This window comes from Arachis stenosperma, chromosome 3 (assembly GCF_014773155.1).
Source record: "Arachis stenosperma cultivar V10309 chromosome 3, arast.V10309.gnm1.PFL2, whole genome shotgun sequence".
Taxonomy (NCBI): domain Eukaryota; kingdom Viridiplantae; phylum Streptophyta; class Magnoliopsida; order Fabales; family Fabaceae; genus Arachis; species Arachis stenosperma.
In genome coordinates, this window is record NC_080379.1 from 81637291 (window position 1) to 81709379 (window position 72089).

A 72089-nucleotide genomic window follows, 5' to 3' on the forward strand; every position below is an offset into this window, starting at 1 on the left:
AAAAGAAGCATCTACTAGGCGTTCAACGCCAATAAGGATAGCCATCTGGGCATTAAACGCCAAAAAGAAGCATCTTCTGGACATTGAACGCGCCAGAAAGAAGCACCTTCTGGGCGTTTAACGCCAGATTTATAGTGTACTGGGCGTTCAGAAAAATGCCCAGTGACAAAGGAGTTCTTGGCGTTCAACGCCAGCTAGAAGCAACAGCTGGGCGTTGAACGCCCAGGAGAAGCTGCAAATGGGCATTAAACGCCCAAAACATGCAGCGTTTGGGTGTTTAACGCCAGGATTGTGGGGAGGAGGTAAATTCATTTTTACTTCACTTTTTTTTCAATTTTCATATTTCAATTCATGATTTCTTGCATAAACATGTTTCAAACTCTCATCCTTCAATTCCAAAAATTTTAATCCTAATTTCTAAAATCCCTTTTTAAAAATATCAAATGTATCTTAATTCATAAACACAAATCCTTTTTCAAATCCCATCCAACCTCTTTTCAAATTTTTTTTCAAAACTCAATTATCTTTTCAAATTAATCCCAAATCTTTTTTTCTAAAATTCAGATTTATCTTTTTAAAATATCTTCTATATCTTTTCAAATTTCAATTATATCTTTTTCCTATCATATTTATCTTTTACAAATCATATCTTCTATCTTATCTTTCTTCAAAATTTTCGAAACCCACCCCTCCCTTTAAATCCACATTCGGCCTCTCTTATCTCCTCAACAATTCGAAAACTAGCTCTCCTTCTATCCCTCTCCTTTTTTTTCTTTTGCTTGAGGACAAGCAAACCTCTAAGTTTGGTGTGTTTATCCGTGATCACTAAACTATACCCACTAAGATCATGGCTCCTAAAGGAAAATAACCCACTCCAAGAGGCAAGAAAGAGAGTATTCCAAAACTACTTTGGAATCAAGGGAAGTTCTTAACCAAAGAACATTCAGACCATTATTACAAAATAATGGGTCTAAGGTCAGTGATCCCGGAAGTCAAATTCGATCTGAAAGAAGATGAATATCCGGAGATCCAAGAGCAAATTCGAAACAGGAGCTGGGAAATCCTAGCTAATCTTGAAACAAAGGTGGGAAGAAACATGGTTCAGGAATTCTATGCTAATTTGTGGCAAACAGACAGGCAGAGAATATCTGGAACTGCTCTCTATGACTATTGGACCTTGGTCAGAGGAAAGATTGTTCACATCTACCCTGAAAAAATCAGGGAGATCTTTAAGCTACCTCAGCTGAAAGATGACCCAGACTCCTTTAATAGGAGAATGATGAGAACAAATAAAGGCTTGGACAAGATTCTAGAGGACATATGCCTCCCTGGAACCAGATGGACCACCAGCACCAAGGTCATCCCAAATCAACTCAAGAGAGAAGATCTCAAACCAGTCGCCAGAGGCTGGCTGGACTTCATTGGGCGTTCTATACTGCCCACTAGCAACCGCTTTGAAGTCAACATTAAAAGAGCAGTTATGATCTACTGCATTATGTTGGGAAGAGAAGTGGAAGTTCATCAGTTGATTTCGTGTGAACTTTACATAATTGCAAACAAGAACTCCAAAGATGCCAAATTGGCTTATCCTAGCTTAATATCTATGCTATGTAAAGATGCTGGAGTAAAGATGGGAATAACTGAGTATATCTCAGTTGAGCGACCAATCACCAAAATATCAATGGAAAAACAACAAGTGCAGGATGACTCCATCAAGAGGAGAGCACAGGAATTCCTCCCAGAAATCCCGTAAATTGAATACTAGGAGCATCTTGAAGCATCTATTACCAAGTTGCAAGAAGCTATGGACCAAATAAAGGAAGAACAGAATAATCAAAATAGCATGCTTTGCAAATTACTTGGAGAACAAGAAGAGCAAAGGCGTGACTTGAAGAAACTGAAGCGTCAGAAATTGTCTCTTGAAGGACCAAGCACCCCACAGAATAGAGGAACATCCAGTTATCAAAATAAAAGTTGTTGAGTCCTAATCTTAGCTTTAACTCAGTGATAGTTGTCTTATAGGAATTTACCTTAGAAGTTATATAGGAGTAGTAGTAATTAGTATATCTATTTTGATTTTATTTTCAATTAAGCTATAATTTATTTTTCTCATCATCATCAAACATGAATAAAATAGTAGATTTTTAGAATAAAGAGGCAATTTAATTTCAAGTTCTTAATAAGGAAAATTCTAATTATTTATATGTGGTGGCAATACTTTTTGTCTTCTGAATGAATACTTGAACAGTGCATATTTTTTATACTGAATTTCATGAATGTTAAAATTGTTGGCTCCTGAAAGAATGATGAATAAGAGAAATATTATTGCTAATCTGAAAAATTATGAAATTGATTCTTGAAGCAAGAAAAAGCAGTGAAAAAAAAGGAAATCATTGGATAAAGAAAAAGAAAAAGCCAATAACCCTTAAAACCAAAAGGCAAGGGTGAAAAGGATCTAAGGCTTTGAGCATCAATGGATAGCAGGGCCCAAGAAAATAAATCCAGGCCTAAGCGGCTAAATCAAGCTGTCCCTAACCATGTGCTTGTGGCATGCAGGTCCAAGTAAAAAGCTTGAGACTGAGTGGTTAAAGTCGTGATCCAAGGCAAAGGAGTGTGCTTAAGACTCTGGACACCTTTAATTGGGAACTTTAGCAAAGCTAAGTCATAATCTGAAAAGGTTCACCCGGTTATGTGTCTGCGGCATTTATGTAACCGGTGGTAATACTGGAAAACAAAGTACTTAGGGCCACGGCCAAGACTCATAAAGTAACTGTGTTCAAGAATCAACATACTAAACTAGGAGAATCAATAATACTATCTGAATTCTAAGTTCCTATGGATGCCAATCATTCTGGATTTCAAAGGATAAAGTGAGATGCCAAAATTGTTCAGAGGCAAAAAGCTACTAGTCCTACTCATCTGATTAAAATCTGAGCTTCACTTAAAACTCTGAGATATTATTGCTTCTTAATTTCTTTTTATCCTATTTATTTATCTAGTTGCTTGAGGACAAGCAACAGTTTAAGTTTGGTGTTGTGATGAGCGGATATTTTATACGCTTTTTGGGGGTAATTTCATATAGATTTTATTATGTTTTAGTTAGTTTTTAGTATATTTTTATTAGGTTTTAGGCAAAATTTATATTTCTGGACTTTACTATGAGTTTGTGTGTTTTTCTGTGATTTCAGGTATTTTCTGGCTGAAATTGAGGGAGCTGAGCAAAAATCTGATTTAGGCTGAAAAAAGGACTGCTGATGTTGTTCGATTCTAACCTCCCTGCACTCTGAATGGATTTTTTGGAGCTACAGGAGTCCAATTGGCGCGCTTTCAATTGGGTTGGAAAGTAGACATTCAGGGCTTTCCAGTAATATATAATAGTCCATACTTTGTGCGAAGATAAATGACGTAAACTGGCATTTAACGCAAATTCTATGTTGCAGTCTGGCGTTCAGCGCCAGAAACAGGTTACAAGTTGGAGTTCAACGCTAGAAACAGGTTACAACCTGACGTTCAACTCTAGAAACAGCCCAGGCACGTGAGAAGCTTAAGCCTCGGCCCCAGCACACACCAAGTGGGCTCCAAAAGTAGATTTCTGCACTGTCCATCTTAGCTTACTCATTTTCTGTAAACCTAGGTTACTAGTTTAGTATTTAAATAACTTTTAGAGATTTATTTTATATCTCATGACATTTTTAGATCTGAATTTTGTACCTTTTGACTGCTTGAGTCTCTAAACTCCATTGTTGGGGGTGAGGAGCTCTGCAGCGTCTCGATGACTTAATGTAATTATTTCTGTTTTCCATTCAAACACGCTTGTTCCTATCTAAGATATTCATTCACGCTTCACTATGAAGAAGGTGATGATCCGTGACACTCATCACCTTCCTCAATCCATGAACATGTGCCTGACAACCACCTCTGTTCTACATTAGATTGAATGAGTATCTCTTAGATTCTTTAATCAGAATCTTCGTGGTATAAGCTAGAATCCATTGGCAGCATCCTTGAGAATCTGGAAAGTCTAAACCTTGTCTGTGGTATTCCAAGTAGGATTCTGGGATTGGATGACTGTGACGAGCATCAAACTCGCGAGTGTTGGGCGTAGTGACAGACGCAAAAGGATCAAGGGATCTTATTCTGACATGATCGAGAACCGACAGATGATTAGTCGTGCTGTGACAGAGCATTTGGACCATTTTCACTGAGAGGATGGGAAGTAGCCATTGACAACGGTGATGCCCTATATACAGCTTGCCATGGAAGGAGCCTTGCATTTATGAAAGTGAGAAAGCATTATGTTGCAGGAATTCAGAGGTCAAAGCATCTCCAAAATTCCAACATATTCTCCATTACTGCATAATAAGTATTTATTTCATGCTCTTTTACTTTTTACAATTAAAACTAAAAATTATTATTGATATTATATCTTGACTAAGAATAATAAGATAACCACAGCTTGCTTCAAGCCAACAATCTCCGTGGGATTCGACCCTTACTCACGTAAGATATTACTTGGACGACCCAGTGCACTTGTTGGTTAGTTGTGCGAAGCTGTGAGAAATAGTCCATTAATATTGGTATACACAATTTCGTGCACCAGTCACTATCAACTTCCATCGAACAAAAGTGACACCAACACGTAGAGGAGAAAGATACGAATACTGTTATCGGATTAGTTTTTTTATTGGAGTTACGGATCTCAAGAAATCAAACGCCAAAGATTGGAGGCTCATGGGGTTACGGTCTTTCTCTCTCTCAGCTTCCATTCTTTTCTTTTTCTCAAAGGTTCGGTTGCATGAGAATAAAGAAGATTAGATGGTGATGATTAATTAAAAAGGCGGGTTATGTGTCATAATATTTATCAAGGAAATGGATATATATACATGTGTCTAGTGGTGGAGCTTAGTTTAGACAAGAGGGGACATGGTCCCCAAACTTTTTATTAAAAAATTAGTAATATTTTTTCAAAAGATAAAAAATAGTTCAATTGGCTTACATACTTTACTATGACTTAAAGTACCTAATAAGTTCAATAAGCAACACTCTCTCTACCTTTAAGTTCAAATATAAAAAATTAGATATTTTTTATTTATTTAATTTAATATTATTTTATATTTTACTATTTATTTAATTTAATTTTTTATATGATAAAAAATAATAGAATATTGAATCAGTATTAATATTATTGTATTTGTATAAATTGATAAAAAAATCAATAAATATTATAAATTTTAATATTTGTCCTTTTAACTTCTTCTTTACATATTCTATAGGATATATATTCCAATTTTTATATAAAATAATAATGAAAAATCAAAGAATTGATGCATTTTTAAGAGGAAGGCTAATATTTAATAAGGAGAACATATAACTTTTACAATATCAACACCTGTAGATAGTTCTTCTACTTTAATGAATCACGAAGAAAGTGAGATGCAACCTTCAAAAATTCTAAAAGTTACATCTGATGAGTTTGACCTTAATTTTTTGGAACGAGACCCTGAAAAACGGCTTTAAATTTGGCAATATCATCCAAATCAGAGAGATGAGATTAGACGAGCTTATCTTAAATGGGGTCCATATCAAAAGCTTTTTAAGTATTTTCTATCTGCCCCCTCCCCCCCAAATTTTGTTTCAAGTTCTGCCACTGCATGTGTCATTGTTATGTTAATGCATGGGTATATAGTTACATTACCAATTTTTCTTTTTCTTCGACTATGGTTCGATCATGCAAGTAGTGATCTTAACTAAAGTATGATGATTAGGTATCAAAAGGTTCTATATAGGTAATGCCCAAAATGGTCTCTAAAATTTCCAACTCACTTTAGATTAGTCCCCCACTTTTTAAAATGACTAAATAAGTCCTTCATTCTCATAATCGTGAATCTCCATTAATCCAAAAGTTACCAGACGTTTTAACGGCGCTAAGGTGTATAAAATTCTAACTCCCAAATGTTTATCTTTATTCTTTGTCTCCACTCCTCTCCTCCTCATTGATGTTGTTCATCTTGGCACTAATCTCAAGGATATTCTAATCTCCGGTAATCCTTCATTTTTTGTTGTTGTTACTTTCTGATCCAACCAAACAACACCTTTAGTTTCTTTTGGTCTCCACCATACCTTTATTTATTCTTTTCTTTGTTCCCAAAAGTTCGATGATGCGTCAATTCCGAAAATAATGTGCTTCATTTCTGTTTCGTTTGTTTGTGCCGTTTGTTTCGGGGTTAACCGAACCACCACGGGATAGCTATTTTCCACTTCTTCTTCTAACGATGTAATCGCTTCTTCTTCGTCTTCATTTTTTTTTGTCATTGGAAGCTTTATTTTGTTGTTTCTTTTTATTCCCATTGGAAGCTTCTTCTTCTTCGGTTGATGTGGTTATGGATGTGTTGTTGTCAGTACTAATTTAGAGATTTTGTTATGTTGCGATGCCGTCGAGGCTGGTGGTGGTGGTGGTGGTAATAGGGGACAATCTTGTTGGTCATTGTTGTTGAAGAGGAGAAGGTTGGAAGAATATGAAATGTAGAGTAAGATAGTGGTTAGGATCAACCAAGGGGTGATGCTGCTTTTGGATCCAATATTACATTGATTGGAATAAGGGTGCATTTGATTTTCTTTTATTAATTATTAGTTTATTTTCAAGGTTCGATTTTCCTTTCTTTGAGGTTGTTTCTTGCTTACAAAGGTGGTATATGTGTGAGGAATAGTTTGAATCACACAAAATAGAAATTAAGAAATTATTTTAATATTTTTATTTTTGTTTAATTTGCTTTCTTGTTTCTTTTTGTGTTTTGTTATTTATGATTTTGATGTGTAAAGTTTGTTATGACTAGAACAACAACAGCAACAACGAGGAGAGGAGTCGAGACGAAGAACAAAAATGAATACAAAAAACAAAGACGAATATTTGGGGGTTAGGATTTTATAAGTGAGAATTGGATCAATTTGGATGTTTTAATCAAATTTAGAATACCAATTTGAGTTGAATTCATTATGTGTCCACATCAGCATGCAGTTAAGTGCTTGGCACTTAACTGTACACCTCAACGTCGTTAAAATGTTTGGTAATTTTTGGATTAACAAAAATTTACAATTCTCAAGATTTATTTAGTCATTTTAAAAAGTGGAAAACTAATCTAAAATGAGTTAAAAATTTCATAAACCATTTTAGGTATTACCTATATATATATGTGTGTGTATGCATTAAGCCACATTTTTTTTACATCTTTCTTTTCCTTTCCTAATAATTCATATATGTAATTATGAATAATTATGAATAATGTGATAGAAAATGGGATCCACATTCATACATATATATATATATATATATATATATATATATATATATATATATATATATATATATATATATATCAGTTACTAATATAAATAATATTAGTAAAAAGATATACGATGAAACATTAGCAAAGTTAAGTTCATTAAAGAGTATTAATATTTAATTATATTGGCAGATATCGCGCTTGATAGTAATAATTTTAACCAAACTTTAATTTTAAATTAAAAATGTCAATTATTCAAATTAATATATATATATATGTATAATTTTCATTACTTATAAATTACTAAAATTATAGTTCTAATTACATAAAATATTTCATCATAACAAAAATATATACAAAATCTAAATTTAATTGAACTCAAATAGTTATAAAATTAATTTAATTACTTTTAATAAAATAATTTCTAAAAATAAGAAACTCTCCTTAATAAAATAAATTATAATTCATTTATATTTATATTTTTTAAAAATACAGGTCGTTACAATGAGGATCTGAGATGGATATAAAAATCATGGACTTGACTTTTGATAGCGATTAGGTAGCGACATCAACATCTTTTGACAATTCTTTGGTTTAGTATTTCTTTTGTCTTAAACTCTCATTTTTGTTTATTGAGAGACAAAGTTAGAAGACTAGGCTAGTTTGTGCATCAAATTAGGAACTTCTTATATGGGGCAAACTTTGGAGATGTTTTGAGTTATATATATACACATAACTGTGAGAGAATAACTAACTTTTCATCTTTTGGATGCTGTATATATATTTATATTTTATAGTTTATTATCCTATTTGTGTATGTATCTATTTATCGTTTTGGTTGCGATTTTATTTTCTTTAAAAAAGATTTTTCATAAAAATTGAGTTTGTTAACTCGATTACAAATTTGATATTATTAATAAAAGAATCAGTATAGTTTCAAGTTGATAACACTTGATCTTTTGGTATGTGTGTGTCATATTAAAAATTAGATTGTTACAGATCATAAAAAAAAATCTGTAAAAAAAAAGAGAAAAAATCCATAAAAAATACACAAAAATAAAAAAATAAAATCTGCACATAAACATACAAAAATAAGCCATTTACATAAAAAGACAGTTACATATAAATAGTGCATAAATATAAAAAAAAGTTATACTAATTTGTTTAGATTTAATTAGATAATTCATTTGATTACAAAATATTATTGATATTTTAATTCACATATACATATCAAAGAAAATATTAAATTATTGTCAAAAATAAACTTATTAAACATCTCTTCCATTTATGGTCCGCATGATTCTTGATTATACATAATTATCATTATAAATTTTAAATTTTATTGAATATTTATAAATTAAAGATGTAGGTAAAAATACTATTTATTATTCAAAATATCTTTTTTTTATGATTATATAATTTCTACAAGTATTATTTTTTAATAAATATTTACGATATATAATAAGTATAAACTAATTAATGAATGACTAAAATATAAAAATAATAATTAATTTAGTATAAAAACAAAATTAAAATAAATATTTATTATAAAAAATAATAAAATTTATATAATTATTTAGTTATAACTATTTCAATGAATTTAACTATTATTAATTCATTGTTTATTTAGTGTGATTGAATTTTTTTAATTTTTTAATTATTTAATAAAATATAATATTTAATTATTTAATATTTTTTGTTATATAGTTTTTCAGTCTTATTTAAAGAATATAAAATAATAAATTATATTTTATTAAATAATTGAAAAACAAATTTGAGAGTATTTTTGCTTGTGATTACTGGTTGCGTTATGAGAATTATCTCTCCATTTCATTTCCTTTCTTAATAATGTCTTTTATTTTCTTTTTAATTTTTTCTAGCACCATTTTGTTCCATTCGAGTTCATTGCTGTAAAGCAAGTAAACCGAGAACGACACCACCTCCATCTCTCTATCTCTCGCGCTCCCCTCTTGTTCCTCCTCGCAGATCCCAACCTCATTTCCGCCATCTCCCCCAACACACATTACCCAAATTCCAAACTGAAAAGAATTCGCGAACCTTCCACCGCACTCAACATTCAACAACTTCAACCAAAAGAAAAAAGAAGTGATGCCCCTCCTCACTCCCTGAATTAGAAAAAGAGAAGAGAGAATAAGCCATGGACTCCCCACCTTCCCAACATCACCAGTGGGGAAGGTCACCAACGGAATCTCCAAGCCATTCCCGGCACAACAGCCACGGCCACGGCCACAACAACCTTATTAGAACCTCTTCGTCTTCTTCACACCTCACCAAATCAAACTCCGGCAACATAAATTCTCTCTCCTCAATCCTCAACAACCCTCATGCGTCCGAAGCCAACGCCTCCTGGGTCGCCTGGTGGTCCTCCTCCACGGTCCTCGCCCCTCCCGACTTCGCCCCCATCGCCGCCACCAAAGCCGCCTCCGACATCACCCGATCCGACTTCAACACCTACCTTACCCCTATCTCCGAACCCTACCACCGCTTCGAGGACATCCGCAACCACGCTTCCAAGGAGATCGGGGATTTGTCGTCGTTGCCATCGTCGTCCTCGTTAGATGGTGGTGGTGGCGGTGGTGCTGGGGAGGCGCTCGTTGCGTGCCTGCGGGAGGTGCCGGCGCTTTACTTCAAGGAGGACTTCAGGCTGGAAGACGGGGCGACGTTCAAGGCCGCTTGCCCGTTCTCCGGCATGGCGGAGAATCTGGCGCTGCAGGAGAAGCTCTCGCACTATTTGGATGTGGTGGAGCTGCACCTGGTGAGGGAGATCTCGCTCCGGTCGAGCTCGTTCTTCGAGGCCCAGGGGCAGCTGCAGGACCTCAACGCAAAGATCGTTGAAGGATGCGCTCGGATTCGACAGCTTAAGGAAACGATTAGGCTCATCGATTCGGATCTGGTCGAGTCTGCTAGGCAGATTCAGGAGCTTAATGGCACCAGGACCAACCTCCTCGCCCTTCAACAGAAATTGAGGCTTATATTTTACGTCAACCAAGCTGTTTCTGCTCTTAAATTGGTACCATTTTGTTTCATTTTCGCTTTTTGAGTCCGATTTTTGGTTTTTAAGTAGTTTAGTTTTGGATGTGATCCGTTATTAGTTAGCCTGAATGGGAAAGACTGAAGATGAGGTTGGTGTTGTGCATGAGGTTGGTGTTGTGCATGTAAGAACTTTACGAAACAAGATATTAAATGGATCTTAGTTATAACGATAGTTGTCAAATGGGTTCTCTTAATTTCTCGCTGTTGTTTGGCTTTCATGTTTCCATCTTTCTTTACATGTCTGATATTGTTCAAGGCCGGAGATCACGTTTAAGTTAATATATTTTGCTGTGATGCAGCTTGTTGCATCTGCAGATTGTGCCGGGGCGCTAGATGTAACAGATGATTTGCAGCATTTGCTGGTATTCTTTAATCTATGAAATCTTGCTAATATTACTATTATTTCCTGCTTCATGACCTTGACTTTGGATTCATTCTTTTGTTTTCCCTTTTAAGAGCATTTCTGTTTGATCTGTCATGAGTTCAAGACTAAGGTCCTTAATCCTAGCTCATTATTTCGATTTTATTTTGAGCTTCACAGTAATCAATGCCTGAAACAGGTGTTCATTGCTTACTATAGGCAGCTTAACATACACAAGTTCTAAATTTCATTTATCCTGGGTACAATGTAGTACACTAGCTCGCATCCTCAACTTTTGGTTAGTCACTCCAATGGTTATTTCATGTGTATAATCTACTACCTTTTGACTTTTGTTTCTACATAACTCTGCATGTTAAAGATTATAGAGGGAAAAGTGATACCCTTCGCAGCGTTGAGATTACTATGAAGTTTCTGATGATTTGCTTTGATCAGTAATCACTAGATATGCATTTGTCTGAAATGCTAAGGCGCCAATTTATGTTGCTTTTCTTTTTGTGCACGCGTGTGTAAGCCCGCAACATGTTTAGACGCTAAAGTCCCAGTGGTTGACTAGTCGCGTGATACTATTATGCATTTTTGCATTTACTGGTTGCATTAAAACTGTGGTTTAAAGACTAGAAACTAATGCTTAGCTCATCTCGCTGGATTTAGAAAGTTCTCTTTGAAGTCTGTTTATTGCATGGCACAATGCCATTTTTATTATTTTTGTTCTACTATTTAACATCAGATGGCAATACATGATAATGGAGAACATTATACACTAATTTCTATCCTGTTCATTTCCTTCAACATCCAGGATGGAGATGAGCTGACTGGTCTGCATTGCTTTCGTCATCTTAGAGATCATGTAATAGGTTTTATAGAATCCATAAACAGGTACACCCACACCCTATGTGCTGAAATCTAAGTGACATATTATATGCTCGATTGCGTTTAGATTGATTGTGCAATTAACCTAAATTGAAAATTCATTTGAAAGCATTTTCTACTTCTTGACTTTAATGTTTGAAGAATGGTGTAATATTTTGGTTGTATGCAATTAATCATTCAGTTTATTATTATGACAATTAATCATTAAACATTAATAGAGTGAGCTGAGTGAAAGTCTAGAAGAATTAGAAACAATTAAGGTGATCTGCTAGGTAGTTATTGCAAGTGCCAGCTAGGATAGAATCCTCTAACTAACTTAAGCATGCAAAGACTATTCTACCCTTTGCACTAGCTTTCTGAACAAGCTTCTCCTCTATGTATATAAGCACAGATTCAGTGCTTCAGAAGTTGGTGATTCAGGATGAACATTTCCTTTTACTCTCTCTCTCACTTTGTCTCTTTCTCTCTTATCTCTCTTTCTCAAACACTATTAGTCATTCAAATTTGATTATAGCCAAGATTTAAGGTTCATTATGGCTGGGTTTGATGGTCTGGGTTATGCCTATCCCTATGAAAAATGAAATATAATAAGAGTAGGTAGTAGATGCAGAGTGTTTTGGTTGAACAGGAGTAAGTCTTAGAGACTTGATGGATGTGATATGATCATAATTCATGTATGTGGTAGTATTGCAATAATATCAGAGGAATATATTGCAAGGATGTGGTAGTAGGCCTAAATTGATATGAAATTCTTCTTACTATCCCCAAAAAAAATCATTTATTCAGATTTGGATAAACGAGAGTAGATATTCTTGATTTCTTGTTGCTTGGGAAAAGCAAATATCTGTATTAAAGATAGCTGAGGAGTAAGGAGTAGATGTTCATATCTGTGATTTCAAGGTTGTCCTTAACATGTTAAATTCATTTTTCATTTATTTAATTATTATTTTTTGGTACAAGAAAGAATATCCTTAAGACGGTGAAAAGAATGATACAAGGAAAAGGAGGATCCCAGCAAAATAACTAACTAAAGATTAGTGAAGCACACCTTCTCAATCTCCCATGTCAAAAGAGGGAAAGACCTCTGGAGATCTTGAGCTTTACACCATAAAGCCAAATGTCTGATTCTATCCTATAAAACTTGTTTATTTGAACTATTCCTCGTCAAGTAATTCCATTCCTTTTGTCTTGCTTTAAATATTCTAAACTCTTGCTTATATTATGATTGTTTTTTCTGACCATTGCTATTTTGAACTTTTAGTCTTGAGTTTTGTTATAGAATATATATTTAGCTAAATTGAATTATTCTATTTCATGAAATACAAAATATTATCTCAATATGAATTTAGCCGAATATGAATTCTGCATTTTTCTAATAAATGATTGGACAATTGTTTTGTTTAATAATATAATAAAGAGTAACAATAAAACCTTAACCGCACGAAATGCTTAATGATTTTTGTATATTTTTGTAGCATTCTTTCAGCAGAATTTATTCGAACTTCCATACATGATGCCTTGGAAACAGATGTGAGAATTTTATCCAAAGCCAAAGCAAGGGCTTCCCTTTCTGTGAATGGAAAAGATAATGAAGTAAGATTGTATTTTCATTTGCATTTACTTTATGCTTTTCTTTCTTCATACTTACATTGTCTTTCTTTATTCAATGACCCTTGTGCTGGAAATCTTTCAAACATTTAGTGGTATGCTATAATTGTGGGTATTATCTCCTAGATACAGGGGATTTATCAGCATATAGCCAAATGAGCTGCTTCTTTATGTAACTTGCCCAATGATCTTTAGATATAATATTACCTGATGGAGTTTGTATTTAAGTTAATACTTCACAACAAATAAAAATGTATGTTCATACTTGTAACTGCATCGAACTCTAAATTGCAACATACTTAAACATTTTCCATGTGGTGCATTGTTAAATGCGCTCACACATACATGCTGTTGTTCTCTTTGTTGTTTTACAGAAGAGGTGTATTATTATTCGGAAGTAGGGATGTGCGATTTGGATCAGGATAAGAAATTCACCTTAGAGGTGAAACAAAATCTGAAATAAGGCGTATGCCATTCATATAAATGATTGATATTCTCCAAAAAACAGATTTCCCGTGAATGGAGAAATTTCTTCACATACACTAGAAAATTGCCAAACAGATCTTTTTATGTCGAGCACCCACTTTGCACTGCAGAGATTAACTGGGCTACTCTTTCTGATTAGACCTGCACATAAAATGTCATTATTTTCATCAAAGCTATTAAGGAGCTGTGTCCTGAGTTTAGAGGAATGTTGGGGAGTTCGAAATGGGTTTGATGATTAGGAGATTCAGTATCCTCCATTTTCATGTATTATTTTCTGTCTTAATAGTACTCTTTTTATTTTGAATTTGATAAACTAATTTGGAGAATAACAAAAGAATCCAAGATGAAATTATTCAGTTTGTGTTGGAATGTAAATGAGTTGAATAAAGTAAAAATTCAAAGGCACCTTGATGTTTTATTTATATAATTTTAATTGTTTCATGTTATAGCAGTTAGCTTGGGCCACTCTAAATTTCACATAATATAAAGTTTTATAATTTATAGTGAGTTCATTGTTGTTTTACCTTATGTTATTCTTGTCTCTACTTTTTTTCCTTCTAAAATTATTGTTCTGTGTGAACTGTTGTTTCTATTGAGGTTGCTGTTTGTGATCTAACCTCTAGATGTATTTCACCAGGTAAAGTTGGAAGAAGAAGAAACTACTAATCTCAAAGATCGTCTTCTTCCTACTGTAATTGGATTGCTTAGAACAGTGAGTAACATAACTGTATTTACTCCTCAGAAAATTGTTTATATTAATTGATTTTCTGTATTTCATTTGGCTGTTATTGTGTAGAGTGCTTTTCCCTTTTGTAAATTTTAAGACTTGTTGTCCGTTAGCACTAGGAGGAGTTCATATTGCCTATGTTCAATTAATCGAAGATATAAGCAGCAAACGGGAAAGGAAAAAAAAAAATCAAAGAATGCATCATGGTTGTATGTGAACGAATTTAGGCCGTAACATATTTTCTTATAGCTGTAGGCTCCAATAGTAGCTTTGAGTTGTTACTTTATTTTTGGATGTGCTTATTGAACATATACAATAGGCACTACCTTGGGGGGTACTTTTTCTTGATGGTATATGCCTATTTGGGGAGTGAGACAGGAAATAGATTGGAAGTTAAGAGCGATGGAGAAAAGCTTTGCATGCACATGACTTTTTTTGTTGGTTTAAAGTTAGATGGAGGAGAAAGATGCGCTAATTTTTTTGTTGGAGGTGAATATTGAAGATCATTCCATTCCAAAGGTCTTACCCATAGAGGTAAAAAACCTTGAGGTCATATGAAATTAAAGGAAAAATAGGGGAAGAGGATTCAAGCTTTGTTGTTGATGTCATAGAAGAGTGCTTGAGGTGTTTTTCTGCAATTGGAAATCGCAATGCAAGCGCATAGAAAAACTTACCTAGAATCCATAAGACCTACAATGTTGTATGCGACTGTATGTCTGGAAGTAAGCGTGGGTTTGGTTGGTGGATGTGTCTACCCAAGACACAGACATGGTGGTACACGTTCCTTGTTTGGTTAGTAAGACACAATTCTGATAGACACGGGAAGACACAAAGGCACATAAAGACACAAAATTTGTGTATAGCGCTGAGGGGTGGAACACTGATGTTGAGACATAGACGCAATGTTTTTAACATTTATTTTCCAAAATTACCCTTCAAATTCTTCTCCTTCCTCCCTCTTCTTTCATCCCTTCTACTCCCAAAACAGAGTTTAACCTCTCATCTTCTCTTCTTGCCACTCAGGCCACCGCTGCTCTCCTCTCATTGTGCCACCAGCCTGCTGTCGCCTCTCTTCCTCCTTTCCTTCCATCCAAATCACTGCCACCTCTCCTCTCGTGGTGCTACCAGACCGCCACCGCCTTTCTTCCACCTTGACCACTGCCTTTCCTCTCTTTCTTCCACCCAGACCACCGCTACCACCCCCATCCCTTCTCCCTTTTCTCCTCCCTCGCTTCTTTTTGGCTCTTCACGGTTGCTGCCGTCACCCTTTGCCGTCGTTGCCTCTGTTTCACATCTTCTCGACGATCCAGATGCGTGCACCGTTCTCCCTTCTGTCATCATATTTCCAGATCCGTTCATCGTTCTCCCACGCACCGTGTTTCCAGATCAGTTCTCCCTTCGGTCACCATATTTCCAGATCCGTTCTCCCTTCTGTCACCATTTTTTTGTATAATTTAATTTTTATTTGTTTGAATTTTGGTTAAGTTTTGTTAAAATAATTTTATATTGATTTTGTTGGATTGAAATTTTTTTAATTGGTATTTGTTTGATTAAATTTGTTATTTAGTTTTAGATTGTTAATGGTGGTTGTTTTTGGTTGAAATGGTGGCTGATTGTTAATGATGGTGGTTTGGTTGAGATGGTGGCTGTGTAGTGGTGGTACTGATAATAGTTTGTAAGGGTAATATTGAAATTTAACAAGATTGTGATTTTGTCTTCTGTCTTGTACTTGTATACCAAACAAGTTTAAAAATTTGTGTCTTGTTGTGTCTATGTCTTTAGTGTCTATGTCTTTATATCTATATTTTAAAGAATACACAAAAATGCAGCCTAAAAAAGCCTATGATGCTGACTCAGGACATGATACAACATGGGACACACAGACATGCTAATTTTAATTTTTTGTTAGATACGGGCATATGACATATATAAAATATAAAGAATTTTTTAGATAGATTATAATAATATATTGATTTTTATTGATATTAAAGTATAAACTAACTTTTTAAAATATTTTGTCATTTTTAATTATGTGAAGCATTTTAGCCTTTTTTATTAATAATTAATAATACGTACTATTTCTAAAATTCATTTCAAGCATATTGACCAAGAATAAGGTTGCACATGTTGACATGTAAGTATTTTTTATTTTTTATTAAAACATAGTTAGAAATGGAAGACATGCGTGCCAGGTAAGTGTTGTTTTCGAAATGTGTCGGACATGTAGACACGACAACTCAAGGGAGTGTCCGATTTTCATAGGTAAAAGCTAAACAGAACAAAAGTCAATGTTGCTGACAAGAAACTTTTCGGTTTGATGTGGTCTATTAAGTATCTAAGGAAAGTGGGAAACTACACTTTAAAAGCTAGCTGATAAGGGAGAAGAACCACTCTCCTTATATACGTCATCAAGCATCCCATATTATCCGATTTTTTACTTTGAGCACCCCATAATATCCAAGTCCCTAACAATACACCACCCCTGGAGAGCCGACGTCCACGACGGCTTCACTCTACCAACTCTGACCCAACGGTAGCCACTTTGCTACCGGCTATCAGTATTCGGTATTCACCTCAATCCAGCCTATAGGTAGCCCTTTCCATGGCACCAACAACCACGCTCCGATACCATTGTTAAGTTTCTAAGGAAAGTGGGAAACCACACCTCAAAAGCTAGCTAATAAGGTGGAAGAACCACTCTCCTTATATACAACATCAAGCATCCCATACCGACGTGGGACTTTTAACACCTCATAATACCCAAGTACCTAACATGGTCCCATTAATAAAAGTAGGATTTGAAATGATGGCAAAGGGAAGAAAGTGGAAGGTAGCACTTATTTTGGAAAAGATAATGTCACGCTTCAGGGGGTTATGGTCATGTGTAAAGAAGGAAACCAAAAGTACTATAGACAAACCTATTGAAAAATAATTTCAAGTTTTAACCTATTGAAAATAATTTCGAGTGGTTGTCTATAGACATACTTTATAACAGGACACAAACTTCGTTTGATCCATAAAGTTGACCGGATCCTACTGGGTAAATGGTTTGTTGGAATAAAAGAATTAGTAGTGGAATGCTTGATTTGGACAGCTTTGCTCAACAGAATTATAACCAATGACATTTTGTTGGTTGAAGGCCAAACGAGGCTTGCCCCCTAATGTGTGTGTTATGTATGGAGCAAATAAATTAAGCATGCATCACGTCTGTTTTTACATTAGAACACTTCATTTTGCTTCATTGTTATGTTGGGTGTGTCCTGCAACCCTGTTTCCATTTCTCTTGACTTGATTTGCTGGTTTGTGAGTAAGAAAAAAGCAATATCTTTGGCTATGTGTAGTATCAGGCATTGTTTGGAGTGTAATTTGTGAATCTTAAATGATATGTATTTCAGACCAGCAAGTTATGTGGGATAAGATTAAACATTTGACCTCTGTTTGGTGTGAAACTTTTGGAGGCTTTCCCCATCACACATATTGAGAGACTGGAAAGCTATACTACACAGACAACTTTTTCTTTTGTTTGTTTTTTCACTTTTGTAAGAGGATCTCTTATCCTCCCATCTTGTATTATTCATTCTGTCTTGGTGATATTCTTCTAAAGTATTGATTACAGGATTTTATTGTTTCACACACTTCATGAGGAGTGAGTAGCTGCTTCTCCAACCCAACCCCCCCCCCCCCCCCCCCCCCCCCAAAAAAAACCCCTAATATTCCTAATATATTTCAGCCTCATAGATTTTACAATACAGGGAATGAGGCACGTATTTTTACCCCTTTTTTTTCATTCACTCTTGTTCTTCTGGTTAGAGCTGTTTGTCGAACTTCATGGTTGGATGTGTTTTAGCTCTGTCGGTATTTCTTTATGCAGGATTATGCATCTTTGCTTTTAGCCGACCCCAACTAGTGGGATAAGGCTTTGTTATTGTTTGTTGTATGCATCTTTTCTTTAATATTCTTTTATGACATGACTTTGCTTTTCTTAGAAATATTGTTTTGGGATTAAAAAAAAGGGAATTTCATTAAGATGAGAAGTATAATACAAATTGGTTATAAGGGTTCCCCTATACAAAAGCAAGAAAAAACAAAAGATTTATCTATAAAGCACAGTTTTTCAGTCTCCAACATGTTTAAGATGGAAAGTCCCTTAAAAATATCACGAGCTTTACATTAAATAGCTTTTCTGAGAAATATCACTTTAATTATTAATGCTATCTCTGTAAACTACTCCGTTAAATTGGTTAAATGAGTCCTTTATTTGTAGGCTAAACTTCCCTCTGTTCTGAGGATCTATCGGGATACTCTAACTACTGATATGAAGAGTGCTATTAAGACTGCTGTTGCTGAGTTGCTTCCGGTTCTTGTTGCACGAGGTTCAGATTTAGAGTTCTTTTCTGGAGACAGAGCTGTAGATGCAGATGGTGAGATCTTTAACGTAGATCATGTTCTATTGTGAGAGGATACATTCTTTTTTTCACCCCATCATATTCTAGGTTCTATACTACTATCAACCTTCCAATGTTAAATAATGATTCAGGTGGTGGTGCATCACTTGCTAGCAAGTTGAGGAGCCTATCATCTGATTGCTTTGTGCATCTTCTTAGTGCTATTTTCATGATAGTAGAGGTAAGTTTTACTTGACCTGTTTCGCCCATCTACATTCTACCCTAGAATTCTTGCATATTTTGAAATGTTTACATCTAATAATTTATATTAACTGAAAAATTTATGTGGATCTATGATCTGTTGCTGCTATTGCAAGAACATATGTACAATGATCCACAAACAGATATGGACTCCTTGACTGCAAAATTAGCTTTGCAAATTGAAATAGTATCTTCTTGTTTGGTTTAAATTATTTATTAAATGGATGTCAGCTTGCTTTGGCACTGTTCAGTTTCTGTTGTCTGTTGGTATATTTGATTCTGACTTTGATCTTTTTCCTTCTTACTTGGAGTTGGGGCTGCACTCGTGTTCATATTGTGGTTGTTTTAATTTGGTTGCCACATCTATGAGATTGGATTGCTTTGTTACTGCCTGACTTACTTTTTGTCAGCTGATGTATTTTGCTCTGTGCTTTAGTTGATATCTTGTTCCCCACTTTTCTTCATGAAGTTAAACAGATGTGCTAGGTAGGTCCAGTTTTTGACAAGATTATGTATCTCATTTGGTACGACCCCTGCTAGGAAGATGTGTTATTTATAAACTCAAGATGCTTGCCTACTTAGGGTTTATTAAATGTTAGTTGTTTTGAATTACAGATAACAGATTTCATAAATAGAAAATATTTTAATAGATATAGTTTCATGTTTAGAACATTTAATATAAATTATGTTTAGATAGTAAAGTAGAAAAATGTTTGATTTAATATTTTACTAAAATTAATATAAATCAATATTTAATATATATTTTCTTTTTATCTATTATGATGAAAAGTATAAGTAAAAAAGATTAAAGTATATAAGAGAAATAGAACATTATATATTTGTTAAAATAAAAATAATTTCTAAAAGTATTAATTATGAATAACAAATAAGATTTGGTATAATGAGGTTTTCATATCATAAAATAAAAATCACGAACTTTTGTAATGATTATGAATCTTAATCATGAGTCATAAATATATAGTTACTGAATTACGACAGTTTAAAATTATAATTAAAAAACTAAGGTATTTTTTTCCTTCCAATTTTCACTCGAGACTTAAATTATTAGTGATAATGGTATGATAGCATCAATCTTTTCATAAAGTCGTCATAACAACACCCAAGCCTCATTTCACTAGGTTGATGCAGCTACATAGATCCAACCACATCTTAGTTCCGTGTTTGAAAACTGTCTATGGAGTTACCATTTAAATGCCCTATATCATTAACTGATTGATGGATGAATGCAGAACCCATGGGATGCTTTCTTAGATTTAGTTAATCATATGCTAGAAATTTCATCTGTTACATCTGCTATTAAGAGATGTAATAAGATCTTTTTCCATTTAGTGATTGCAGGCACATTTAGTGCGGGCGGCTGAAGTGAAAAGGGCCATTGAATGGATTTTGAACAACCGTGATGGTCATTATGCTGCTGATTCTGTTGCTGCTGCAATTGCTCATGGTGCTGCGGCTGCAGAAACACCGAATGAAAGCGAAGTTCACAGTCATACATTATTGTCACATTCACCACGACGAAATGGTGCAAGGGGTTCGTTTCAGGGAAGAGTAGTTGATGCTGCAAGCTCTGCAAACATGTCAAAAAATTTCAGGTTAAATCTGGTCTCTTGATATTATAGGCTTGTTGAAAAATCTTTTCTTTTCTAGGTCCCTTTCCAGTCCTTTTAAGTTGCAAATTCAGGTGCTATTTGGAAATGAGGCACCTGAATTTCACAATTCAATAGATTGAACGAAATTTTTTATTAAGATGAAGAGAGGACCACCCTTGGAAGACAAACTTTTCTGTCTCAACATATATCAGAGAGAAACCAATAAAAAAAAATTATTAAATTTAGACCTTTGGAAAGTCTTAATCTTGCCATAAGGTTTACTTGTTTTCTGCCATTAATTAAAAATATCTGAATTACCTCCACCCAATATTCAATTAGTGGCATAGATTGCAATTGTGAGAACAATTTGGTTCCTTTTCTCAGTACCAGCATTCCTATCCTTCAGGGTAAATCCAATACTCGTCATACTAGGCTTGCACATGTTTGGAGGAGGCCTTTAGAGGCTCTAGCAAGGAGAGTGGTTCAGATGGAGGGTAGTCCTAAAGCTAGATATTGAGGGAGAATTAAGAAAACCATAGTGGAGATTATTAAAAGAGATATGTACAAATTTATCAATGGTTCAAACATAAATATGATTTATGATATAGCACTATGAGCCTTTTGATCCGCGTAGCTAGCTCATCTGGTGGGATAAAGCTTAATTGTTTCTTTTTGTGCAAGTAAGCAAGTTGTGATCTATATTGCTCAAGATTCGTGATATCAAAGTGCATTATATAATAAAAAATGTTATGCTGGCATTGGAATTTTTTAGCTAAATTGAGTGTGCACTATGTTATTTATGTGCAAGAACAATTGCTTTGATTGCCATAACAATAACATCAGTATGCTCTTTGATCTCAAATGTTTTTTATCTTCATATTATGCATTTTATTAATCATTAGTTGTCTTAGAGGTGCTCAGGTGCCTCAAGATTCAGATTAACTGCTGAATTTTTTTTTACTGTTCCTTATGGAACTTAATGAATGTCTTCTAAAAAGAGAACATGATGCTGAATTCACTGGCTAATTCCTACACTTGTTGACATAAAAGAAAGATGGAATTAGATATAATGCACTATTAGATATATTTCATTTGCCGTGTAATTTGTCCGATGTTCTCATAGAATTTGGTCCTAAACAGAGCTGATGTATTGCGAGAAAACGCAGAAGCTGTATTTGCAGCATGTGATGCTGCTCATGGAAGATGGGCAAAGCTTCTTGGGGTCCGTGCTGTTCTCCATCCAAGGCTGAAATTGCAGGAGTTTCTGAACATATATAACATCACCCAGGAATTCATTACTGCTACAGAAAAAGTACTTATTTTCCTATTGCTTTGAAGCTTAAGATTAGAAATTATGTTATTTAGAAATTGTTATTTTCTATCCATCTTGTAATTCCCATGCTCAATTTAACAGGTTGGTGGAAGATTGGGATACAGCATCCGTGGGACACTGCAGTCTCAGGCCAAAGCCTTTGTTGATTTCCAGCATGAATCTCGGGTTAGTTTCAACTCTGTTATTTTCATGTTTTATCATGAATATTCTCAGTTTCTACTTGCTTCTAATAGTTGCTTCTTTGCAATCAGATGACAAAAATTAGGGCAGTGCTTGACCAAGAAACATGGGTGGAGATAGATATTCCAGATGAATTTCAATCCATTATCAAAGTGGTTTTTTCATCTGACGCATTGCATTCTGAGAACCTTAATGAATCTGAGGATGTTAATTCAACTAGTTACAAAGATGTTCTGCCAACATCAGACACTGGACAGTCAAATGCTGAACAACCTGAGGAGCAGAGTAATTCCACTGAATTGGCTACTACTGAATTAGATAACACTAAAGCCCAGGCTGATTCAATTGAAAGTAGAGCTAATAGTAAAATTTCATCAGCACAAAGTAAAAATACAGAGAAAGATCATAAAAAATCTGCATCTCAGGCTCTTTACTACAAAGGTGTTGGTTATCACATGGTAAACTGGTTAGTTATGTTTTTACTTCTCCATTTTGTGCTCCTCCCGGTCCTTTTTCCTTTTCTTGCAGTTCTCCCATAATAAGCATTTCTATGTACACTTGATTATTTAATTGTTTCAATATACTTCTATAGTTCTATGTGTTTACTCTTATTTGATGTTGCCTATCTGCATGGTCCACCTCTACTTTTATGATTTGTTTGTGTCTTTTTGATTGGTATGCCAGCTTGTCAATTAAACTACATTACTTGCTTTTGCTCTAGTGGCTTAATATTGCTGAAGATGCTGTCAGAGTACATTGATATGAACAACCTGTTGCCGTCACTTTCTTCAGAAGTTGTACATCGTGTGGTAGAAATTTTGAAATTTTTCAACACACGAACTTGTCAACTTGTGCTTGGGGCTGGTGCTATGCAGGTGGTACTAATATTATTCTCTGAACTGTTATTACCTATTAGATATATCACTATATTTTATAATGTATTCAGCAGTTTGCTTTCCCAATTCTTGCACTGATTGTGAGATGTGAGATAAGGTAGCATTTGGTTATTTTCGCAGCACATGTACAAACTCTATAGCTAGTAACCAAACCTAACTCATTCAAAATGTTTTAGATTATAGCTTCAGATCTTGATTTGACTCCAAGATTCCAACTGTATCTCACTTTATTACTTTTTTTCACACTTCCTCACTAGAGATAAGAATCAGTTTGGTCTACGAGTTTTCACTCAGTATCAGTTTGGTCTTAAACATAGTCATTTTGATTCCTGAGTTCTATAAGTGTGAATCAAGTTGATCCTTCTGTCACCAATCTAATTAATTGAATGCGTACCTAGTTAGATGCCACTGTGGTAGTTTAACAGCTAGCTCATATAACACTATAGCACTAAAGGTGTTGAGCTCAATTTGGTCTCTTCAGGGATTTCTTTTGGTCTTACAGTGGACTAAATTTCATACTTCTGCATGATTCAATTTAGTACTTCAAAGGACCAAATTGAGTCTCATACCTTTAGTGCAATGTCAGCTAGCTCTTAGATTGCCACAATGGCAGTTAATTATACATATAAGTATTTTGTTAACTAGATTGGTCAAAGTAGCAATTTCATTTATGTTTAAAAACTCAAGAGACCAAACTGATTATTGAGGGAAAGCTCTCTAGGATACTTGACAGTGACAATAAATTACATGGTTCTGTCTGATTTGACTGCAGGTTGTTGTCTTACATGGACAATTGTTCTAAACCAGCTTATTTTATCCTCATAGTGTTGTCCGGCCTTTTATCTACAAGCATAAATATACATGCTTCCCTTGCAAAACTTGAACTAGGTTTCAGGATTCAACTTGTTCATTAATCAACTTACCTAAGGGTGCATATACTTTCATTGTTTCAGCTTGTGTATTGTTTCACACTGGAAAAACTGTAAGACTTTTGAGTGTTAGTGATAAGATTAGAACTGTTGGGTGTCTAATGTTGGATATCATTTTGTTTAACCGAATGCCGAGTATGTGCTACTCCAATTATGTCAAAAGTTAGAACAGTCCCTAGAATTTTTGTTTCTTCTCCACTTCTTCTTGATCAAGTATTTATCCTTCTGATGGACTGTCTTCATTCCATTTCATTTTCCTGTTAGTATTGTCATTTTTCAGGCTCTTCAATTTTCTAATTTGTGTGCAGGTGTCTGGTTTGAAGTCCATCACTTCGAAACATCTGGCATTGGCAAGTCAAGTCATTAGTTTTACCCATGCTATTATTCCTGGTACTAATGGATGCACTTAACTATTGTTTTTAATGAAAATTTCCCTAATATGTTGGTTTCACAAGATTTTATTAAATAGGTTTTATGTGTTCTGATATGGTCTCTGTTCTTCATTTCTGGCATAAGAAATTCGGCATATTCTTTTTCTAAAAGTACCGGAGACTAGAAAAGCCTTATTGCTTTCGGAGATTGATCGAGTTGCTCAGGTACATGCTTAGTCTTTATTCAATCAGTGCTTATCTACTGGATTTTTGAAGTGAGTTTTATTGTTGCTGCATGTTGATGAAAGTTCATGCTTAAGCAATTCTGAGTCTGGTGAAAAACTTCCCTGTACTCTGGTTTCAAAAAGTGTCTATTTTTAGAAGTGTTATTAGGTATCAAATAAGTGTCCATTGAAAAAAGTAACTCTATTAAATGAGTGTGAGATAGTGTGTAAGTAGAAAGAGAATCTGGGTATTAAAAAAGAAGAGTTAATAAGGGTAATTTCATATAATTAATTTATCAATTTAATTACACCCAGGTATTTCTAATAATTATCTTAATTCAGGCAAGTAATTTTAACTGGACACTTATTTGGGACCAAAGAGGGGTAATTAAATAAGTGAAACATTTTTCATTTCATCGCTCTTTCACAGATTCCCTATTTCATTTATTGCACTAAAAGAATCCCTATTTTCATTCCTAAGTATGGAAAGATAATTGTTGAAGTCGAAGGAAAGAAATGCCAGAGGTACAAAGGATGAAAAATCAATGGTTCTATACCTCAACAGTGATCCATTGGGATCCCTATTTCTTTTTAGTTTCTGTCATGGAAAGAGTCTTGTTGTTTCTTCTTAGTTTTATTTTTCCCTTTATTCATAATTGTGTCTCGTTTAATATATTTATGGATGAAAGAGTTTGTTTCTATTTCATTTTGGTTGCAAGAAGACTTCAAGAACTGTCAATAATATTTTGTAACAGAAGAAGTACAGGGACAATTTAGGCATTAATTCAGGTGTAGTAAAAGGACAGGTAGGCGGGGGCCAGTGCTTAACAGATTGAGCAAAGTGTGAATAGATGATGGCAGATGGCAGAGAGTCAGTACAGAGTATGTGAATGAGGTCAATAGGAAGAAATATATATAGAATGAGGATTGGGATTTTAAATAGGTCATTTCTGAGAATTGGCTCGGGAGAGCAGAGCTGCTATAGTGCTCTATCTTCCCTCTGCTTGTTGCCAAATTTTCTGAATTTCCTTCCCTTGTAGCTGAGATCCAGCTACAAGTGTTAATAATACAAACTTTTCTTCCTATTTCTTTGTGGTCTCTTACACATTGATTTTCCATTTTGTGTGGTTTCTTTCCCCTCTTTTTCCATCCAGGATTATAAAGTTCACAGAGATGAAATACATTCCAAATTAGTTCAGATAATGCGAGAGAGATTACTGGTCCATTTGCGTGGGTTGCCTCAAATTGTTGAGAGTTGGAATAGACCTGAGGATACTGATCCCCAGCCTAGTCAGTTTGCCAAGTCTCTTACAAAGGTAAATACAATGTAATTAATTAGAGTGATTGTGCTTTGCATCTGATTTTTCTACTTGTTCAATGTTTTGGTATCCTTTTTCTCTCTCTCTCTCTCTCTCCCCTTATCATGGTATATCTTCCGGTTAATCTGCATGCATAAAGCTTCTTCACCTTATACATTGTCTGTGTTCCTTCTTGATATTATTTGTAACTCTATGCTCAATTAATCATGGTTCTTAAAACTGAAACAAATTGTCTGGTCTGACCAGTTGTACTGGGAATTGGTTGGGTACCTGGGCCAGGCATGCCTAAAAAATCTTGATTTAAATGGAAACCATCATTTAAAAGGGAAAACTGGCTGAAAACCAGTTAATTGGCCAAACCTAAAAAATTGAGAGTTAACTACTTCATTTTGATAAAGATGGCCAAACATACTTTGGTTTGGCCAAGCTTACAAATAATAATAATAAAAAAATTATTTCACTCTGGTTAAAGTAATAAATCATTAAACTAGTGCTTTGTGGCTTGTTTGGCTTAATATCTGGTCCAATTTTCAGAACCTTGCTATTTTCAGTTATTAATTTATTATTGTTAGATCAGTTCTCTGTCAAATTTTCTTGGAGCACGGAAAGGGGTAATGAGGGGGTGAATATGCAAACAAAAAGATCTTTATTATTCTCTAGAGTGTGGAGATCAAAGAAAATAGTGATATATTTGTGCTGAAAATGTTAATGTGGAGATAACTTCTCAAGATTGTTGAAGAATTTGCATAAACATAGCTGCTCTGCACAAATGAACTTAGGCTGGAACTGCCCTGGAGTTTTTGCTATTAAGATTTTATTTGGTTGTGATTCTTCTTTTTTTCTTTTAAAGAATTTTTTATTTATTAAAAGGATAAAGAAGGAAGCTATTGTCCAACAGAACTTTGTTACTGGTTGAATCTGCTGAACTTTTGAGACATTTAGAAAGATAAATCCAGAACAAATAGCAACTTCATGTGCTTGTAGGTTATACTTTGGATTTATTTGATGGCATAGGGTGATTTAAAATTGAGTATATCATAATTTAACTCGGGTTGTAACAACGCAATGTCTTATTTGAACCATTTTTCCCCTTTCTTAGGAAGTTGGATACCTCCAACGTGTTCTGTCTCGTACTTTGCATGAAGATGATGTTCAAGCAATCTTCAGGTATGAACCTCAGAAATCTCTACAAGAATATTACAACTTTAGGAGCAACTAACCACTTGACACAACTTTTGGATTTATCCAAATGCTTGAGCTCTTAATAATTGTTTCTTGACTTGCTTGCTTGTGTCTAGAAAACAATTAACCCCTGGTACTTACAATGTTGTCAATCCACAAGAATTCCTTTTGGTAACTTTCTGAACAAATATTTTACCGGGCAGAAAGAATTACAGAAGCACATCCCAAAGGCATGATATAATGATCACACATAATGCAGTGGTGGGCATTAGTATCAATTGCCATCTTAATTTGTTTTTGATAACATATAATGTTATATCTTTATTACTTTCTTTTCTTAGTTTGTTTTCATTTTCATATTATTTTGGTCTGTTATGTGGAAGGTTCATCTACATGTATTGCGACTGTTGTGCTGTTACAGATTTTGGATTTGTAATTGTATTGTTTTATATGATTTGTTTATGACATTGTGTACAAGGTTGTCAAATAGCTGTTATCGCAGCAATAGCGTTATAGCTAATTGACAACCTTGTGTAAGAACCTGGTACAACAACAACAAAGCCTTATATCATTTGGTGGGGTCGATTATATAAATTAAATGACACCATTTTGCTATGTGATGTATCATGTTTGTAGTTATTACATTTATGATTAAATTTCTCTTGACACTTAGTTTTCCTTCTACACCTAACCACAGGTCTATCTACTATCTGCTCTACCATGTTGATAAAAGAAAGGAATAGAATAGTATAGGTAGTGACAAGGGTATAGATTCAAGGAGATATAGAATGATATCAGTGTGACATCACTCTATTTCCCAGGATAGTATTATTCATGAAAGAAAGGTAGAAGAAGGGCAGTATTTCGAGAGGCTTCCACTCTCCTATGGATCTGTCCTAGTACAAAATCCCTGAATGAGCTAGTCTAATTCTCATTTTCCCTCTTATACTCACTCCCATCGCTATCTCATTCTCACCTTCCCAACATATCCATACTTTCTATTTCTCTTCCCCTTGACTATATACAAGGTTCCTAACATATTGCTTTTGTATTATTTTTCTGGCTGCAAATGAAAGTGTTCCTGATTTGTTAACTCAAGAAAAAGTGATAACTACAAAGCCATCATATGAATTCTTTCACCCCTGAAATTTTCTATCTTTCAGGCAAGTTGTCGTCATATTTCACTCACAAATTTCGGAAGCATTTTCGAAATTTGATATAACCACCTCCCAAGCACAGAATAGGTAACTTATGATTTGGAACTACAGTTTTAAGATTCCATTAAAAATATGGTGATTTAATTTACGTTTCTTAACATTTCTCCATGTCAGGCTCCAACGAGATATCAAACATATTCTTCAATGTATACGGTCTTTACCAACGGGCGACTTGAGTAAATCAGATACCCCAAATTGGGGGCAGCTGGATGAATTCATGGTGCAAAAATTTGGGACTGATGCTGTTCAGTAAAAGAAATTGTAAAGTAGCAACTCAATTGGTTATGTTGGAAGGCTAACATACTTTGGAGGATGTGGGGGTGATGTTAACCTTCTTCACTCTGCATTTTTGTGTAACACTAAGTTGAGGTAATACCATCACTAGATTTTGTTTAGTTATATGCAAATGAATCCTTTATCATCTTTCATCATTTAATGTTGGATTGGCGCCAGTCCATGTATGGGATTGAATTGTACATAGGGATGAAATAGCTATGCTTTTCTTGTCATGATACTGTGTGGTATTTGTTGCAAGAGATATTTGCCTAATTTCATTAAATGCTCTTTTTGACAAGAACTACATGACTAACGGTTTTGTAACCAATATGTAATCAACATAAAATAAATAAATAAATAAATAGAAGAGAGAAACACACACATGAATACCAACTAACAAAATATGCTCTTTCTTTTTTGTGAAGGAGGGTCTGGAGGGAGAGTAAAGATGGGGTTGTTGGCCATACGATGGTTAAAAGGTGGTTGGTCGCCTATTTTTTTTTTAACAAATTATAACTGCTTGAAAAATTACACATTGAAATGAAACAAAAAATCATGGTGACCAACTATATAACCCCTTGCTGCTGGTTTGGTTGACTGGTATCTAACGTTTTTTACTATTCCCCTTAAAAAAATTAATAAATAAGAGATTTAGGTTAGACAGGGATATAATAATAACAAAAATCATTTAAACTCCCCTTTTTTTAGTGTATTCCTTTTTTTTTTTCTCTGCTTTTGTTTTTTTGGTGTCGATAAGAGACATGATACTATAGGAAGCAGAAAGTAAATTGGTTTTTCATAAGTATGACAATCCAATGGTAGATGAATCGCTCTACTCGATTATATTAATTGTCTGAGAATTGTGACAAGCATTCCAATAGTTGTTTTTATGGTGTTTTATTTCAGGCCTTCGGTTGGTCCTCATAGATATACAAATTAATATATTATTTCTGAGCATTGTGCAGCCGTGATTGGTCGCTTAAGGCAGAAGTTTTGTAGCAGTCACTGTTGATATTCAATTATTGGTTTGTCTCTATAATTGTAATGTTATGTTGAAAATAGATATTTGATTTAGTGAATGAATCGTCCCCTTCAGCTTTCTTTCATTTCATTCACGAATATACAATACATCCATCAATATGTATACAATTCAACAAATCTGTAGTCACGTACCAATTCGTGTGTTGTTAAAATGGGATGTGTGCATATTTCGAGGTTCCTAAATGATAACTGATAAAATAAAGATTTCCTGATGCTTATTCAAGCAAGAAAACTCACGGAATATCAGACTGCATATTAAGAGTTATGAACGGAAGCCATTAGCAGGAAGTTAGGGGACAGGTGTTCATACATTTTCTTTAATTTAACCAATTTGGTGCCTTCGAACTTTGTAAGAGCTTACGTTTTATGAACTCTAATGTAAAGAGGTTTTTGTTTTTAATTTGTATTATATTATTTAAAACGGAAAAGTTTTACATTCATGTAAAAATTTTATGGATGTTATCCAAGTTCTTTTTACTCCACCCCACACACACTGGTTTGTGTGACGCGCCTAATCCTAATGCATATAACTTAATCCTTATTTTGCGTCACTAACTTTTCTCAACGTAAATCTTTCCATATAGCGTTAACCTTTTTCGCGTTCTTTCTGTTCTCCTTTTTCAATATAATTAAATTTGTTGCTCTCCTTTATTCGCGTTTTTCTTCTCTGCATTATGGATTTGGATTGATTTTAATGTAATTAGCTTCGTCGTTCATCTTTTTCTTCGTTTTCTTCTTCGATCTGCACTTCTGAATTCAAACAATGAATGAATCAACCTCAAATCAGTTGAATGAGTGCGATTTGGACAATTCTTCCGAAACGTATCAATTTGACGAGGTTTGAATTATTGAATTTTGAATATAATTCAATGAAATGAAATTGCTAATTTTATTTTAAGAGAATTGAATGGAGTTAGGTGATCTTTATCTGAATTGAATTGATAATATGTAACTGTGAGTGTGAGTAACTGTGACTAACTGTGAGTAATTGTGAGTAACTTTTCGGTTCAGTGAGTACTAAAAAGTTGATTCACCATGTTCATGTTTTCGGTTCGGCAAGAAGAAAGGAGTCTAAAAAAAATTGGACGAATATATTCTGTTTTGTTCCCTAAGCACTATATAATTGTTTCACCGTAATTAAGATTTCGGTTCACCATGCAGACCAGCTGTATTGTGGATGAAAAATTTGTCCCAAATCTGGGAATGATTTTCAAGACCCTAGAAGAAGATAGAAAGTTCTACAAACATTATTCCAAACTTGTTGGTTTTTTCACCAAAATCAGGAACACGACTCGGGACGGAGACAAGATTAAGAATCAGCTAATTGTATGCTCTAGAGAGAGGAGGTGGAAATTAAAAATATCTCCAACTTTGAAGACAAACCCTTTAGCTGGGTTAAATTGTTCGACCAGAATTTATGTACACATAATGAAGGATATTGGTCTTTGGACAATTTTCAAAGTTGTTTTGAATCACTCACATCCTTGTTGTCCAGACCATACTGAGATGCTCAAACAACACAGGGAGCTTAGCATGTTTGTGCGTCGCACCATTGAAACCCACGAGAAAATCGGAATCAAACCGAGCAAAACTTACCAATCATTTGTGGCAGCAGCTGGCAGCCACCGTGAACTAGGTTTTATAGAAAAAGACGTAAGAAATTACATCACAAGGAAAGTACAGAAATTTCCGAAGAAGACGATGCTAAAGAATTTGGGAAGTACCTAGTTAGAGAGAAGAACCAAAATTTCTTCTTTGAGCTCAACCTTGAAGGTGATCACTATATTAAACATGCATTATGGGCTGATGCAAGAAGCAGGGCTGCATTTGATTATTTCGGAGATGTGGTTTCATTTGACACCACCTATAACACAAACAGGTTTTCAGTTCATTCAAACATTTTTTTAATGTTCAGTGAGTGTATATATTTCGGTTCACCATCGTGTGCTTGTTATTTATGCAGGTACAATTTCGTTTTATGTTCTTTTGTTGGCGTGAATCACCATGGCCAGTCGACACTTCTTGGATGCACACTGATAAAAAATGAGGACATCCAATCATTCAAATGGCTATTTGAGTGTTGGCTACGTTGCATGGGAGGGAAGGCACCAAAAGGTATTCTTACTGATCAATGCACATCAATTCAAAGGGCAATTGAGCTATGCATGCCAACAACAATTCACCGCTGGTGTATCTGGCACATCATGAAGAAGATCCCAAGCAAACTAAATGGCTACAAGGGACACATTCATATTGAACAAGAGATGAGCCATGTTGTTTGGAACTCGCACACAAAAGACGAATTTGATAGAAACTGGAACGATTTCCTCACAAAGTATGGTCTTGGCGGCAACAAGTGGCTTTCAGGTAATTGAGATTTCAATTCGAGGTATTTTTATGCTCATATCTTTTTTTCCCAAAAGCATGTATTATTTTCGGTTCACCACACCTTATAGTTTCGGTTCACCGCACCTTATAGTTTCGGTTTGGTTTGCAGAGCTGTACGAGGATCGGCATATATGGATTTCAGTTTACTTGGATCACCACTTTTGGGCCGGGATGAGAAGTACGCAAAGGAGCGAGAGTATGCATTCATTTTTCAACAAGTTCATCACACAGAATAGCTCCTTGAGACAATTCGGGAAGCAATACGATAATTGCCTAGCAAGCAGAGAGCAAGCAGAGAGAGAATTCGATGCTGCAGATTTTCACACTGTGATACCGTGCACAACAAAATCAGCAATAGAGGTACAGTTTTAGCGTGTATATACCCATGAGAAGTTCAGGGAAGTGCAAGCTCAATTTAGAGGTAAAGTGAATTGTATCACAAGATCAATGCATTCCACTCTAGGTTTCACAACATATAAAGTCATAGAGCAGGTTTCCAACTCCACATTCAATAAGTTTGTCGTCACCTATGACACAGTATCACGAGATGTAAAGTGAAATTGCTTGCTTTTTGAGTCTAGGGGCATATTGTGCCGCCATTCCCTAAGCATTCTAAGCTTTGAGCGAGTGGATAACGTGGCACCGAAATACATATTGGAATGCCGGAGCAAGAACATAAACAGGAGGTATAGACACATCAAGAGCAGCCATATGAGCTTGTACTGGAGCAAAGAAGTAAGAGATTTGATGAATTGGTGTTTCGGTCATACAATATATGTGAATTTGCATCCGAGTCTGAAGAGTTAATTGAAATTTTGCACCGAGCATTTGACAAGGTCATGGTGGAGATGGAAGAATATCAAGAGAGAAGGAAAGGAAAAAGTTTGTTAACCCACGAAGAAGCGACATTAAGCAATGTGAACGATCTTCAAAGCCCACCACGTATCAAAACAAGAGGTCGGCCCAAGAACAGACTTAGATCAAACCTGGAAAAAAAGATCTCAAATGCCATAAAGAAAAAGAAAAAGACAGCTCCAAGCGAAGTAAAATTGACTTGCTTTTGATTAGTTAAAAATTCAATTGTTCATTTACCTAATATACAATTAATTATGTCTTTTGTAGTTGAACCTTTTAGACTCCGGATCATTGATTCAGTCAAGCTCCACTCTTTACAATACACCAGATATGAATTATCTAAGATAGGATTTTACAAGTTTTAGTTTTTATTAATGTAAATTTTTGTTCACCCATGAGCAAATTTTGGTTCACCATGGTTATAGCAGGTTTAATTTCTGAATGTTGATAGTCTTAAATGAATAGTCACTTTTTTTGTGAAATTCTATATTGATATATGCAGTTTTTTTATTCATCTAGTGCATTAATTTGTAAGTTGAATAATAAGAATTTGTTTTTTGGTTCATGGTTCAGAGTTCAGAGTTCTGATAGTAGCATTCTTTTAAAATTAGATCTATGTTATCTTGAGATATGCACTTTTTCGGTTCACCAGTTGCGTTAATCTCGGTTCATTGTGTTTTTGGGGTTTAGGGTTTAGGGTTTATGGTTTAGGGTTTTGGTTTTAGGGTTTTAGGGATTTAGGGTTTATGGGTACAGGATTTAGTGTTCAGGGTTCTGGTTTTAGTGTTTAGGTTTAGGGTTTAGGGATCAGTGTTTAGGTATTTAGTGTGTTTCTATCTTTTGGTTCTCCCAGTATAGAAATTTCGGTTCACTGTGTTCTTTTGGAGTTCATAATGTATTGGTTATCACCTTGATTTCTTTCACTGTGAACCTGCAACAAAACAGCAGCCAGGCAGTTCCAACAGGTATATAACATGACAAGGAGTAATCTATCTTGAATCAGTATATACATTAACATTAGATCTATACATTAATATTAACATTTACATTAATGTTGACATATATACATTCAAAAGAAATAGTGTCTGCTTTTTTAAACAAGTTGAACAAAATATTGTTAATTAAAACCATTTGAATTGCACTGGTTTTGAGATTCACTTTATGTTTCTGAATCCGTTGGAACAATTTTATCTTTTTTCATGAGCCTCTTTTGTCTTGTTCTCTCTGGCAGCGTTATATTGTCAAATTCCGATTCTGATTTGGATTCCGAAAAAGATTCTTCTTCCAAAGAAGAATCCACAACAACAACTTTCTTTTCTTCTTTCTCCCTTTTTCTTTTATCTTTCCCCTTTATTTGCTTTCTATACAGAAGTCCCTAAAACACAATTATTTAGTTAGTAGAGTATTTGAAACGACGAAATACAAAAACAATCAGGTGAATCAAAATGACCACAAACACTGAACTGAATTCAATTCATGTGTTGAATAATATGTGATAAATATTCAATTATCAAGAAGAATATTTCTGCATGCACAATGCTTAAAATCAATACATTACCATTGTGTCTGTTGCTTCCTTAGAAATCCGGTCTATTATCATCTTATTTGTCCAATAGGCCACCCATGGTGCCGGGGGAGCATCAAGTCCATCCAAGTGAGGGAACTTGGTCTCATAGAAGTAAATCACCAACAAAACAAAAACACAGCCCTCAACGGACTGTTTCTTCCCCTTTCTCTTGTTTTTGATTCCCTTTCTTAAGAAGTTGAGCACATGACATGCCCAATGCCACTGTCGGATGTTGTCCACACAAAAGATAGGTGGCTTATGGATCACGAAGGCCATGATTACCATCGTTCACAGCAAGAAGCACTTCTGTATGAAGACGACAAAAGTCTTGCGAAATTTTTGCTGGTTCTCATCCCCTTCAACACTCATATTTGGGATAGATTGTGTCAAAGTCGCCAAAGTAACACATTTGAGGCAGTCAAATATTGCCTTGTCTTCCTCATTCAGTTTGCGATAGTCAACCTTTTTAGAAAAATGATCCCCTACAATATTTTAATAGCAACAAATGAGCCAAAAAAGTTCATTTTAATTTTTTTACATTTCAATGAACTGAAATTAAAGGTAGCAACAAACCGAATTTAAAGGGAGCAATGAACCGAAATTTAAGTGAGCAATGAACCAAAAATAAGCAAGAAGTGGAAAATGTATTACCGCCGTGGCTTATCCCCAGTGCAGCTGCTACCTTGGCAGGTGTTATGTATATTTTTCCATGGAGAGTTTTCAAGTAACCATGATACTCATCATAGCAATCATTCAATTCTCTTAAGAGTGTGCGAGATACCTTCATTTCTGGGACATGTGCCAGGGCCCCGAATCCCATTTCTTCAACTATAGCTTTCTTTTCTTGACTCATATTCTTGAACACTGTTGCTAAATGATAGTATTTCTCTATGCAAAAGAAGTACTGAACAGAGTAACAACTAATTTCAAAGCCCTAGTTACACTATCCACTGAACTTAATGAAAATAACAACAAATTTCACTCCAAGCCCTAGTTATACTGTAAAAATACATTCACTCATAGTTTGACTTTCTAAACGAAGCAAATCAATCCAGGAAACCTAAAATGCAACTAGGAGAAACGTGACATTGCAAGATTTAAAGTGAACAGTAGTTTTCTCTTACCTTTGGTAGTCTCTATTGCTATTTTTGTTCTTTTGTGGTTGTTTGTTGCCAAATCTTCTCGCTATTCTTCTTCCGTAGTGGTTTTTGCAGAGAACGTGAATGAAATATGAGTGATTTTGAGAAAGATTTTAAAGAGAAGGATAGGTTTTATGCGTTTTGAAGAAGAATTTTGTTTTGTTTTTTATAATGAAGCACGTGGAAGTCACGTTTATTTGAGTGACGTTGGATGTGGGTAAATTTATTTGGGCGTGGGTTAATTTGGGATTTAGGGTTTATGGGTTCAGGGTTCATTGTGTTTCAAAATTTCGGTTCGCCCTGTCTATCAATTTCGGTTCACCACTTTCATGTTTGAGGATTTAGGGTTCAGGATTAAGGTTTCAGGGTTCCAAGGGTTTAGGGTTTAGGGTTTAGCAGTTAGGGTTCAGAGTTCAGTGTTCAGGGTTCATGTTCAGAGTTCAGGGTTTGGGTTCAGGGTTTAGCGTTCAGAGTTTAGGGTTTAAGATTTAGGTTTTAGGTTTTAGGGTTTAGGGATTTAATGTGTAGGGTTTCGGGTTTAGGGGTTCAATGTGTTTCAAAATTTTGGTTCACCCCATGTATTAATTTCGGTTGACCTGTTTTATAGGCTAAGGGTTTAGGGTTCAGGATTAAGGGTTCAGGGTTTAGGGGTTTAGGGTTCAGGGTTCAGGGTTCTAAGGGTTTAGGGTTTAGCATTTAGGGTTCAGAGTTCAGTGTTCAGGGATTAGGTTCAGAGTTCAGGGTTCGGGTTCAGGGTTTAGGGTTTTGGGATTTAGGGTTTATGGGTTCAGGGTTCATTGTTCAGTGTTTTAGGGTTTAGGTTTTAGGGTTTAGGGATTTAGTGTTTAGGGTTTAGGGTTTAGGGTTCAGGATTTAGGGATTCAGTATTTTTTACCTTTTTGGTTCACCCAGTGTATTAATTTTGGTTCACTGTGTTCTTTTGGATTATAAATGTATTTTGTAAATACAGTGATTGCAATCACTGAGAACCTGGAATAAAATAGCAGCCACACAGTTTCAACAGATATATAAATATTAACATTTGATACATATATTGATATTAAGAATATATATATACATTAACATTGACATATATACATTTGAAAGAAGCATTGTTTGCATTGTTTGATACAACATTGACACATATACATTTGAAGTATGCATTTTTTGCTTTTCAAAAAATTTAAACAAAATATTGTTAATCACAACTAGTATATGCTATTTGCTATCTAAATCCCGAGATGTGTATTTACAATAAGGGCTGGAGAGGAAAGCAGACGGCTTGGTGAGTCTTATTGCTTCAGATTCTGAAATTACTTGGTCTCTCATTTTGTTTATTTTATGAAACAGAAAATGTGGACCATATTGGTATCTGGAGTCATTAATTTCTTTCTGCATTTTAATTGAAATAAATTAGTTACATAAGAAATGAACCCAAATGAAATAAGAACAATATTATTCAAAGCCCTAGTTATACTGTAAAATGGGATTCACCGAACCGAAAAATATTCACTTGGTGAATCAAAATTATAAGAGCCACTAAACCGAAAAACATTCACTCGGTGAATCAAATTTATATGATCTACCGAACCAAAAATTTTATATGTGGCGAATAAATGGTGATCAATTTTCAATCAATAAGAATAGTATTTTCTGCATGGAAAACAACTATTGAACAGAGTAACAACCAACTTCAGAGCTCTAGTTACAATATCAACTTAACTGAATGAAATAAGAAAAGCAAGAAGTTTATTAATTTAGAAAGTACTTACTTGTGTCCAAGCTTTATATTTATATCTCTTGCCACTCTTTATTTTTTGTGGATCTATTGTTTCCAGCCATTTCATTACGAATATTCCACAATTATAACTAAGCAAGAATTGAGTATAATATGATCATTAGTATATAAAATAAAACGCATTAAAAATAGCACTATAGAAGAGAAAGATTCTTACCTTGTACGTTGACCATTCAATAGGATATACTCTGCTTCCTTTCCCAGTGGATCTTTTATTAAGGGTTCCGCCCCAGTGTACACCCTTATCTGGGAAATTATTAAACTCTGAAAGAGACAAAGAAAGTAAATAAACAAAACCAACAACAGTGAACCAAACTCCTCTTATGTACAGAATAATTTCAATAATTTACAAGAAAATAACTTACAACAAATTTGTTTATTTCCTTTCTCGAATCAGGTATGTGTTTTGGATCCTTTTTGATAGGGTCAAGGATATAGAATTTCTTATTGTTTACATCAGCAATTCACAACTACCAATGTCCTCCATTGCAAATTGGGACAAATAGCTGAAGTTTCGAAAAAATATAGAATATTTCAGTGGAAACAAAAGCAAACAAGAGAATTATCAAAGAATTTTAAATATTACAACTTACAAATGGATGGGATACAAGTTTTCTTTTGTCAATAAACTGCCAGTGGTGGTCATACTGCTGAACATTAAAACTGTGGACTTTTTTGTGTTCTTATCATAGTACTTGTCGCCATATGTTCCCACAATAAAATTTTGCAAAATCAACATCAGTTATATCATATTTCACCGAACCGAACAAAAATCATATGCTGAATAAAACGTGAAAAACATTCAATCTTCAAGAGAAAAGTTTTCTTAATCCAAAAGTACTCAAAATAAGACATAAGAATCAGGTGAACCAATATTAACATTCTCACTGAACCGAAAAGTAATAAGCAGTGAATAAGAAATTTACTTACCACAATATCCATCGGCATAATGTATATTTGTTCTTGATACCGTTTAGTTTTTATTTCGTTTAGAATCAAGCTGTGTATACTAACCACCTACATGATGAAAATTTTTGAGATATACTATATAAGAGTGTTTTAAAAAATCATTAATGTTAACGCAATTGGCAAAGGATTTTACCACGGCATGCACTTGTTCTTCAGGCATTAGAGACATGAAATATTCTCTTAATCCCTCGTAGTGTGCCTGATGTTTCAAGACAAATATTGGTTCATATTCATTGGTACCATCTTTTGTCTATTTTACATGAGCCATCCAATGATAACACTTATCAATTAGCTCGGTGGTGATTTTTGTCTTTTTCTGCGGGGTTTTGTAAACTTGAGCCGCTGGTAAGGTTGGTTATAAAGATGTTCCTTCAGCAAATTTTAATGCTGCTTCCACTCCAGCTTCTACAACTGCCTCTACTAGGATTTCAAGCTGGGAATCACTCTCTTCAGAGGGCTGAGTTGGTTGAGATGCTGGTGGACTTATTCCAAGTCTAAAGGAAGGCCTTTCATCTTCCCTTTCCCTGGGTTGAGCAGCATTGCATGATGATAGATATTTAACAATGATATAAACAAAAATGATATTTAATCAACATAGTGAACCGAAATCCAAACAAATAGTGAACCGAAATCCAATATAATAGTGAACCAAAATAATATTAAACAAAAATGATATTAAAGAAAAGCAAGTAACATACCTGTCAAATGATAACAAGATTAGAGTTTCTTTTTCTGATTGCCGTGCCATTGGAGGTTCTTTTGATTGTTCTTCATCAGAAACATGATAGACCTCGGCATCCTTGAAAAATTGTTCAATAATAGAGCTTGTAATAGACCCCGTAACACCCTGCTTGTTGGGTTCTGGAGGGCAGCTATAAGAAACAAAAAAAAGTCCAAAGACAACAACACATTGAATTCATTTCTGGTTTCAATCGAACCATAGTTAAACCATGTATAAGCATTAAACATTATGGATATTTATATAAGCAGTAAAACTTACACATCAGCAGGTGCTTCTTTTTTGGGTTGTTGCTCTGTTGGTTCTTCGCACGGCTGTTCCAGAGGTCTGGTTCATTAAACAGTAAACATTTCTATAATTATCCCAAACTATTATCATATTTAATAATGATATTTAATAGAAATTACACTAATCATTATAGTGAACGTAAAATCAAGCTTATACTGAAACAAAACCTAAAGTACAGTGACCAAAATTATATTAAACAAAAGTGATATTAAAGAATTTAATGCTTACAGATTAACAGGTGCTTCTTGTTCTGATTCTTGTTGCACCGGTGGTTCTTGGGCTTGTTGTTCTTCTTCTTTTGCAGGGCTGTTGCATTAAACAGTAAAGACTTCTATAATTATCCCAAACTATTATTATATTTAACAATGATATTTAACAGAAATTACACTAATAATTATAGTGAACCGAAAACTAAACTTATACTGAACCAAAATCTAAACGCATTGTGAACCGAAATTATATTAAACAAAAGTGATATTAAAGAATTTAATGCTTACATATTAATAGGTGTGGTGCACGAAATTGCAATCACACTTTTGCAATTCCGCACAACTAACCAGCAAGTGCACTCGGTCGTCTAAGTAATACCTTACGTGAGTAAGGGTCGATCCCACGGAGATTGTCGGCTTGAAGCAAGCTATGGTTATCTTGTAACTCTTAGTCAGGATATCAATAATTATCAGGGGTGATTGTAAAAAGCAAAAGAACATGAAATAAGTACTTGTTTTGCAGTAATGGGGAACATGTTGAGGTTTTGGAGATGCTCTATCTTCTGAATCTCTGCTTTCCTACTATCTTCTTCTTCAAGCACGCAAGACTCCTTCCATGGCAAGCTGTATGTAGGGTTTCACCGTTGTCAATGGCTACCTCCCATCCTCTCAGTGAAAATGTTCAACGCGCTCTGTCACAGCACGGCTAATCATCTGTCGGTTCTCAATCAGATTGGAATAGAATCCAGTGATTCTTTTGCATCTGTCACTAACGCCTAACCTTCAGGAGTTTGAAGCTCGTCACAGTCATTCAATCATTGAATCCTACTCAGAATACCACAGACAAGGTTTAGACCTTCCGGATTCTCTTGAATGCCGCCATCAATTCTAGCTTATACCACGAAGATTCCGGTTAAGGGATCCAAGAGATATCTACTCAATATAAGGTAGAACGGAGGTGGTTGTCAGGCACACGTTCATAGTTGAGAATGATGATGAGTGTCACGGATCATCACATTCATCAAGTTTAGGAACAAGTGATATCTTAGAATGGAAGCAAGCATGATTGAATGAAAAACAGTAGTAATTGCATTAATCTATCAAGACACAGCAGAGCTGCTCACCCCCAACAATGGGGGTTAGAGACTCATGCCGTAGAAGATACAATGAGAAACGTGTAAAGTGTCATGAGGTGTAGATACAATATCAAAAGATCCTATTAATAGTGAACTAGTAACCTAGGGTATATATAAATGAGTAAATGACGTAAAAATCCACTTCCGGGGTCCACTTAGTGTGTGCTTGGGCTGAACATTGAAGCTTTCATGTGTAGAGACTTTTTCTGGAGTTAAACGCCAGCTTTTATGCCAGTTTGGGCGTTTAACTCCAATTTTTATGCCAGTTCCGGCGTTAAACGCTGGGAATTCTGAAGCTGATTTGCAACGCCGGTTTGGGCCATCAAATCTCGGGCAAAGTTATGGACTATTATACATTGCTGGAAAGCCCAGGATGTCTGCTTTCCAACGCCGTTGAGAGCGCGCCAATTGGGCTTCTGTAGCTCCAGAAAATCCACTTCGAGTGCAGGGAGGTCAGAATCCAACAGCATCTGCAGTCCTTTTCAGCCTCTGAATCAGATTTTTGCTCAGGACCCTCAATTTCAGCCAGAAAATACCTGAAATCACAGAAAAATACACAAACTCATAGTAAAGTCCAGAAAAGTGAATTTTAACTAAAAACTAATAAAAATATAATAAAAACTAACTAAAATATACTAAAAACATACTAAAAACAATGCCAAAAAGCGTATAAATTATCCGCTCATCAAGGTGCTTGATAAACGAAATTTAGCATGCCGAATTAGAATTCAAAGATGAATATGATCGTGAGTATAATCTAATCGACACTTAAATCTCGTACCAAACAATCCTACAATCTATATCCGAGAGTACTAGTCTCCCGAGTCGTCCTCCCTTAGAATTGCCAAAGTATGCATCTTATTGATTAGTAAGCCTTGTTGGATTTCTTTGAAGGTTTAGCAAAATAATGAGAAACAAACAATCAATCATTAAAAGACTTGGCTTAGGGTTGGCATTAGAAATTCTATCCTTATAGTTCATTCAATGATGACAACAATTAGGCCTTGCTTCATTTAGTTATCCCCTAGGTATAGAGGAAAGTCAAATGAAAATAATCAACTTGAGTCACAAGTCCTAGCTTCACCTCATGGGAATCTAGCTTTAGTGCACTCCAATCCAATTAGCAATTCCTAATTCCAAATCAACAATTGGCACAACTATTCAACTTCTTCTAATGGCCAAACCCTATGCCAAGTGAGAAATTTCTACTCCATAACTAGTGTTGACATTTTATCAAACATGTGATGAGCAAGAAAGAAAGTCATAGTAAAATGAGAAGAAAAGTGGAATTAAAAGTATTGCAACACAAGGAACTAACAACAAGTATCAAAGAGCCACAATGAGAATCAAATTCTCAAAGTATTGATGAAATCCAAAATTACAAAGTTGAATTCTAGATCTATGAGAATTGATCAATTACAATTACTACTTGAAATTGGAGAAGAGAATCTATGACATGAACAAAGTGAAGTGAGAATTGCAATGGATCTCACCAAAAAGTGGTTGAAAAATTCAGAAATTGGATATGAAGATGAACCCTAGTGAAGCTTGGAATCTCTCTCTCCTTCTCCAAGAGTGTAACTAACTATCCCTCAAAAATATCTAAAATCTAGAAAATGAACTAAGTGTCCTTAACCCTTGCTCTTTTGGTCTTCTTAAGCTTTTCCCTCCAAGGCATTTCCCCAAAGTGGGATTCCCAACTGCCTCCACGCCTAAGTCACGTGACTTTAAAAAAAATCATATTCGAACATCGGCGCGCACGCGCAAGGTGCGCGCGCGCGCCACCATCTTGTAATGTGCGTGGAGGCGTGATGTACGCGTGCGCGCCCCGCTGAAGATCGTGGCTTAGCCGCTACACAGCTCGGCTCGCGGCTTGGCTCTCAGCTTCGACTTCTAGCTGCTCTATCCACGCGGACGCGTCAAGTGCGCGCACGCGCCCATGCTGAGATCTCCAAGACTCAATTCTCATGCTCCCTTCCTTTGCACCCATCCTCCTTCTCTCTTCCGGTCCATCCATGCCCTATATTTTGAAATCACTTAACACACAAGTCACGATATAAAACCCGGTTAATTAACGGCTAATTAACCCATAAATGAGAATTTATTCTAGAAAGCCTAAAATGTGATTTTTATGGCTAAATGTGATAGAGGAGACTGAGACGAGAATTTTGGTACCAATTTTATAGAATTCGGACCAAGATTGGACCGAACGGGCCAAACCGGGCCAACCGGAGCCAAAGTGGGCCCTTGGCCCAACATAACTTAACCAAAACCCTAGTTTTCAGCACTCTCTCTCCTCATTTGTTACACACACAAGCTGAAATTAGAGAGAAAGGGAGGAAGAACACTCTCTCAAGTTCTCTCCCTTGGTTGATCTTCAAACCATCATAACTTTTGATCTAGAGCTCCGATTGCCGCCCCGTTTGCGGCCACGCGTTCACCGCAGAGAGCTCTACAAAACCCATATAATCAATCTTGAGGTAAGCCACGTGTTGCTGTTCGAAATCTCAGCCCTTATTTTCGAGTTTCATGGGTGAAATGTTGAGATTTTGGGTTCTTTGATGTTATAGGACCAAACTCTCTTGAAGGAGAAGGTTAATCTTGTCTCCTTGGACCGTGGGTGTGGTAAGATTCTCAACCCTAGTGTATTTTGTTGTTTTATGATGCTTGGGTTTTGAGATGTTGTGTATGGGTATGATGGTTGTGGCTTAGGTTGTGTATGTGTGGATATTGGAGCTTGATTTGTGATTTTGAAAAGCTTGGAAAGGGTTTGGTGGTGAAAAATCTATTCTTGGAGGTATTGAGGCCTTGAGAGCTTGTGGATATTTGGTTTGGAAGTGCTCCGGTGGAGCTTGGGAAAATCGGCTAAGGTATGGTTTCGGTTTCCCGTATCTAATATGTAATGTGGTAGGAAATGCTTAGGCTAGAGGCCCTAAGATAGGCATTGAATGGTTGATGTTGTTGAATGATTGAGATATATGATGTGGTCATATATGTGATGATGATTATTGATGCCTTGGTGGTATGATGTATGAGAAATATGCATGTTGTGATATGTGCTTGATGATTGGTTATGGTTGAATTGTGGGTTGAACCATGTTGATGGTGAGTATGATGTTGATTGTGTACAATAATGATTTATTGGAATTGGTGTTGTTGAGATTTGGCATGAGGAATAATATATGATATGTCAATGTGTTTGGGTTTGAGCCACTTGGGTGAAGTGGGGTAAAATGATGAGATAGTGATTTTGTATATTGTGGTAATGTGTCAATGTGTGAGTTGAGGAGGCTTGATGTTGAATTTGATACATTTTGATTGATTTCAAAGAAAAGGGATGAAATTGGCATGTTTTGATTGATTTTGAAAAGAGTTGAAAATGGTTTGTTTTGAAAATGGCATATTGTGGTTTTGTATGAAAATATGGTTTTTGGGCATACTTTGACGGGACATAACTTGGACTACGGATCTCCGTTTTGTACCAAATCTGTTTAGAAATGAAATTGGATCTGGGATGTCCATACCGTTCGAAGAACGGGTGAAAAACGATTTAAAATGAGGAAGTTATGTCCGTTGGAAGATTGGGGTGTAAATCTGTGAAATTCTGCAGCTTTTAACTTAGAAAATTTTTAGCAGAATGACCCCTTGCGCGTGGGCGCACCTGGCGCGTGCACGCCGATCTTCCGAGAAGTGCCATCCACGCGTACGCGTGATGTGCGCGGGCGCGCCGACTGTGCTGCACCCAATGCCCAGCCATTTTCCAGAGAGTTATGCCAGAACGGTGCCAGTGTTGTGCCTGGGGCACGAGAACACCCGCGCGTACGCGTGGTTGACGCGTGCGCGTCGATTGGCAAAGTTGTAATCCACGCGTCAGCGTGCATGACGCTTGCGCGTCGATGAGTTTTTGAGGCCATCCACGCGTGCGCGTGGAGTGCGCGTACGCGTGGCCCTGTTTTCATCCCAAAGTTGATTTTTGAGTTTTAAAAGCCAAATCTCATACTTCTAAGCCTCCGATCTCACCATTTATGTCTTAAATCATTATGACATGCCTAGCTATTAGAAAGGGGCTAGTGAATGAGGTAACTTGCGAGTGAAGCAAGGGAAAAATGAATGATCAATGAGGATCAAGATGATTATGTGAGATGCGGAGGATGGTGGTGGAAGTGCTTGTTATGCCATGGGCCGAAAGGCTGTAATTGTTAATGAAATGGCTGGTTATGGATTTAACCGTGAGCCGGAATAGCTGTGTATGCTATGAATATTGGCTGGTTATGGATTTAACCATGAGCCGAATGGCTGATATGGATGTTGATCCATGGATGAGAATTCATGCATGTTTATGCTGAATTATTGATAATTGTGATTTGCACTTCCACTATCTGAGATACGAGTTTCCCTGGGTAGTAGCAGTGGCTAGCCACCACGTGCTCCAGGTTGAGACTTGATACTCTGTTTACCCAATGTCGTCAGGGTGGCCGGGCACTGTGAAATTCCCGGACGAGCTCACTCCCAAATATTCACCTGTGATGGTGATGGATAAATATTCACCTGTGATGGTGATGGATAAATATTCACCAGTGATGGTGATGGATATGGATCATGATTATGATCAAGCTCATATTGAGTATACTCGAGTTGGGGAGACACGACAGAGGGACAGTCCAATGGTTAGCTACCAGGACTTGTCGGGTTGGCTCTATAACCGACAGATGATATCATCGGCCACTAGGGACAGGCATTCATCATATGCATACTATGTGAATTGTTTGAGATTGCCTATTTGACTGCATATTACTTGCTAATTGTCTAAATGTCTTAACTGCTCCTATTTGTATATTCTTTGTCTGATATAACTGTGTTTTCTATAATATACTCCTGCTGGTGGTTGGGAGGTTTGAAGGAATTGGAAAGGGAAGTATTAGTTAGACTGAAGAATCTTTAGTCAGATGCCCTTATATGGTTTAGCTTGTTTATAAGCTTTGATATTATCTGGAGGAAGTTCTAGGATTGCCTTTGGCTTTCCTCTATTATTATGTATATATGTGAAAGCTGTTACCATGCTGGGGACCTCTGGTTCTCACCCATGCGGATTTTGTGGTTTTCAGATGCAGGACGCGAGGTTTCCCGCTGAGGCATGCTGGAGACTTCTAGATTTGCGAAGATTCCTTGTGCTTGGGGACTATGTTTTGGTTTATATGTTTTGCTTAGATACTCTTATCTCCATTAAATAATACAAACTGTGATGACTCCTCTTATGGGAGATTTTGGAGAATAGGTTTTATGTATTTGTGTCCCTTTGGGTTTCCTTTGGGGTTTTCCTTATTTTATCATATGTATATATTGTTATGCTCAGACCGGTTATCTTCGCAGCCGGATTTTGAGTCTTGATATTCCTGTTTTTGACACTCTTTTGTATATATATAATCTCGCGTTGGTTTATCCTTGTTCGTTGCGTTATCGATCGGAGTGTTGCGCTTTTGAGTTGCGGTTTTTGTTTACCCCTTTTTCTACAAAGGCTCCTAGTTATAATCAATCATTCATACTACTATACGTACTCAATTTTTTATTTTAGAGGTCGTAATACCTTGCCATCTCTGAATTATGACTTAAGCATAAGACTCTGTATGGTAGGGTGTTACACACGGCATCGAATGGCATCAAGAGAAGATTAGAAATGTATCTATTTTAGTGCAAAATAAGCATGTTTTCATTCATGGGGCAAAACTAGGGAAGGAATGCAAAATCTTGTATTTTCATATAGAAAGTGTGTGGAATCATTGATAAAACCACTGAAATCAGCACAAGATAAACCCTCAAAATGGGGTTTGTCAACCTCCCCACACTTAGATTCTAGCATGTCCTCATGCTTAGAGAAATGCAAAGAAACACAGAAAACCGAGGGATCACAAAAGTATAAGACTCATGAAGTGCAACCTACTTATATGAATGCAACTATGACTAGTGCTATTTCCTACTTGGTTAGGAACAAATCAACCTTCCCATGACATATGCGAGCATATGGGGCACAATGGTGGTCAAGGTATGGGACTTGCCAATTTTTTTTTTTTTAAGCATCAAACGCGGTATATGCAACCTTGCATGAGGAATGCTCGTGAGAGCCGGAAATCAAGGAATTGAGCATCGAACCCTCACCGGAAGTGTTTACACTCTAACCGCTCGGTGTTTGGGGTTGACTCACTCAATTCTCCCCTAATCATGTCTTCCAAGATTTGTTTTTCATCTAACAATCAACAATTATTCAATGTATGCATACATTTATCATGAGGTCTTTTCATAGGTTGTAATGGGGTTAGGGTCAAGGTAGGATGCATATTTGGTCAGGTGAGCTTAAAATTTGAATCCTTGATTTGCTTAAACTTTCCCACCTAACCTATGACATCTTATACAATTAAGTTCTAACCTAACTACCCATTTTTCACTCTTTCACATACTCATGCATTTCTTTTTTTCATTTCACAACACTTATGCATTGATCTTTATTGAGCTTCACGTTGCTTTGGGGCATTTTGTCCCCTTTTTATTTCTTTTTTTTCTTCTTTTTATTTCTTTTTCCATATATTTTTTTTTCTTTTCCTTTTCCATATTATTTTTCTTTTCTTTTTTTTTTCTTTTGCTTTTCTCATTTTTTTTTCTATATACAAGAATCTCAACGCATAAGGTTTTACATTTGATCAATACATGAGTATGTACCCAATTCCCAATATTTTCAATAACAATACAAAATTACCCTTTTATTCTCCCATTGTCCCAAGGTTCCCACACTTGAATGATACTCACACACTCTAGCCTAAGCTAATCAAAGATCCAAATAAGGACATTTATTGTTTTTTCGCTTTAAGGCTTGTAATGTGCTAAAATTAAGAACAAGTGGGTTAATCATAGGCTCAAATTGGCTAACAAAGGAATATAAAAGGCAAGGCCATTTGGGTAAGTGGGATAATGAAATGGTGGCCTCAATCATATAGATGCATGAATACACAGAATACTGGACATAAAGAATCAAACAAATCAAGGATTACAATCATAGAAGGAGAATAATGCACACAAGATTGAGAATAAGTGGTTATAAGATGTAACCGCGCAATTAGGCTCAAAACTCACTAGCTTGTGTTCTTAACTCAAAATCCATGTTCCAAAATATAATTCTTCATGCAAACTCGACATCAAAGTGTTTTAAAATTGGCAATACCACGGTTGCCCCCAAAGTGTTGGTTTCCTAAGAAAGAGTTCATTTTCCAACCAAGTAAACTTATCATGCGAATGGTGTCAACTAAAACCTAATCATGCAACCTATCCTAATTACAATGGAGTTCAAGGAACAAAATTTATTTGGATGTTACCTACGGAGATCGGTCGGCCGACCTCCCCACACTTAAAACTTAGCACGGTCCTCTGTGCTATAGGTTAGGCGCAATGGGTAGTCGAGTCCCGAGTGTCCCTCATCCCCAATGTCATCGCTTTCTCCGCTTGAAGTTGCGGTGGATGTGGAGATATCTAGTTCCTCCATAGGCGGGGTGACTACGCTTAGAAGTTTCTTCACATAAGCATATCGGCGTTGGTTACGCCTCTCATAACGGTCCAATTTCTTGTGAAGGTCGTCAAGGCGTTGGGTGGCTGATTTTTGTGGTGTAGATGAGGTGGTAGTGTTGCGAGATGGTGTGGGTAGGCCAATGTCCTTGGTGAATTCTGGAGGCTTGAGGCATCTCTTGGTCGGAATAACATCACCTTCGACCAGAATTGAAGTTCTCATATCTCTAGCCTCGCGGTTGACGCCGGCCTTTGCAATTAGTTCGGTCACCATAGCGGGGAATGGTAGATTTCCCTTGGCATGAATGCGCCCCATGGATTGGCGAATGGCATGCGAGATGTCGACCGATTTCTCGGTTAAGATGCACCATATCAATAGGGCAAGCTCGGCGGTAATGGATGACCCATGTGTGCTTGGGAGCACGTAATGAGCTAGAATTTGGGCCCATGCCGTGGCTTCTTGAGTGAGGTGGCGGACATCTAAATCCTTTGGTCTTTGCTTTATGGTTCCCCGAATCCAATATGCGTCGGGTAAAGCAATTACGCGGAGGATCGCGTTCCAATCGAATGCACGTTCATCGCATGTAGCCAAGACCTCTTGGTAGGCATCATATCCATCCGTCAATGGTCCAATCCCAAGGACTTCTCGGATGGTTTCCACTGTGACCGAAACTTGCTTCCGGCGCACAAATATTGATGTGAGCAGAGGTGAGTGGTAGTTGGAGTAGAATTCCACCACCCATGAGAGATTGGCCTCCTTTGGTTGCCTCAAGAGGAACCTCCATTGCCTCCGGTCAATGTGTGGCATCACAATCGGATTGAGGTGAGCCGGTAGGACTAGAATGGGCTCCGGGTGATAATTCTTTTCAATCATTCTTGAGTAAACAAGTTCGCAGTAGCGGTTGGGGAACTTGTTAGAATCCTTCGGAGGGTTGTCCTTCTCTAGAACGTCAACGGGGCCCTTAGTCTTCTTTAAGAGTGGCTTGGCCGTTAGGTCTTGGCCTGCTTTATTGGAAGCTGGCCTCTTGGGGGCTTTTCCTTTGTTCTTTTTGATGACCATCCTGTGAAAGCAAAGAGAGGGAATAACATCAACCCAAAGAAGTGTAATGAAATGCGATTATGCAATGAAACGTTATGCCATAGGATATGGGTATCATGGTTACATGACAGCTGCAACATGTAACTAAGATAACATGTGAAAGGCAAGGCAAATCATCTTTATGTGGTATAAGGGTGGTTTAAGCATGCAAGTAAGAAGCATGAGAAGCATATGCCCTTAAGGACCACAATTGGAGAGCAAGTTAAGAAAATGTGAGTGAGTGGATTGGAGAAAGTGGGGATGCATCGGAAAGTGATTGGTTGAGAGGCAAGTTAGTCACAAGGAGCTCAAAACTGGAGTATGCCTTTCCTCGAACACGTGGCGTGCATCCTCTTAGTAGTATGTGATTAGGTGAAAGTGAAAGCAATGTAACATTCCACAATCCATTATTAATGATTACAGTGCATATTGATTGTAAGAAAAGCAAGCAACACCACTCATCTACTCATGCAAGTGAATTTGAGACCCAAATGCCCATGAAGAATTGGATTGAAAGAGAGAAAAGAACAAAGACATCCCAAAGAAGTAACTAGAGAAAGAAGAAGAGGAAAGAAGCTACCTAAAAGATGGTGCAACTAAATGATTAAGAATCAAAAGAGATGGTTGGAGTAAGTGGGTAGCTTAGTATAGTACCTTGTGAGATGGAGAAGGAGATGGAAGAAGAAGTTGTAGAGTGGGTTGATGGAGAGTGGAGAGGTAATGTGGGGCCACCGGAGATAGGTGGTAGAAGGTGGTTGAGAAGAAAGAATGGAGGTAGGTGAATGGGTAGTGGAAGGGATGAGAAGGGGAAGGAAAAGTGGAATGAGAATGAAGGGGTGAGTGTGTCCTTTCTAAAGTTGGCGTCGATCACCCGCGCGTGCGCGCACGGTGCGCGCTCGCGCAGGGAAGCGAAGTGGGGTCAGGGTGCACGCACGCACGTTGCGCGGGCGCGCCCATGCACCTGGGCTGGCAGCACAGGTGAGGCACAGAGGAGGCCTAACTCTCTGGACGCAGTACCAGAAGTTGGCTACAGGGCTGTTGGCGCGCGCGCGCACGGTGCGTGCACGCGTCAACGCGGTTATGCCCCAGGCATGAGAGGGGCCTGGGGTGGGCCCAACTCTCTGTGGAGTGGCCTAGTGGAGAGTGCAGAATCAAGGGGCGCGTACGCGGCTAAGGCGCGCTCGCGCAACTCGTGCTTGCAGTGTATGGACGTGTGCGCGCCAGGTGCGCGCACGCGGCAAAAGTGCTGGGCCGGGGGCTTAGTACGGGCCTGAGACTGGCTTAACTCTCTGGAATGTGTACCAGGAGTGCAACAAGGCGATCGACGCGGAAGCGCACGGTGCGCTAGCGCGTCGATCTGCATATTTCGCTCAAGTGCGCATACGCGCCATGTGCGCGTTCGCGCGAGTGCCCTATGCTTCAGGCATGGCGCTGGCATGGTGCGGACGCAACTCTCGGGTGAAGGTATGGAGGGGTATTTTTCGCAATCCACGCATCCGCGCACGGTGCGCGTCCGCGTAGATGATCGTCGAATGCCTTAAGGGCGCGTACGCGCCAGGTGCGCGTGCGCGCAGAGGGGTGCCTTTTTCTAATTTTGCATGTGTTTGCATCACCTATGACATTCCAACCCCCCAAACAGCCATTTAGACACTATAGCAGGGGTTATTTTTACCCTGGTAAAATACCAATGAACTCAGCAAATGAAGGAGAATTGAAATTGAAATCTAGCAAACAAACATGAAGTTAAGTGTCAAGCAAGTGTCAATCAAAGAATGATGCAATGGTTATGTACAAAGGAAAATCTTACCATGGTGGGTTGTCTCCCACCTAGCACTTTTGTTTAACGTCCTTAAGTTGGACTTTCCATAGCTCAAAGTTCTTGTTCAAGATGTGCATCCCTCAAGAGGAACACTTCAAATTCCTTGGAGTTCTTTCTTTGTTCACCATGATACAATTTGAGACGGTGCCCATTTACCTTGAAAATGTCCGGACTTGATGGGTGGCGCAAGTGGTAGACCCCATAAGGTTCTACTTTCTCCACTTGGTAGGGTCCATCTCACCTTGATCTAAGCTTTCCGGGTAGTAATCTCAACCTTGAGTTGTAGAGAAGGACAAGTTCACCGGGTCAGAATTCTCTCCTCTTAATGTTCTTGTCATGGATGGCTTTCAACTTTTCCTTGTAAAGTCTAGAGTTGTCATAAGCTTCTAATCTCAAACATTCCAATTCTGCCAATTGGAGCTTTCTCTCTACTCCGGCTCCACCCAAGCTCATATTACATTCCTTTACGGCCCAATAAGCTTTGTGTTCGATCTCTACCGGTAAGTGACATGCTTTGCCATATACAAGCCTAAAGGGACTCATGCCAATAGGTGTCTTGTAAGCCGTTCGATAGGCCCAAAGTGCATCGGAGAGTTTAGTGCTCCAATCCTTCCTATTTGGCTTCACAATCCTTTCCATCACATGTTTGATTTCCCGGTTAGAAACTTCGGCTTGGCCATTTGTCTGAGGGTGGTAGGCCGTGGCGACTTTGTGTATGATGCCATATTTTCTCATGAGGTTTTCCATTTTTTTGTTGCAAAAGTGGGATCCTTGGTCACTTATGATTGCTCTTGGGGAGCCAAAGCGACAAATGATATTGTTCCTCACAAAAGAATAAACAACATGAGCGTCATCCGTTCGGGTGGGGATTGCCTCCACCCATTTTGACACATAATCAACGGCAAACAAGATGTAGAGAAAGCCATTGGAGTTTGGAAATGGTCCCATGAAGTCGATTCCCCATGCATCAAAGATTTCACAAAAAAGCATATTTTGTTGGGGAATTTCGTCCTTCTTGGAAATATTTCCAAACCGTATGCATTGAGGACAAGATTTGCAATAGAGAGAAGCATCTTTGAGAAGGGTTGGCCACCAAAATCCGCAATCAAGGACCTTTCTTGCCGTTCTTTGGGGGCCGTAGTGGCCACCTCCTTCGGAAGCATGGCAAGCGTCCAAGATTGCTTGGAATTCGGTTTGAGGTATGCACCGTCGCACTATTTGGTCCGCCTCACACCTCCACAAATAGGGATCGTCCCAAACATAGTATTTGGATTCGCTTTTCAGCTTCTCCCTTTGGTGTTTGTTGAGATTGGGAGGGAAGGTGCGTGAAACCAAGTAGTTTGCTATTGGGGCATACCAAGGAACCACTTCCGAGACTGCGTGCAAGGTACCTAAAGGAAAGGAGTCATTGATAGGAGTGGTGTCGCCTTTTGTGTGTTCGAGGCGACTTAGATGGTCCGCCACTAGGTTTTGAGAACCACTCCTATCTTTGATCTCCAAGTCAAATTCTTGTAACAAAAGCACCCAACGAATTAATCTCGGTTTTGATTCCTTTTTGGCCAACAAGTACTTTAGTGCCGCGTGATCCGAGTACACTACAACCTTGGAACCAAGAAGATAGGCTCGGAACTTGTCCAAAGCAAAAACAATAGCTAGGAGTTCTTTTTCGGTAGTAGTGTAGTTGGATTGGGCTCCGTCTAATGTTTTGGAAGCATAAGCTATGATATAGGAGATCTTACCTTCGCGTTGTGCTAACGCGGCTCCTATCGCATAATTCGAAGCATCACACATGATTTCAAATGGTTGAGTCCAATTTGGTCCTCGCACAATAGGAGCTTGTGTCAATGCCACTTTAAGTTTGTCATATGCTTCCATACATTCCTTGCTTAGCTCAAATTCCATGTCCTTTTGTAGTAGTCGAGAGAGAGGTAGGGCCACCTTGCTAAAATCTTTGATGAATCTCCGGTAGAATCCTGCATGTCCAAGAAAAGAGCGGACTTCCCTCTCGGTGGAGGGGTAAGGTAAACTAGATATGACATTTATTTTTGCCGGATCTATGGAGATGCCTTCTTTTGAGACTATGTGTCCCAAAACAATGCCTTGTTTGACCATGAAATGACATTTTTCAAAATTTAAGACAAGGTTTGTTTTGGTGCATCTCTCTAAGACTTTTTCAAGATTACCTAGGCAATGCTCAAATGAATCACCATACACACTAAAGTCATCCATGAAAACTTCCATAGATTGCTCTAGAAAGTCCGCAAATAAGCTCATCATGCATCTTTGAAACGTTGCCGGTGCATTGCATAGGCCAAACGGCATACGCTTGTAAGCATATGTTCCAAAGGGGCAAGTAAATGTGGTTTTTTCTTGGTCCTCTAGAGCAATATGAATTTGGAAGTATCCGGAGTAGCCATCAAGAAAGCAATAATATGATTTACCGGCTAATCGATCAAGCATTTGATCAATGAATGGTAGTGGAAAGTGATCTTTTCTTGTGGCCGCATTTAACCTTCGGTAGTCTATGCATACTCTCCAAGAATTTTGCACTCTTGTTGCTATAAGTTCACCACTTTCATTTTTGATTGTTGTCACTCCGGACTTCTTTGGCACTACTTGGACCGGGCTTACCCATTCGCTATCCGATATAGGATAGATGATGTCCGCTTCAAGGAGCTTGGTGACTTCTTTCTTTACTACCTCAAGAATGGTTGGATTGAGTCTCCTTTGAGGTTGTCGGACCGGTCTTGCTCCTTCTTCAAGAAATATGCGGTGCTCGCATACTTGGGGGCTTATTCCCACTAGATCCGCCAAACTCCACCCAATTGCCCTTTTGTTTTTCCTCAATACATCTAGCAGTTTTTCTTCTTGTTGAGGAGTTAACTCGTTTGCAATTATCACGGGGAACTTTTGGGCTTCATCAAGATATGAGTACCTCAAGTGGGGTGGTAGTGGCTTCAATTCCATCTTTTTGTCATTCTTTGAAGTTTGAGTTTTCGGATGGTTTGTATGGTGTGTGGTGTTTAGTTCGCTTGGACTTTCATTTGCTTCTTCAATCATGTACTTCTCATCTAACTTTGCAAGGTGCACTTCGGCAACCATGTTATCAATTGGGTCACACCGAAATAGAGAGTGATTCTCCGGTGGATGCTTCATTGCTTCTTCTAGGCTAAAGTTTACAATTCTCCCATCTATTTCAAATGAGTAGGTCCCCGAGTACGCATCTAGCTTAAATCTAGAAGTTCTCAAAAATGGTCTTCCAAGTAGGATAGATGATGCTCTCTCGGTTTCGCTTGATGGCATTTCAAGGACATAGAAGTCAATCGGAAACACCAACCCTTTTATATTCACCAATACATCTTCCGCAACACCCGTCACGGTTATTATGCTTTTATCCGCTAGGACAAATCTTGCCGTTAACCTTTTTAGTGGTGGCAACTTTAATACCCGGTAGACGGAGAGCGGCATGATGCTAACACATGCTCCGAGGTCACACATACAATCTATAAATTGAACTCCATTAACGGTGCAAGTGACCATACAAGGGCCCGGATCATCACACTTCTCGGGCAATGCTCCCATTAAAGCGGAAATAGACTCCCCAATGGGATGGTTTCCAATTCAAGAATTCTATCCTTGTTCATGCATAGATCTTTAAGAAATTTTGCATATCTAGGAACTTGATGGATAGCATCAAAGAGAGGGATGGTTACCTCAACTTTCTTGAACATTTCTACCATTTTGGGGTCGAGTTCTATGCGCTTTCTAGCTTTCTTTGCAAGTGTTGGAAATGGAAGTGGTTGAGCAATTTCGTCTTCCAAGGTTCTTTTGACCTTGGTTGTCTCCCTTGTTGGTTGGGCTTCATCCTCAACTATGACTTGTGGTGTCTCCTCTTCCACTACCTCTTCTATATCTATCCTCTCCTCCTCTTGGGCAGTTATGATAGGATTTGGGTCCTTTGCTTCCTTCTCTTTTAGTTGTGTTCCGGATCTAAGGGTGATGGCATTGATGCCCCCCTTTGGATTTGGTTGAGGTTGAGATGGGATGACACTTTGGATTGGGGGTTGAGGAGTGGGAGTTGATGGTGTATCCATGCATGCAAGAAGAGCTTGTAGTGTAGAGGTGAGGCCGGTGAGATCAGAAGCAAGTGTGGTTTGTAGTTCCTTTTGGCCTTGGATAATGGTCCGGAGTGTTTCGTCTTGATTGGAGGGGGTGGTTGCATATGTGAGTTGAGGAGTTTGTGATTGGTTGGGTGGTGGTCTTTGATGTGGTGGTTGGTATGTTTGGTAGTTTCTTTGTGGGTTTTGTTGGTTGTATGGTTGATTTTGTGAGTTGTATGGTCGGTTTTGTGAGTTGTATGGTTGGTTTTGTGAGAAATTTTGTGAGTTGTTGCTCCATCTTTGACCTCCTCCATTATTGTTGTTGTCCCTATTTCCTTGTTGATGATTGTCTCTCCAATTTTGATTGTGGTATCCATTCCCTTGGTTGTAGCCTCCTCCTTGATAAGGGTGCCCTTGGTTAGGATTACCCCCTTGGTAGTACCCTTGGTTGGGGCGGTCATAGAAATTATGGGTAGCCGCCAAGGTGTTATCTTCTTGAAGGCTTGGGCACTCATCCGTGTAGTGGGAATAGCAAGAACAAATGCCACATACTTTTTGAGGAACCAATTGTTGGTTGTGTTGTTGAGGTGGTGGAGGTTGTTGTTGGTATGATTGAGGTTGTTGTGGTTGTTGTTGGTTCAATTGGAGTTGCCTCAAGATGGATGTCATCTCGCTCAAGGATTGAGTTAGAGCGGTGGTTTCACTACTAGTCGATACCTCATTCACGGTCCTTGGGCGGTTGACTCTTCGCCTCATATGTTGATTGGATTCGGCTAAGTCAATGATAAGTTGCCATGCCTCCTCCGCTGTTTTATATTTGGACAAGGAACCATTGCTAGAGGTGTCCAAAAGAGTTCTATCTTGCTCTCGCATCCCTTGACATATGTATCCAAGTAATACTTGAGTGTCAAGAATGTGATTAGGGCATGCGTCTAGTAGCTTGCGAAACCGTTCCCAATACTCGTATAGTGGTTCCGTCTCACCTTGCACAATACAAGGCATTTCCTTCCTTAGCCTATCCATCTTCTCCGGGGGCAAGAATTTATCCAAGAATCCTCTTCTAAGTAGGTCCCAATCGGAGGTGACTTCACTAGATAGGGTGTAGAACCATTCTTTAGCCTTGTCCTCAAGAGAGAAAGGGAAAGAAAACAACCATATAGCAACTTCATCGGATCCTTCCCGTCTAGTAGTTGAGCATATGCGATGGAAGTCCTTGAGATGTCGAATAGGGTCTTGTGCGGGAAGCCCGTGAAACTTGGGTAGGAGGTTGATCAAAGCGGTCTTCAATTCAAAGTTTGCTTTCAAGTTGGGGTGAGTTACATGAAGGGGTTGAAGGATATAATCCGGTGCACCCGCTTCCTTGATGGTAACTCTCCTTGGAGCATCCATGGTATTAGTACCTAAAACAAAAGACGAATTATTAGTGAGATTGATGGAAGTATGATTAATGCCTTCTTTGAGTGACGGTTCAATGTTCACTTTTAGTAAGGTGGTTGGGGTGGTGAAAACCTCTTCACCTTTCCCAAACTTTAGCCGCCTCCGAGCTTGTCTAATATAAAACAAAGTTCGTTCTATTTCCAGATCAAAAGGGACTAAGCTCGGATTCGGTTGTGAACGCGTCATGCAATGAAGGGGGAATGAAATTCATGGTAACGATGAGGGGTTAGTCACTTGGACAATTCACAATGGAATGTAACTATGTACATATATACATGATTAATCCAAACAATAACATGGCACACTAAGCAAATTCCCCGGCAACGGCGCCATTTTGATAAACGAAATTTAGCATGCCGAATTAGAATTCAAAGATGAATATGATCGTGAGTATAGTCTAATTGACACTTAAATCTCGTACCAAACAATCCTACAATCTATATCCGAGAGTACTAGTCTCCCGAGTCGTCCTCCCTTGGAATTGCCAAAGTATGCATCTTATTGATTAGTAAGCCTTGTTGGATTTCTTTGAAGGTTTAGCAAAATAATGAGAAACAAACAATCAATCATTAAAAGACTTGGCTTAGGGTTGGCATTAGAAATTCTATCCTTATAGTTCATTCAATGATGACAACAATTAGGCCTTGCTTCATTTAGTTATCCCCTAGGTATAGAGAAAAGTCAAATGAAAATAATCAACTTGAGTCACAAGTCCTAGCTTCACCTCATGGGAATCTAGCTTTAGTGCACTCCAAGCCAATTAGCAATTCCTAATTCCAAATCAACAATTGGCACAACTATTCAACTTCTTCTAATGGCCAAACCCTATGCCAAGTGAGAAATTTCTACTCCATAACTAGTGTTGACATTTTATCAAACATGTGATGAGCAAGAAAGAAAGTCATAGTAAAATGAGAAGAAAAGTGGAATTAAAAGTATTGCAACACAAGGAACTAACAACAAGTATCAAAGAGCCACAATGAGAATCAAATTCTCAAAGTATTGATGAAATCCAAAATTACAAAGTTGAATTCTAGATCTATGAGAATTGATCAATTACAATTACTACTTGAAATTGGAGAAGAGAATCTATGACATGAACAAAGTGAAGTGAGAATTGCAATGGATCTCACCAAAAAGTGATTGAAAAATTCAGAAATTGGATATGAAGATGAACCCTAGTGAAGCTTGGAATCTCTCTCTCCTTCTCCAAGAGTGTAACTAACTATCCCTCAAAAATATCTAAAATCTAGAAAATGAACTAAGTGTCCTTAACCCTTGCTCTTTTGGTCTTCTTAAGCTTTTCCCGCCAAGGCATTTCCCCAAAGTGGGATTCCCAACTGCCTCCACGCCTAAGTCACGTGACTTTAAAAAAATCATATTCGAACATCGGCGCGCACGCGCAAGGTTCGCGCACACGCCACCATCTTGTAATGTGCGCGGAGGCGTGATGTACGCGTGCGCGCCCCTGAAGATCGTGACTTAGCCGCTACACAGCTCGGCTCGCGGCTTGGCTCTCAGCTTCGACTTCTAGCTGCTCTATCCACGCGGAAGCGTCAAGTGCGCGCACGCGCCCATGCTGAGATCTCCAAGACTCAATTCTCATGCTCCCTTCCTTTGCACCCATCCTCCTTCTCTCTTCCGGTCCATCCATGCCCTATATTCTGAAATCACTTAACACACAAGTCACGGCATTGAATGGCATCAAGAGAAGATTAGAAATGTATCTATTTTAGTGCAAAATAAGCATGTTTTCATTCATGGGGCAAAACTAGGGAAGGAATGCAAAATCTTGTATTTTCATATAGAAAGTGTGTGGAATCATTGATAAAACCCCTGAAATCAGCACAAGATAAACCCTCAAAATGGGGTTTGTCAGTGCTTCTTATTCTGATTCTTGTTGCACCGTTGGTTCTTGAGCTTGTTGTTCTTGTTCTTTTGCAGAGCTGTTGTATTAAATTGAAAATAGTTCAATAACAACTATTAAAATTAATAAAAAGAATTTTTATCTGAAACTTAGCATTCATTAGAAACTTCATACACATAGTCATCTTTCATTAAGTCTTCAATTACAGAACTCGTTAGAGATACTGTAACACGTTGCTTTTCAGTTTCTTGAGGGCAGCTGTAATAAGCAGAAGAGAGTCCAAAGACAAGAATAGGTTAAATTCATTTATGGTTTCCTCTTGCGGTGAATTATATAAGCAGTAAACATTGTGCAAGATTCATGTGGGGAATAAATATTTATTAACTTACTCATTATTAGATGTTTGTTGTGTTTCCTCTTGTGGAGGGACATACATGAAGTCATCCTTCATCAACTCTTCCTGAACTGAACTCGGAAGAGATAATGCTAGAGGAGGTCTAAGAAATGTAAACAAAAATAAAGTTAATGTTGAATAATTAGTATTTGTTTTGAAAAATAGAAATTTGCACATTGAAACACTCACATTTCCAAAGGTTCAGAACGAGTTTGTTGTTGAAACTCAACCACTTGTACTTCAGATTCAGGTGTAGCTCTAGTGACATTTAAACATAATTTAATTCTTATTAATTAAACCAAAATTATTAACTAAATTTAAAAGAGTAACATAAATATGTTTAACTTACACTTGTGGAGTTTTAGGCGTCTTTCTTGGAATGATGATCTTTTTTCTATAATATTTGACCGGGCTTTCCGGTGTATTTTTCCTAAAAAAAATATCAAATAAAATTAGAAACCAAGATTAAAAGCAGAGGTCTAGAAAGACATTAAATTCATTTTTGGACAACCACCGAACCAAAAATACAATATGCAGTGAACCAATTTACCTGATATTGCTTGTAGCATCTACAGAAGGTGTAGAGCTTCCTTGTGTCTGTAAGACTTGCTCACTATCAATATTTACAGTTGGCACCCTAAGCAATATAAATAAATATTAGTAGTTGAGTCTAGAGGAATTATAAAAGGTTGTAGAAAAAGGTTACCAAGTAAGAAAAAGAATTCGGGAATAATAAACTGAATCTTACGTTTGAGAAAAATCATTTTGTCCCTGTGGAGAGTCAAACTGATCTGGAGCAATGTTTCTTGACTGAGCTCCATCATTTCTTTTCTTTGATCTTTCTTCCATTATTATCTCCAATGCACGTTTTCTTTTTTCGGCAACATTGTCTTTTTCTTGTTCAGTTCTGAAAGTTTATAAAATAAGTATCAAGAAACCTAAACCTTAAGGGATGTTTTCTCAGTTTCATTTTCTCTGTAAAACAGATAAACACATTGAATTTATACTGGAGACAAGACACTAACGATTAAGTAAACCAAACCCAAAGATAACACTGAACCAAAATAAATTAAACTACTAAGCCGAAACATATAAGCCCACCAAACCGAAAATAGATATATATGCAATCAACAAATATACTTACTCGTTTTGGGATTCGCTTGTGCTCTCTGAATCTATAGGCATAGGCTTTGTTTTTTTGTTTGTTTTTTAACAACCTTCAATGGTTGTTTTCTTTTTTTCTTGTGGTTTTTTTATTTCTTCTTATCTGCAATACATAAGAAAAATTGCATGAGAACAAATTTAAGCAAATACAAATTAAATGAAATTGATATGAAAATTAAACTTACTGGTTTTCGGATTCAAATTTGGAAAGTCTTTCCTCTTCTGAAGTAGAATCCGTCTCAACATTTTTCTTTTGTGTTTTGTTTTCTTTTTCTTTTTTCTCCAAGTTACTTTTTTTGTTTTTTCTTTCTTTTTTTTGCTTTTTGTACAGAAGTTCCTAAAATAGAAACAAGGTCTCAATTAATTAATCATCAAAAATAACAAATTAACAATTCGGTGAACCGAATAAAGTAATCTTACCGAACCGAAAAATATTCATATGGTGAACCAAAAATATTCATATGGAAAAAAAGAATTAACAACTATTTATTCATCAAGAAAAATGTTTCTTAATACAGCAACATTCAAATGAATAAAAGTAACAATTTCAAGTAGGACAAATAATTTAATTATAACCTAAAAGCATTTCAAAGCAAACTTTTCGGGGAATTTTAGTATAGTACTTACCAATGGTTGTTTTGTTTCGGATGAAATCCATTTAATGATCTTTTCTCTTGTCCAACAGGCCACCCATGGTGCAGGGGGAGCATCGGGTGCAAATGGGCAGGGGAACTTTGTTTCATGGAAGTATATCAACATTAATACAAAGACACAGCCATCAACAGACTGTTTGTTCCCCTCTCTCTTGTTTTCAACTCCTTTCATTAAGAAGTTGAGAACATACTTTGCCCAATCCCATTCCCTAATGTTATCCACATGAAAGATCGGTGGCTTGTGGATTGGGGAGGCCACACTTACCGTTGTGGGGAGCAAGAAGTACTTCTGTATGAAGACAACAAAAGTCCTCTTGAATTTTTTTCTGGTTCTCCTCCCCTTCTACATCCATATCCAACACATTCCTTGCCAAAGTTGCCAAGGAAATATTTTTGACACTGTTAAATATTTTCTTCTCTTCTAGAGTCAGCTTGTTGTTATCAACATTTTCAGGAAAAAGATTCCCTACAATATTTTAATGACAAAAACGGTCAGTTTAATTATCCGAACACCAATGAACTGAAAATAAGCAGTAAGTGGAAAATATATTACCTCCATTGTTTATGTCGAGGGCAGCTGCTACCTTTCATGGAGTTATGTTTATTGTCCCCTGTAGAGTTTTTAGGCATCCTCTCTCTATATCAAACCGATCAATCAATTCTACCAACAGTGTATTGGAGACGTTCATTTCTGGCACATGTGCCAGACCACCAAATCCCATTTGTTCCATAATTTCTTTCTTTTCTTGACTCATTTCCCTGTACACTGTTGCTATTGCCCTTGTTTGGCATCTGCAATAGTTAGTTTTCTGCAAGTTTTGAAACAGAATGTGTGGATATATTTATAATACAAAATAGATATTATTCAAATGAAAGTGGATAAATATATTTAATTTGCTTACGTTATAATGCGCCTTCTCCTTCATTATTGCCATATTCTTGTTGTGTTTTGCTGTAATAAAAAATTTTGGTCAATATGTCATTCAATATAAAACTCATTCAAGACATCAACAACCCACCGAACCGAAAATCCTTCATCCACAGAACCAAAATCACAAAGGCCACCGAACCGAAAAATGTTCATTTTGTTAATAAATCATTATCAATTTTCAACCAACAAGAATAGTGTTCTTCAATGGAAAATAAGTACTGAAGATAGTAACAGAGCTCTAATTAAACTATCCAAACCAATAAGAACAAGCAACAATATCTTAAAGCCCTAGTTATGTCTTTAATGTGAATTGTTTTAAACAAAACTCATTCAATACATCAACAACCCCCGAACCGAAAATCTTTTATGCAAAGAACCAAAATCACAAAGACCACCGAACCGAAAAACGTTCATGTTGTTAATAAATCATTATCAATTTTCAACCAACAAGAATAGTGTTCTTCAATGGAAAAAAGTACTGAAGATAGTAACAGAGCTCTAATTAAACTATCCCAACCAATAAGAACAACCAACTACATCATAAAGCCCTAGTTATGTCTCTAATGTGAATTGTTTTAAACAAAACTCATTCAATACTGATAAACCCCATTTTTAGGGTTTATCTTGTATTGATTTTTGGGAATTTTACCACCTTTCACCCATATTTATTCAATGAAATAGCATGGTTTTGTATGTTCTCCTTTAATTGTGCTTAAGAGTGAAAACATGCTTTTTAGGTCTTAAAATAGCTAAATGTAATTTACCGTTATTCTATTAGATGCCTTGATATGTTTGTTAAGTGATTTCAAATTTAGGAGGCAAAGATTGGATTAAGGGAATGAAGAAAAAGCATGTAAAGTTGGAGAACTCATGAAGAAATGATGGAACCAAAAAGCTGTCAAGCCTGACCTCTTCGCACTTAATTGACCATAACTTGAGCTACATAGATCCAAATGATGCGGTTCTAGTTGGGTTTGAAAGCAAACATCCGGGGCTTCGAAACGATATAAGATTTGCCATAGTTGCATCGCACATAGGGGCGCGCACGCGCACAGTACGCGGACGCGCCGATGGTGGCACATGACCCACTTAATGCAACACGTGGCCAGCGATTTTAGAAGCCTTGTGGGTCCAATCCAACTCATTTCTGATGCTATTTAAGCCAAGGATTGAAGAGGAATCAATATACTTTTTGACCATTAGTTTAGTTTAGCTTAGTTTAGTAGTTAGAAGTAGTTTCTATAGAGAGAAGCTCTCACTTCTCTCTAGGATTAGGATTAGGATTAGGTTTAGTTCTTAGATCTAGATTTTAATTCATCTTCTTCTACTTCTATCTTCTCAATTCCTTGTTGTTACATTCATTCTTCTTCCATTCTATTGTTGTAATTTTCTTTATGTTGTTCTTGCATTTTGTTGTAGATCTACTTTTGTTCCTTCCTTTCTCTTTCAATTCAATTCAAGGTAAATCATAATAATTGTGTTCTTTTTGCTTTGTTAGTTGTTAATTCTTTGCAATAATTGTTGTTAGATTTTGTTCTTGTTGTTGATTTACTATGCTTTCCTTTCATGCCTTCCAAGTGTTTGATGAAATGCTTGGTTGGATTTTAGAGTAGAGTTTTATGTTCTTGGCTTGGAAAGGTAACTTAGGAACTCTTGAGTTACTAATGTCCAAGTGATTGATGATTGGGATCCATTGACTCTAGTTCTCACTAATTGAATTAGTGGAGAGTTAGGACTTATGGACTAGGATTGATATAGCTCATTTGACTTTCCTTTACTACTAGTTAGAGGATGATTTAATGAGATTAATCCTTGCCAATTCTCATATTGTGGTTAGTGATTAGGATAGAGCTCCTTGACCACCAACCCTTGCCAAGACCTTTTTAGCCATCAGTTTACTTTCTTGCCATTTATCTTTCATGCCTCTAATCAAAACCCCAAAAATAACTCATAACCAATAACAAGACACTTTATTGTAAATCCTAGGGAGAACGACCCGAGGTTTAAATACTTCGGTTTATAGATTTTAGGGGTTTGTGCTTGTGACAAACAAATTTTTGTATGAGAGGATTATTGTTGGTTTAGAGACTATACTTCGACGAGATTTCATTTGGAAAATTTTAAACCGTCAAAAATCCAATCATCAAATACATCAACAACCCACCGAACCAAAAATCCTTTATGCACAGAACCAAAATCACAAAGGCCACCGAATTGAAAAACGTTCATTTTGTTAATGAATCAATAACAATTTTCAATCAACAAGAATAGTATTCTTCAATGGAAACTAAGTATTGAAGATAGTAATGATGTGTGGAAAGCGATCCAACACAAAACTCACCGGCAAGTGTACCGGGTCGCATCAAGTAATAATAACTCACAAGAGTGAGGTCGATCCCACAGGGATTGAAGGATTGAGCAATTTTAGTTTAGTGGGTGGTTTAGTCAAGCAAATCAAGTGTTGGTTGAGTGATTTGTGTTTAACAGAAAGTAAATGACAGTAAATGTAAAGGGGGAAAGGGAAATGGGCGGTAAATTTAAGGACAGAATTATAAAAGTGCAGAAACTTAAGGAACAAGAAATTAAATGACTGAAGCTTAAAGTGCAAGAAAGGTAAATTGCAGTAGCTTAAATGGCAAGAAAGATAAATTGCTAGAAGATAAAAGGGAATTAAGGAGTGGGATTGCAAGATCTAAACAAAGGAAAAGTAAATTGCAGTAATGAAGGTAGCAGAAATTGAATTGGATGCAAACAGAAATCTAAACAGCAAGGAAATGAAAGTGCAGTAAAGGTTCACAGAAGAACCAAGAGCCAAATTGGGTCTCAGGTCTCAAGAGACTAGGTAGCAGAGCCTAGATCTCTATTTGCCTTCCTAGATCCAAATGAACAAAGCAATTGACAAGAAAATTAGAAGAAGAAGCAGTAAAGGAAATGGAAACAGATTCAATTATGCAGAAAGTGAATTAAAGAGAAATTGAATGGGAATTGAGACAGAATTTCCTCAATTTCTCACACCCAAATCTCAGAATCAAAAGAGTAAAATCCCTAAGGCAAGAACGAGGGAGAAGAGAGATCAATTCCCTCCCCAATTCTCAGAAATCTCAACAGAAAGCTAGAAATTCAAAAGGTAAAAGTGAAAATTCACAAAAGGTGCATAAAGGTAGCTAAAAAAAAGGGTCCTAATTACATCAAACTAAGTCCTATTTATACACTTTCTATTCTTGGACAATGGGATTTGGATGGGCTTTTGGATTGGTGAAGAAAGGAATTCAAATGAATTTTTAATTTGAATTTTGGCCCAAAAATCACTCCCAGGAGGCTGCCCTGCCCTTGTGGAGGGCAGGGCAGAAAATTGATGCTTGGGCTAGCAATTGGTGCGGCCATGATGCGTGTTGGTGCAAGTTTGGTGTGCCCTTGGTGCGCCAGAGGCTGCCCTGCCCGCGCCAAGGGCAGGGCGGGAAAGCTGCTGCGCCAGAACGTGATGCGTGCGTGCGCTTGGTGCTGCCAGGATTGAGAGGCGCGCGTGCGCGTGCTGCACGTTGATGCGTGGATGATGCCAGATTTGAGGAGCGCGCGTGCGCGCGAAGCAAGTTGACGCGTGGATGCTCCCTGCCCGCGCCAAGGGCAGGGCAGGAATGGTTTGGTGCGCCAGGAAGCAAAGTTGGTGCGCCAAGGTCTTGCGTGTGATGCGCCAATTTCAAATGCTGCCCTGCCCGCGCCAAGGGCAGGGCAAGGTTCCCAATCTCATGGCCCGTGTTCGAATCTGGTGGCTTGCAAACACGCTACTTTTTCTTTTGATTCTTTGGCACGCTAGTGGGTGTTAGAGCTTGGCTTCCTCATGGTCCCTTGTTCGAAACTTGTGGCTTGCATGGGTGTCATTTTTCCTTGGATTTCTTTCCTTGAGGTGCCCGATCCTGCTCTCCACAAGGGCAGGGCAGAGTTTGCTTCTCTTGGCTCCAAGGCACCATTTTGTGCTCTGCCCTTGGAGTGGGCAGGGCAAGGTTGCCTTGTCTTGGTTTGGTTACTTGATGCTGCCCTCCTAGAGGGCATTCTGCCCTTGTGGAGGGCAAGGTTGCTTCCCCATTATAATGCGGCACGCCTCCTCTTGATTCGGCCACGCTTTTCTTTCTTTGGCTACACTTTTTATGCCACGCTTTCCATTTTCTTTTCTTTTCTTCACCTAAAATAAACCAAACAACCACTCAAAGCATCACTAAATTCAAGAGGCTTATAAATCAATTAAAATGCAATTAAAATTAGCTTAAACCTCATGATTTATCATTAATTTCATAGTGGTTGCTTGATTTAGAGATGTTATGCATTTTCACTCCAAATCACTAACTTAGGATGCAAGAAAGTGCATAAATGCTAACAAAACAAGTGAAATTAGCTTGAAAAATGGGTATATGATGACTTGTTATCAAGTAACATAGCTCTAATTAAACTATCCAAACCAATAAGAACAACCAACTATATCTTAAAGCCCTAGTTATGTCTCTAATGTAAATTGTTTTAAACAAAACACATTCAATACATCAACAATGCACCGAACCGAAAATCCTTCATGCATAGAACCAAAATCACAAAGGCCACCGAACCGAAAAACGTTCATTTTGTTAATGAATCAATATCAATTTTCAATCAACAAGAATAGTATTCTTCAATGGAAACTAAGTACTGAAGATAGTAACAGAGCTCTAATTAAACTATCCAAACCAATAAGAACAACCAATTATATCTTAAAGCCCTAGTTATGTCTCTAATGTGAATTGTTTTAAACAAAACTCATCCAATACATCAACAACCCACTGAATAAAAAATTCTTCATGCACAGAACCAAAATCACAAAGGCCACCGAACCGAAAAATGTTCATTTTGTTAATAAATCATTATCAATTTTCAATCAACAAGAATAGTGTTCTTCAATCAAAAATAAGAACTGAAGATACTAACAGAGCTCTAATTAAACTATCCAAACAAGTAAGAACAACCAATTATATCTTAAAGCCCTAGTTATGTCTCTAATGTGAATTGTTTTAAACAAAACTCATTCAATATATCAACAACTAACCGAACCAAAAATCCTTCATGCAGAGAACCAAAATCACAAAGGCCACCGAACCGAAAAATGTTCATTTTGTTAATAAATCATTATCAATTTTCAATCAACAAGAATAATGTTCTTCAATGGAAAATAAGTACAAAAGATACTAACAGAGCTCTAATTAAACTATCCAAACCAATAAGAACAAGCAACAATATCTTAAAGCCCTAGTTATGTCTCTAATGTGAATTGTTTTAAACAAAACTCATTCAATACATCAACAACCCCCGAACCGAAAATCTTTTATGCAAAGAACCAAAATCACAAAGGCCACCGAACCGAAAAATGTTCATGTTGTTAATAAATCATTATCAAATTTCAACCAACAAGAATAGTGTTCTTCAATGGAAAATAAGTACTGAAGATAGTAACAGAGCTCTAATTAAACTATCCCAACCAATAAGAACAACCAACTATATCATAAAGCCCTAGTTATGTCTCTAATGTGAATTGTTTTAAACAAAACTCATTCAATACATCAACAACCTACCGAACCGAAAATCCTTCATGCACAGAACCAAAATCACAAAGGCCACCGAACCGAAAAACGTTCATTTTGTTAATGAATCAATATCAATTTTAAATCAACAAGAATAGTGTTCTTCAATGGAAACTAAGTATTGAAGATAGTAACAAAGCTCTAATTAAACTATCCAAACCAATAAGAACAACCAACTATATCTTAAAGCCCTAGTTATGTCTCTAATGTGAATTATTTTAAACAAAACACATTCAATACATCAACAATGCACCGAACCGAAAATCCTTCATGCATTGAACTAAAATCACAAAGGCCACCGAACCGAAAAATGTTCATTTTGTTAATGAATCAATATCAATTTTCAATCAACAGGAATAGTATTCTTCAATGGAAACTAAGTACGGAAGATAGTAACAGAGCTCTAATTAAACTATCCAAACCAATAAGAACAACCAACTATATCTTAAAGCCCTAGTTATGTCTCTAATGTGAATTGTTTTAAACAAAACTCATCCAATACATCAACAACCCACTGAATAAAAAATTCTTTATGCACAGAACCAAAATTACAAAGGCCACCAAACCGAAAAACGTTCATTTTGTTAATAAATCATTATCAATTTTGAATCAACAAGAATAGTGTTCTTCAATCGAAAATAAGTATTGAAGATACTAACAGAGCTCAAATTAAACTATCCAAACAAATAAGAACAATCAATTATATCTTAAAGCCCTAGTTATGTCTCTAATGTGAATCATTTTAAATAAAACTCATTCAATATATCAACATCCAACCGAACCAAAAATCCTTCATGCACAGAACCAAAATCACAAAGGCCATCGAACCAAAAACGTTCATTTTGTTAATAAATCATTATCAATTTTCAATCAACATGAATAATGTTCTTCAATTGAAAATAAGTACTGAAGATACTAATAGAGCTCTAATTAAACTATCCTAACCAATAAGAACAACCAACTATATCTTAAAGCCCTAGTTATGTCTCTATTGTCAATTGTTTTAACAAAACTCATTCAATACATCAACAACACACCAAACCGAAAATCTTTCATGCACAGGACCAAAATCACAAAGGCCACCGAATTGAAAAACATTCATTTTGTTAATAAATCATTATCAATTTTCAATCAACATCAATGGTGTTCTTCAATAAAAAATAAGTACTAAAGATACTAACAGAGCTCTAATTAAACTATCCAAACCAATAAGAACAACCAACTATATATTAAAGCCCTAGTTATATCTCTAATGTGAATTGTTTTAAATGAAACTCATTGATGATTTGATTTTTGATGGTTTAGAATTTCACAAATGAATTCTCGTTGCAAGTATAGTTCCTAAACCAAACAATAATCTTTTCATACAAAAAGTTGTTTGTCACTAAAACAAACCCCTAAATTTATAAACCGAAGTATTGAAACCTCGGGTCGTTCTCCCTAGGAATTACAATAAAGTGTCTTGTTATTGGTTATGAATTATTTTTGGGGTTTTGATAAGAGGCATGAAAGATAAATGGCAAGAAAGTAAACTAATGGCTAAAAAGGTCTTGGCAAGGGTTGGTGGTCAAGGATCTCTATCCTAATCACTAACCACAATATGAGAATTGGCAAGGATTAATCTCATAAATCATCCTCTAACTAGTAGTAAAGGAAAGTCAAATAAGCTATATCAATCCTAGTCCATAAGTCCTAACTCTCCACTAATTCAATTAGTGAGAACTAGAGTCAATGGATCCCAATCATCAATTACTTGGACATTAGTAACTCAAGAGTTCCTAAGTTACCTTTCCAAGCCAAGAACATAAAATTCTACTCTAAAATCCAACCAAGCATTTCATCAAACACTTGGAAGGCATAAAAAGGGAAACATAGTAAATCAACAACAAGAGCAAAATCTAACAACAATTATTGAAAGGAATTAACAACAACAAATCAAAAGGAACACAATTATTATGAATTACCTTGATTGAATTGAAAGAGAGTAGAAGAAACAAAAGTAGATCTACAACATAACACAAGAACAACATAAAGGAAATTACAACAAAAGAATAGCGGAAGATGAATGTAACAACAAAGAATTGAAAGGTAGAAGTAGAAGAAAGCAAAGATTAAAACCTAGATCTAAGAACTAATCCTAATCCTAATCCTAGAGAGAAGTGAGAGCTTCTCTCTCTAGAAACTAACTCTAACTACTAAACTAAGCTAATGATTAAAAGTATGTAAAGTATGTTCATTCCCCCTTCAATCCTTGGCTTAAATAGCATCAGAAATGAGTTGGATTGGGCCCACAAGGCTTCTAAAATCGCTGGCCACGTTTTGCTTTAAGTGAACCAGGTGGCAGCAGCGGCGCATGCGCATACTATGTGCGTACGCGTCACCATGCGCGGTTCAACCATAGCAAATCTTATATCGTTTTGTATCCCCGGATGTTAGCTTTCCAACCCAACTGGAACCTCATCATTTGGACCTCTGTAGCTCAAGTTATGGCCGATTAAGTGCGAAGAGGTCGGCTTGACAGCTTTTGCGTTTCCTTTATTTCTCCATGAGTTCTCCATTTCTACATGCTTTTCCTTCATTCCCTTGGTCCAATCCTCGCCTCCTAAATCTGAAATCACTTAGCAAACATATCAAGGCATCTAATGGAATCAAGGAGAATTAGATTTAGCTATTTTAAGTCCTAAAAATCATGTTTTCACTCTTAAGCACAATTAAAGGAGAAGTTATAAAACCATGCTATTTCATTGAATAAATGTGGGTAAAAGGTCATAAAATCCCTTAAATGAAGCATAAGATAAACCCTACAAATGGGGTTTATCAACCTCCCCACACTTAAATCAAGCCTGTCCTCATGCTTAAACCAAGAATGAAGTAAGGGTATGGCATTTATTCAATGGAAACTAACTAAATGCAATCTACCTATATGCAACTATCTAAATGAATGCAATTGCTTGGTCAAAATAAATCAATTCCCAAGAAGCATATATGCACAAGGGCTAAGGACTAGCAAGTCTAATCCACAATTGAATTGAGTTATTAAATATTTTTACAAACTTGCATGAAAATTATGATCATAGGTGAAAACATGTAATTGAGCATCAAACCCTCACCGGATGTGTTTGCACTCTATTCGCTCAAGTGTTTAGGGTTGATTCTCTCAATTCTTCCCTAATCATGCTTTCTAAGATCTGTTCTTCTTCTAACAATCAACATATATTTCATGCATGCATACATTTATCATGAGGTCGTTTCTTTAGGTTGTAATGGGGCTAGGTTCAAGGTAGGATGCATATTTGGTTAAGTGGACTTGATATTTGAATCTTTGATTAACCTAGACTTCCCACCTAACCTATGACAACCTATGCAATTTAAGTTCTAGCCTAACTACCCATTCTACTCACTTTTTCACATACTCATGCATTTTCTTTTCTTGATTCGTAACACTTATGCATTGATTCCCTTTTATTGAGCTTCACTTTGGGGCTTTTTGTCCCCTTTTTTATTTCTTTCTCTTTTTTTCTTTCTTTTTCTATTTTTTTCTTTTCCATATTATTTTTCTTTTCTTTTTCTTTTGTTTTTTTCTCATTTTTTTTCTATATACAAGAACCTTAATGCATAAGGTTTTACATTTGATCAATACATGAGTATGTACCCAATTCCCAATATTTTCAATAACAATACAAAACTACCCTTTTATTCACCCAATGTCCCAAGATTCCCACACTTGAATGATACTCACACACACCAGCCTAAGCTAATCAAAGATCCAAATTAAGGACTTTTATTGTTTTCCGCTTTAAGGCTTGTAACGTGCTAAATTAAGAACAAAGTGGGTTAATCGTAGGTTCAAATTTGGCTAACAAAGGAAGATAGAAGGTAAAGCCATTTGGGTAAGTGAGTTAAATGAAATGATGGCCTCAATCATATGAATGCATGAATACACAAAATAATGGACATAAAGAATCAAACAAATCAAAGATTACAATCATAGAAAGAGAATAATGCACACAAGAAGAAAAAATAAGTGGTTATAAGATGTAACCACACCATTAGGCTCAAATCTCACTTGCTTGTGTTCTTAGCTCATAAATTCATGTTCCACAATATATATGATTCAAGCAAGTTCTATGAAAAGGTTTTCACTCAAATCAATTGGTGCCCTATAGATAGAAATCTTGAAAAATTTCATTATTTTGACTAAGCTTATTGTGTATATATATGCAAAAATAGAAAAATGAAAGTAACAATCCTAAAATGCTAAAATGAAATGCAAAAGTGTTGGAATTAGAAATTCGTCACCCAAAATCACCGACCGGGCGGACGACCTCCCCACACTTAAAAGTTTGCACCGTCCTCGGTGCATGCAAAGATGAGTAATGGGGTACGGCAACTCTTCGGATTGCTGCGTGTTCTTAGTCTTGCTTTCGTTATTGCTTGTGGTGCATTCGTCATGAAAAAACAAAAATATACCACCATAAGATGAGAAGATATAAAAGCAAGGAAGCATACATTGTTGGAATGAGGTAAATCACTAGAAATGAGTGAGTGAATTAGTGTGACATTAATGACAATTAGGTGTGTGAATTCTAAATTGCGCGGTTTACAACACACATTAGCATAAAAAGCTATGTCACAAAAGAAGCATGCACTTCACTTATCCTAGTGTGCTTGATATGCTCTAAGTGAACTTGTAAAGTAAAACAAGCATTAAAGAAGCATGAAAGCATTCAAGTCAAACACATATGGATGCATATAATCATGAACACAATGCATTAA

At 36.8% G+C, this 72089-nt stretch overlaps 2 protein-coding genes across 5 annotated transcripts; both read left to right on the top strand.

Moving 5' to 3' along the window:
- Positions 1–9172: 9172 nt before the first annotated feature.
- On the top strand, positions 9173–30088 carry LOC130967401 (vacuolar protein sorting-associated protein 54, chloroplastic). 4 transcript variants are annotated; one of them, XM_057892238.1, is made up of 20 exons: positions 9173–10311; positions 10634–10696; positions 11513–11592; positions 13062–13179; positions 14318–14392; positions 18672–18828; positions 18945–19033; positions 20413–20666; positions 21804–21975; positions 22078–22161; positions 22248–22642; positions 22898–23054; positions 24310–24391; positions 24518–24597; positions 25751–25912; positions 27015–27082; positions 28261–28341; positions 28429–28683; positions 29016–29069; positions 29497–30088. In XM_057892238.1, the coding sequence occupies exons 1-18, from the start codon at positions 9439–9441 to the stop codon at positions 28565–28567; spliced, it is 3129 nt and encodes a 1042-aa protein (XP_057748221.1). In that variant the 5' UTR covers positions 9173–9438; the 3' UTR covers positions 28568–28683; positions 29016–29069; positions 29497–30088. The 4 variants fall into 4 exon arrangements, with proteins under 4 accessions (XP_057748221.1, XP_057748223.1, XP_057748220.1 ...); XM_057892240.1 differs by having other exon boundaries at positions 29019–29069; XM_057892237.1 differs by lacking the exon at positions 29016–29069.
- A 971-nt stretch (positions 30089–31059) lies between these two features.
- LOC130966317 (protein FAR-RED IMPAIRED RESPONSE 1-like) lies at positions 31060–32006 on the top strand. Its single transcript, XM_057891105.1, has 3 exons — positions 31060–31267; positions 31315–31510; positions 31595–32006. The coding sequence occupies exons 1-3, from the start codon at positions 31060–31062 to the stop codon at positions 32004–32006; spliced, it is 816 nt and encodes a 271-aa protein (XP_057747088.1).
- The last annotated feature ends 40083 nt before the right edge of the window (positions 32007–72089 follow it).

What these genes read in the sequence shown, in the direction of transcription:
- LOC130967401 (XM_057892238.1), top strand. Translation starts at nt 9,439, where the DNA reads ATGGACTCCCCACCTTCCCAACATCACCAGTGGGGAAGGTCACCAACG. An exon ending in AGATTGATCGAGTTGCTCAG is followed by an intron (nt 24,598 to 25,750) that starts GTACATGCTTAG and finishes TTTTCCATCCAG; the next exon opens with GATTATAAAGTTCACAGAGA. An exon ending in TTGCCAAGTCTCTTACAAAG is followed by an intron (nt 25,913 to 27,014) that starts GTAAATACAATG and finishes CCCCTTTCTTAG; the next exon opens with GAAGTTGGATACCTCCAACG.
- LOC130966317 (XM_057891105.1), top strand. Translation starts at nt 31,060, where the DNA reads ATGAAGGATATTGGTCTTTGGACAATTTTCAAAGTTGTTTTGAATCAC. An exon ending in TGGCAGCCACCGTGAACTAG is followed by an intron (nt 31,268 to 31,314) that starts GTTTTATAGAAA and finishes AGGAAAGTACAG; the next exon opens with AAATTTCCGAAGAAGACGAT. An exon ending in ACCACCTATAACACAAACAG is followed by an intron (nt 31,511 to 31,594) that starts GTTTTCAGTTCA and finishes TTATTTATGCAG; the next exon opens with GTACAATTTCGTTTTATGTT.